This window comes from Panthera pardus, unplaced genomic scaffold (assembly GCF_024362965.1).
Source record: "Panthera pardus isolate Hobbes unplaced genomic scaffold, ASM2436296v1 HiC_scaffold_26, whole genome shotgun sequence".
Classification (NCBI taxonomy): Eukaryota; Metazoa; Chordata; class Mammalia; order Carnivora; family Felidae; genus Panthera; species Panthera pardus.
The window spans coordinates 32,653,437-32,714,384 of record NW_026526832.1 but is presented as its reverse complement, the minus strand read 5'-3'; the positions used below and the strand labels follow the sequence as shown (position 1 = coordinate 32,714,384).

The 60,948-nt window shown below is 47.2% G+C and overlaps 1 protein-coding gene and 1 pseudogene across 1 annotated transcript; both read right to left on the bottom strand.

The window, feature by feature from the left end:
• Positions 1–2,001: 2,001 nt before the first annotated feature.
• Positions 2,002–2,099, bottom strand: LOC128773718 (U6 spliceosomal RNA; annotated as a pseudogene).
• A 19,152-nt stretch (positions 2,100–21,251) lies between these two features.
• Positions 21,252–42,554, bottom strand: E2F6 (E2F transcription factor 6). The gene is made up of 7 exons (XM_019451828.2): positions 42,175–42,554; positions 33,880–33,934; positions 29,820–30,036; positions 27,891–28,046; positions 26,179–26,293; positions 23,093–23,240; positions 21,252–22,493 (listed from the first exon to the last, which is right to left on the bottom strand). Exons 1-7 carry the CDS (start codon positions 42,280–42,282, stop codon positions 22,444–22,446), a joined length of 849 nt encoding a protein of 282 aa, XP_019307373.2. The 5' UTR covers positions 42,283–42,554; the 3' UTR covers positions 21,252–22,443.
• Between the last annotated feature and the right edge of the window lie 18,394 nt (positions 42,555–60,948).

Here is a 60,948-nt window from a genome sequence, read left to right as displayed (position 1 = left end):
AACCCTTCGTCAGCCCACCCCGTTCAGAAGTGCCGGCTTTCTCTTTCGAGAGGATCGTGGACGGGAGGGAAGATGGTCACAGCGATATCGCTGGGAGAGGGAAGAACTTCCAGTCCAAGTTCATGGTGTAGGAAGAGGCGGGCGGGGGGATGCTGATCCAGGACTGGTTCCGCTTAGTATGGCCACCTAACCAATGATCCCCACGCCCCTCCCTCCCCCCAGCAAGTAAAGATTAAAATGACTTTGTGATGACTCTCACAATGGCTCCGCACCCTCCTGAGGTCTGGGGAGATTTAAGGACTGGAGGGGACTCAGCAGCTGGGACTGGAAACCTTGGAGCCCTTTCGCTCCCGCGTTTGCTGGTTGACCCGGCCGTTGGCGGAGCCTCAGCTGCAGCTAGCCATCGGGAAATCCTCGTGTGGCCTTTCTGAGCGATTGGGCTTCCTCTCAGTGTGGGGACTTCTTACACGGAGACTCGTGGCTCCCCAGGCGAGTGTTCTGGAAAGCAAGGACCATGCCGCGTTGCCCTTTAAAATTAACCTCAGGAGTCCTGTGTCACCACTTTGGCACATTCTGTTGGTTACAAGCAAGTCACAAGCCCGCCTGGAGTCAAGGGCAGGGGACACAGACTCTGCCTCTCCATGGAAGCCTGTCAAGGTCACATCGCAGGAAAACATGTGGAATGGAAAGCAGTGTCGCAGATATTTTTGGAAAATACCACCTGCCATTCCGGGAGGATACGTTACCTTTGGGTTTCGCCAACAATAACGAAGGGACGTTGTGCTCATCAACCAAACACCATGAAAGTATGGCTGGGGATGTGGCTTATGGCCAGTTACAACCCATTGGGTTTGAATGTTACCTCCCAACCAACCAACCAACGGGAACCAGTCCAGGAACAACCTGTCTACAGCAACACCTAGCAAGGGGCAGATACTGGGCTAAGAGACAAGGACACAACAGTGAATCAACAAGGTCTCTCTGTTCACAGGGCTCCGAGATCTTAAGCTCGTGTAGGGAAAGCTAGCTGGAGTAGTAGATCGAACTACAGATTCCTACCTCCCTCCCCCTATTCTCATTCAGTTAGTTCCAGTGGCGCCTAGAACTCGGCATTGTAACAAGCCCCTGGGGTGGTTCTGGCATAACAGATCTGAGGAGGGCCCTTGGCGACACAGGAACAGACTGTCTTCCGTGCTATCCAGCCAGCCACAGCTGGCTCTCCAATAGGGTCTGAATGTCAGCCCTGGGGGTAGAAGGGGCCTCTACCTTGAACTCTCTCTCTTAGTCCTAGGTGTAATGGCTGCTCCTTACATCGGCTGTTCCTATATTTTTTAGAGTTTCCTTTAATTCTTTTTGACCAATCCTTTGTAACTTCAATCTCCTGTTCTAGTTAATAATTCTTTACCTGTAACTTTGCCTGTTCATGTTACCTTGTGATTCCTTTACCACCGTCCAACAAACATTCACGCCCTTCTCCATCTTCACGGGAAAAATGTATTTTCCTGCCCCACTGATGTTGGGCTTGGCCACGTGACTTGCTTTGGCCAATAGGATATGAGCAGAAGGGACAGTGTACCGGTTCCCAGCCTAGGCCTTAAGAGGTATCACGTATTTCTACTGGCCACAAGGACCAACCACCGTCCCTCCGGCCTGGGCCCCCAGATGAGACTGTCCAACCAATCCACAGACCTGGGAGCTGGAGGATAAATTATCAACGTTTTATTTTACTTATTTATTCCTTAAAGATTTATTTATCAATTTTTCTAAAATTTATTTATTTTTATAATTTACATCCCAGTTAGCATATAGAACAACAAGGATTTCAGGGGTAGATTCCTTAGTGCCCCTGACCCCTTTAGCCCATCCCCCCTCCCACCACCCCTCCAGCAACCCTCTGTTTGTTCCCTATATTTGAGAGTCTCTTATGTTTTGTCCCCTCCCTGTTTTTATACTCTTCTTGCTTCCCTTATGTTCATCTGTTTTGTATCTTAAAGTCCTCATAAAAATAAGGAACGCTTCACGAATTTCCTTGTTCAGGGGCCAGGCTAATCTTCTCCGTATTGTTCCAATTTTAGTATACGTGCTGCCGATGTGAGCACTTATTTATTTTTGAGAGAGACAGAGACCGCGTGGGTGGGGAAGAGGCAGAGAGAGAGGGAGAGAGAGAATCCCAAATAGGCTCCGAGTTGCCAACACAGTGCCCGATGTGGGGCTCGAACACACGAAACCATGAGATCACGACCTGAGCTGAAACGGAGAGTTGGGTGCTTAACCGACTGAACCACCCAGGGGCCCCCAATTATTAACATTAAAAAAATTTTTTTGTTGACTGTTTGTTTATTTTTGAGAGAGAGAAAGAGAGAGAGTGCATGGGCATGAGTGGGGGAGGGCAGAGAGAGAGAGAGAGAGAGAGAGGGAGACACAGAATCCGAAGCAGGTTCTAGGCTCCGAGCTGTCAGCACAGAGCCCAATGTGGGGCTCGAACCCACAAACCATGAGATCATGACCTTAGCCAAAGTCGGATGCTTAACTGACTGAGCCACCCAGGCGCCCCCAAATTAGTAACATTTTAAACCACTGAGTTTGAGGAGGGGAGGGGGAGGGGAATTATTGCACAGCATTATTGTGGCAATATTTGATCAATATACTATCTCAGAGTAGGTGTTGCAAATATAAGATTGAGATGTGGGACGGGGATGAGTAAGTGGGCCTCCAGGAGGTTGGTACCTGTCCCAAGATGGCCAGCAGTACTGTGACATTCCAGGACATTTTTTTTCCTTCCTGACATCATAAAATGGTCAGCAAACTTTTCAACCAATAATCCTAGAACAACTGGACGGCCACATGTAAAAAAAAAAAAAAAAAGACCTTCCACCTTTCACAAAACAACTCAAAACAGATCACAGACTTGAATATGAAACACAAGACTATAGACCTTCTAGAAAATAACACGGGAGAAAATCTAGGTGACGTCGGTCAGGTCTGCGATGACTTTTTAGATACAATACCAAAAGCATGATCCATGGAGGTTGATAAGTTGGACTTGGCTGCAATTTAAAACTTGTGCTCTGGGAAAGACCCTGTGGAGAGACAGAGAAGACAAGGGGCGCCTGCAGGGTGAAGAGCGTGTGACTCTTGATCGCGGGGTTGTGAGTTCAAGCCCCACGTTGGGTGTAGAGATTACTTAAATGAGTAAGTAGTGGGAAAAAAAAGAAAAGAAAAGAAAAGCCAAGCCACAGACTGGGAGATTGTGACATGTGCCACGCTGGTGAGGCTGTGGAACAGGAGCAGCTCTCTGTCATTGCTGGGGGGCGGGGGGGGGGAGGCAGAATGGTACATCCACCTTGGAAGACAGTTTGGGGGTTTCCTACAGAGCTAAATCTGGGCTTACTGTGAGATCTAGCAACCGTACTCCTCGGCACTTACCTAGAGGAGGCGAAACTTAGGTCCACGTGAAAACCTGTACGTGAATGTTTACAGCTTTGTTCAGAATTAACAACACTTGCGAGCAACGAAGATGTCCTTCAGTAGGTGAACGGATAAACAAACCTGGGACGCCCGGGTGGCTCAGTCGGTTGAGCGCCTGACTTCGGCTCAGGTCACGATCTCGCGGCTGGCGAGTTCGAGCCCCGCGTCGGGCGCTGTGCTGATGGCTCGGAGCCTGGAGCCTGCTTCGGATTCTGTGTCTCCCTCTCTCTCTGCCCCTAACCCACTTGCATTCTGTCTGTCTCTCTCAAAAATAAATAAATATTAGACAAAAGTTAAAAAAAACAAACTGCAATACATCCATACGATGGAAAAGCACTCAGCAATAAAAAGAAGTAAGCTATCAGGCCACAGAAAGATATGGAAGGACCTTTACAATATAAGCTTAACGCTTATGAGCTCAATGCTTACACGGCTACGTGTGATATGATTCTAACTATAGGTCGCTCTGGAAAACCCAAAACTAGAGACAGGTGAGTTGTTGCTGGGGCTTGCGGGAGGCTGGAGAGGGGGCACGGATGAGTAGAACAGGCGGGGTTTCAGGGAGATGAAGCTATTTCATATGATACCGTAATGGTGGCTACAAGACATGAGGCATTCGTCACACTCCCCGGAACACGACCGCACAGAGAGTAAATCCTAATGTAGACTTAAGGCTTTGGTTCATCACAAGGTAGCGATGTTGGCTCATCCGCTGTAACACACCCCCCACTAACATAAGACACATACCACACTAATATAACAGGAGAAACTGTGCAGGAGGGGCGGGGTATGGACTTCGAAATTTCTTAAAAGTATTTGTGTTTCTAATATTTCTTTATTTTTGACAGAGAGAGAGAAAGCATGAGCAGGGGAGGGGCAGAGAGAGAGAGAGAGAGATAGACACACACACACACACACACACACACACACACACAGAATCTGAAGTGGGTCCCAGGCTCTGAGCTGTCAGCACAGAGCCCGACACGGGGCTCAAACTCACAGACCGCGAGATCATGACCTGAGCCGAAGTCAGACGCTTAACCGACCGAGCCACCCAGGTGCCCTGGGATTTTGAAATTTCTGTGTCATTTTGCTGTAAATCTAAAACTGTTCCAAAATACGAAGTCCTTTTTTTTTTTTTAAGTCATTGAAAGGAAAAATAAAAATGCAGCATTGATTTTAGAAATGTAGGCCCCATCTACCCCCCCCCCCATTCTGCCTAGTATATCCGATTACTTCTTTCCATATTTACAGTGGCACAAAATGAAAATAATGCACGCTTCCCATTTTATTTAAAACATTTTGTAGTTACATGTAGAGGTATTTACATTCCACGTTACCACGTTCAACTCATCCACGGAAAATAGTGACGTGAAGAATGCTATCGATGTTTTCACTTTGCAAAAGGCATTTTATGGAGGGTGCCCTACACAAGCTTCACGGCAAAGGACGAGCCGGTGGAAAAACTAAATTTCCCCTTTTGGATCTGTCTCCCGTGTGTGGCGGGTAACAGCAATTTCTAGAAGAAAGGTCTCGGTACCGCTGCCAGATCGTAGCTTCGGGAACATACGCCAAGTGGGCTGTTTTCCATGGGGACGACTCATCCAATTGGCGTCACCCTACATTGTGAGCTGCTAAAGATACCGCGGCTCTCAGCGCTAACGTCAAGCGTCTATACAGCTGATTGCTTGCTCTGAGTCCCGAATTGGAAACATGAGCTTGCCCGCATAAGAAGTTCCAACGAACCTGACGAACGCATCCTCAAATGCTCCTCGTCATCACTTGCTTAAAAAAGCGCCAGTGAGTTTTCATTGTCTCAGGCTGCTGTGGATGGTTGCCTATTAGAGGAAAAAAAAAAAAAAAAGAAAAGAAAATGGACAAAAATCAAGCGGGATATTTCCCAAGGCAGGGTAGAAAGAACCAAGTACAAAAAAGGATAAGAAGTTCCAACGCTGAAAAAAATAGACGGAGATTCCCGCGCAAGAAGCCACATTTTGGGGAAAGCAGGTTGTGTGCTGTTTTATTTTTAAATCGAGATGCCATGAATGACTCACACACAGCACAGCATGGAGTATGTACTAGCCTCTCTCCCCTGGTTTCGTTTTGTTTTTCTCTCCCCTCATTTGCCCTTTGCCCCAGTTCCTTAACTCTTTGAAAAATACATCGCGTTGCGTATTTTCCCAAAATGTTAAACATACGGTTTGAGACGATGTGAAGGGCAGATGAGTGTGAAGGTCATATTTCAAAGCACCAATAACTTTCTGGGTTTGCTGTGACAGGTTGTTTTAGGCGAGGCTGCATAAAAGAGCTCACACTGAGTTCCTTAACTGAACATAAAAATAAATATTCCAGATTTTAAAAATCAAGATCTAGGGGCGCCTGGGTGGCTCAGTGGGTTAGGCATCCGACTCTTGATTTCGGCGCGGCTCATGGTCTCACCGATCATGGGTTCGAGCCCCACACCCGGCTCTGTGCTGATGGTGCAGAGCCTGCTTGGCATTCTCTCTCTCCCTCGCTCTCTGTCCCTCCCCTGATCTCCCCTGAGAGAGAAACTCGCTCTCAAAATAAATAAGGAAACTTAAAAAAATAAATAAAAATGAAGATCTAAACAGTTCTACCCCAAATTTGTATCTCTCGGCATATATATATATACACATCCTATGTATGTATGTGTGTATGTATATATGTACCTATCTATCATCTATCTATCTAGTGAGACATATAATGCAAATTTCTAACTACAGTTTTAGGGGCTTACTGTCCAGATTTATATATCTCTCAGTATATATATATATATATATATATATATATATATACACCCCCTATGTATGTATGTATCTATCTATCTATCATCTATCTATCTATCTAGTGAGACATGTAATACAAATTTCTAACTACAGTTTTAGGGGTTCACTTTCCAGATTTATATATCTCTCAGTATATATATATATATATATATATATGTATATATATATATATATATATATATACTCTATGTATGTATGTATGTACGTATCTATCTATCTATCTATCATCTATCTATCTATCTATCTATCTAGTGAGACATATAATACAAATTTCTAACTACAGTTTTAGGGGTTCACTTTCCAGATTTATATATCTCTCAGTATATATATATATATATACTCTATGTATGTATGTATGTACGTATCTATCTATCTATCTATCATCTATCTATCTATCTATCTATCTAGTGAGACATATAATACAAATTTCTAACTACAGTTTTAGGGGTTCACTTTCCAGATTTATATATCTCTCAGTATATATATATATATATATATATATATATATATACTCTATGTATGTATGTATGTACGTATCTATCTATCTATCTATCATCTATCTATCTATCTATCTATCTATCTAGTGAGACATATAATACAAATTTCTAACTACAGTTTTAGGGGTTCACTTTCCAGATTTATATATCTCTCAGTATATATATATATATATATATATATATATATATATACTCTATGTATGTATGTATGTACGTATCTATCTATCTATCTATCATCTATCTATCTATCTATCTATCTAGTGAGACATATAATACAAATTTCTAACTACAGTTTTAGGGGTTCACTTTCCAGATTTATATATCTCTCAGTATATATATATATATATATATATATATATATATACACTCTGTATGTATGTACGTACGTATCTATCTATCTATCTATCATCTATCTATCTATCTATCTATCTAGTGAGACATATAATACAAATTTCTAACTACAGTTTTAGGGGTTCACTTTCCAGATTTATATATCTCTCAGTATATATATATATATATATATATATATACACTCTGTATGTATGTATGTACCTATCTATCTATCTATCTATCTATCATCTATCTATCTATTTATCTAGTGAGACATATAATACAAATTTCTAACTACAGTTTTAGGGGCTCACTGCTCAGCTAAAATAGCCTTATTACTGAATTACAAAACCAAACCCAGAAACCAGCCCTAGTGATTTAGTCCAATAGCTTCTTTTCCCCTGGTATCTTGACCCTACATGGGTTCAAACCCACACGGACTGGTCAGGGGAAGAACCGTCAGTGGTAGAAAAATGGGAGTAGGCAGTATGGCTGTCGCGGTTTGATAGGTCGTATTTGTCCCAGCCTCTGAATAATTGTCCCCAAATTAAGACATGTTCCTGTGGCGAGAGCGCGAGCCCAAAGAATTCCAGAACTTCAAATCACGTAGGCTGAGAAGGGGATCGCCGTCGTGCCTGGAAGGAGTCTGGGACTGAATCATACTGTCTTGGGTCCAAAGCCGGACTCTGGCACTGACTGGCTCGTGCAGCCCTGGGCAGGCATGTCACAGGCCCGCTGGAGCCTCGGCCTTCTCGTTTCTAAAACGAGGATAATGATGCCTACCTGGCAAGATAACGTGGGGACTAAACTACTGTCTTGTATTCTAGTGATTAGCACATGATAAGCGTTCACGAAAAGTAGTTATTTAGTAGATGATAGCTAGAAAAGTAATGCAATGTAATGTAAGACGATGCCTCACTAAGAGCGTGACAGATCAAGGCGTGGCTTGAAATTGCTACAACTCCCTGCCCAACCGTGACATTAACATTTACCTGCCGCCCACTTTTCCTTTCGCCCCGAATTAAATCCACCAGCGCGAGTGAGCAGGCTGATTGTCTGAAAGGATTGTGGCTCTGTTTTCAAAGTTAAATATAAAACGAGAGCCTGTGAAAGACAGCCGAGTTGGCCTGGTTGACATTTTCTACCGAAGTGATCATTAGAGGATTCAAAAGAATTTTGCAAAGTACTGGACACGATGTTCAGCTTCTTCGGAAAGCTGACGAGTACTCAGCAATATAAATAGCAAGTGGGTGACATGACCTTATCTCTCCTTCACCGGATTATGAGTTGAGTAAGTAACCATAAGTTAAATGAGACAATTTTTCAAAGCCTGTTTAAGAAAGCAACATTTCAGTGTTTCTTTCAAGGCTGATTTTTTTCCCCCCACCACCGACACATTTTGGTTAATCCTAATATGACCACCTCGGTCAACCAGAGGCTGAGAAAGAGCCAAGGTAGGAATATTTTCCCAAACGGGAAATGAGCTCAAAGTGTGGATTCTTTATATGGGCCATGCCACAATCCTAGAAAAGATAAATTGTGGATACTCAATGATTAACCGTGTTCGTTTTACTCACGGGAAGAGGCAAAGTTCTGTTTCTTCAAAAGTTTAATATACATTCTTTCTCACCACACATAAGGATTATAAGATTTCTTTTTTCTCCGCCTTTTTTTGAGGAAACATGAGTAGAGATTTAAAAAAAACTCACAATGCCAATTTCGTGAAATGGTCATGACCCATGTTCAATGATAGACTTATCTAATCACTCACCCTTTGGTTAAACAGCAAGCTGGTTCCTGAGTTTATATTTCATGTACTGTGTTCCATATTGCCAGTAGTATAAATTTATTGCTAATATGCTTTATTGATGACCATGCAGCTAGATAAATCAGCTTAACTACTTTAATAGCTTAACTTATTTTTTTATTTTTATTTTTTATTATATAGAGAGAGCGAGCGTGAGTGGGGAAGGGGGGCAGAGGGAGAGAGAGATAATCTTAAGCAGGCTCCATACCGATGTGGGACTTGATCCCACAACTCTGGGATCATGACCTGAGCAGAAATCAAGAGTCTGACATTTAACAGACTGAGCCACCAGGCACCCCTAAATATTTTAAATAATGAAATAATTGGCGAAGCTTAGTTATTATGTATGAACATTTGGGGGAGGGGTGGCTGCTATAATAAAAGTGTATAGAACTTTGCTTAATAGAGCTTTCCTTGGGACGGAAACGTTCTCTGTGCAGTGTGGTTGCTTATCTGCCATTGAGCACCTGAAATGTGACAAGTTATGATTTGCGAACTGAATTTTACATTAATTATAATCTAGATTTATTTTTTTTTAACTTTTTTGTTTTATATATTTTTGAGACAGAGAGAGACAGAGCATGAACGGGGGAGGGTCAGAGAGAGGGAGACACAGAATCTGAAACGGGCTCCAGGCTCTGAGCTGTTAGCCCAGAGCCCGACGCGGGGCTCGAACTCACAGACCGCGAGATCGTGACCTGAGCCGAAGTCGGCCGCTTAACCGACTGAGCCACCCAGGCGCCCCAATTATAATCTAGATTTAAATAGCCACATAGAGCCTAGTGGCTCCTGTATTGGATGGTGAAGGTTTACAGAGCAAGGTTTAAAACCGAAATAAAAGTCCCGTTATATAAAAAGTATTTCATCTTGTATGAATTGGAACTTCGGTCTCTCTCACTGATATTTGGAACTTGGTAAGAAACTGCTGAGACCAAAGTACCAAAAGGATGCTTACCTTGTTTTCATCCTAATGTGATTTCCGGACACATTAGGCCAACCAAGAATGTCTTCCTTTTCTGCTACAAAAGGAAGAGATCGCCTAAGTGTAGCTCACATTGCTTTAGCTCCCACGTAATTAGTGAAATATTATTTATTTTTTTTAATCTTTATTTATTTTTGAGAGCAAGAGAGAGACAGACAGAAACAGAGTGTGAGCGGGGCAGAGAGAGGGAGACACAGAATCTGAAGCAGGCTCCAGGTTCTGAGCCGTCAGCACAGAGCCCGACGCGGGGCTTGAACCCACGAACCGTGAGATCATGACCTGAGCCGAAGCTGGACGCTCAACCGACTGAGCCACCCAGGCGCCCCAGTTAGTGAACTATTATTAATCTCAGACAGCCTGAACATGATAACCAGGATAAGTATGAATATGTTTTGTGTTTGTCAGACATTCATTTCTTTGTAATTACTTTATATTATTTACTTTCAATTTTTTTAGTTTATTTATTTCGAGAGAGAGGGAGAGAGAGAATCCCAAGCAGGCTCCATGCTGCCAATGCAGAGCCTGACTCGGGGCTCGAACCCATGAACCGCGAGATCATGCCCTGAACCAACACCAAGAGCTGGAAGCTTAACTGACTGAGCCACCCAGGTGCCCCTCTCTGTAATTATTTTAAAAACTTGAGGTCTGACTTCTTATGTTCCTGAGAAAGGGACATATTCCTTTTGAGAATCACAGCCAGCCCAAAGTTGAACTGTCCATTCTTCACGGGAATTCTACCCCTGCCCATTTTCGGTCTTATTCTCCATTCCAGGCATGGAAACAGCTTTTTCAGGAAGGCCTGCTTTGGCTCATTATCAAGGTGACAATATTAAAAAGCCCCAAGCAGGAGTCTGGAGGTTGGAAACGAGCACCCAGCCTCCATTGCCCCTGCGGCTTCGTGTCCAGGCTGTTAGGCTTGAGCACGCCCTTGGGGCCCATTGTCTTGCTTGTCCCATACGTCCGCCGTCTTCCAACAGAATGACTTGAAGTCAGCAGTGAGATGAACGGTGACAGCCTCGAATCCTCATCTGTCATGCCACATCCGGGCTTCCCATTCAGACGTAAGGTGATCTGCTGCCTTCTTGATGACGGGCCTGGCTTGGCTTTGCGTGGTTCTCCTTCCCCAGAAGGAGCACTTTTCTCCCTGGAGATTTCTGGAAGCAGCCCACAGAAGCCTTCGCGTCCAACTAGGTCCGCCCGGGTCTTGTGCATGGAGACTACGGAAGCAGTGCACTCCCCCGGGGTGCGTCCCGTGCTCCCGAGGCGGCTGGCCAGGAGGGCCGTGAGCACACACTCTGGGACGGAGAAAGGCTTGGGCATGTTCAGAAGCCTCAACACAGCGTAGCGGCTGCCTCTCGCTGGCGGGACGATGGGCAGAGCCACAGGGGGCTCAGTGCACAGAGTGAGGCCACGCCCTCGGGGACAGAAGAGTCGCAGCAAAGCGTACTTATATCCACACAACCGGCTCCAACCTACCTGCCTCCTGGGCATAACGTTAGTTATAAAATGGCTTAACAGATAAGGACAGCTTGCTAGGCCCTCCTGGCACTCAGTCCTGAATTCAGCAGCGCCACGGAACAGGCTACAGCAGGAATCAATCGCAGATGTGTTACGGTTTTTTCTTAAGGGGAACATAAAGCCTGTGAACCACCCTCTACTTCTTTGGGAGTTGAAACTCATTTGGCTTTGGCCAGAGCGTTCGCTGCAGCAACGGGGTGCATGGATGCTGTGGGTGGCTCCATCTGTCCCCCGTGTTTGCACACAGGTCAGCCCAGGGCCTTGAAAGAAGCAGCAACCCCCTACCATGTAAGGAGACCCTCTGATCGACTGATAAATATCCATTCAATTACAGCCTCAACTAACACAGAATTCAGATCAGCCTCATTTCTCTTAGATTTTTTTAACTAATCAAATACTTACATAGAGTAACATGCTATGTGCCAGGCCCTGTACATTAAAAACACTTTAAAAATAAGTACTTAAAAATATTAATGTATTAAAAAAGTTTTTTATGTTTATTTATTTTTTGAGAGAGAGAGAGAGAGAGAGAGAAAGAGCACAAGCAGGGGAGGGACAGAGAGAGAGGGAGACACAGAATCGGAAGCAGGCTCTGGGGTCCAAGCCATCAGCACAGAGCCCGAGGCGGGGCTCGAACTCGTGAACCGCAAGATCATGACCTGAGCCGAAGTCAGACGCTTAACCGACTGAACCACCCAGGCGCCTCAAAAATATTAAATGCATTTAATCCTCATATAAGGACTCATGCGTTTGATCATTTTTTTGGACACAGAGTAGATAACAACTCCTTTCCAGTCCGGTATAAGATATCAAACTAAAACACGCCATGTATGTGTACTAAAGCATGTCAAACCACTTCTCAAAATTTAAGGTTTTTAAATTATTTTTAAGTTTATTTATTTATTTTGAGAGGAAGAGAGAGAGCGCGTGCACACACACGGACAGGCAGGGGAGGGGCAGAGAGAAAGAGAGACAGAATCCCAAAGCAGGCTCTGTGCCACCAGCGCACAGCCTGACGCGGGGCTCAAACCCAGGAACCACAAGATCATGACCTGAGCGGAGATCAAGCTCAACCGACTCAACCGACTGCAACCCCCAGGCGCCCCTGAAATTTAAAGTTTTTAGAAGCAAAATGTCCTAGTCAGTAACTTCAATATAATCTATACATTTTCCAAAATGACCGACGCGGAAATTAAAAATAATCTGATTTCCTTGCCACTTGCTTCCCTAAGTCCCTCCTACGTGGAGGGAGAAAACAGATATTTACCGAACGTTTATTTTAAGCCGGGAGCTATCTTCCCCTCTCACAGGAACAACACTTCCATGGGTGTTAAACCTGAGCTCAGAGAGGTTAAGTAAAGGATTATCGGCTTACGCGTAAGTGGAAGATCCAGGATTGAACCCGAATTGGTCCACCTTTCTGAGGGTGGACTGTGGTTATCTTTGCACACCTTCTGTGCTCGGAACCATTGCATGCGGGTTGTTGGCTGGCGTCTGAGAGAGCTAAATACAGCAGGGAATATGTCGTATTTGTCTTTTAGATGTCTGAGACAGAACTTGGTCTGCGGAAAGGACTCCGATGTTCGCTCTTTTAGAGACCCCCTGCCTGCAGTTAATGTTTATGGGATATAAATCCATCACATGATAGGTCTTATCATTTCCAATTACTGAAAATTCCATTTTCAGCTTTTACTATTATTTTAATGTTGACTTATTAGTGTTTTTTTTTTTAACGTTTATTTATTTTTGAGACAGAGAGAGAGACAGAGCATGAACGGGGGAGGGGCAGAGAGAGAGGGAGACACAGAATGGGAAGCAGGCTCCAGGCTCTGAGCCGTCAGCCCAGAGCCCGACGCGGGGCTCGAACTCACAGACCGCGAGATCGTGACCCGAGCTGAAGTCGGACGCTTAACCGACTGAGCCACCCAGGCACCCCAATGTTTACTTATTAGAGAGAGAGAGACAGAGTGCGAGCAGGGGAGGGGCAGAGAGAGAGGGAGACACAGAATCCGAAGCGGGTTCCAGGCTCCGAGCTGTCAGCACAGAGCCCAACGTGGGACTTGAACCCACGAACTGCGAGATCACGACCTGAGTCAGAGTTGGACGCAGAACCGACTGAGCCCCCCAGGCACCCCGTTGTCCTGATCACGGTAAAGTACAGTGGGGATGGGCGAAGGTGAGAGCCCCCAGCGAGGTCAGCTTGCGTCCACGCGGGGCAAACCATGTTACGAAGCACACCGTCGGAATGCCAGTCTAAGAAACACCTCCTCTCCCAGGCATCGACTTGGGCTGCGTGTGATCTTGGAGTCAGGGATCAACCTAGCCTCACAGAATCTGAGAACTACAAAGGGCTTTTACGATGAGGCTGCGGGGGAGCAAACGGGGCCATCTGCCTAATGTTAGAGTTGGCCAAGGTCAAAGCTGGGGCTGCCCCACCCTGGGGCCGCTGTCATTACGTGTTCCGCTGGGTGTTCGCTCTCTCTCAGATCCAGGCCCGCCTGTCCATTCTGTTCGGTCGCGGGGGGCGGGGTCTGCAGATTCCATGTCCTGCCGGACATGGTCCCCTGCCGGCTGGTGGGGTTCTGAGAAGGAAGCGATGGGAAGAGGACGGCAGGCAGGAGGAGGAGGGAAGGGGCTTACTTCCTCATTCTAGCTTCTGCCAGTGTCCCTTGAGCAACAGGGGACAGCAGTGGCCCCAGTTTCCTGATGCTGCAGGTAGCCCTAGCAGCAGCCGTGGTGCGTCCCCCCCAAAGGTCTCGGCACCAGTGGCTGTAACCCCCTCAGGGGCGTGCACACCTGCTAGGTCACACCCCAACTGGAGGTTTGAGTACCAACCACCTGCTGGGTGTCTCTGTCCCCACCGGAGGCCCAAGCACCAGTGTGGCATCTCTTTCGGAGATGTGCGTCCTATCCTCTGAGCTCCTACGTTGTGGCGACCCTGCTTTATCCCGGGGGTGGTTAGCTACTTCCTGAATTATTCATATTTGCGACATCAGTGTCCCCTCTGTGCTAGTTCAACCTCCTTGTGTTTTTGGAAAAATTTTTTAATTTTTTTTAATGTTTATTTATTTCTGAGACAGAGAGAGACAGAGCATGAGTGGGGGAGGGGCAGGGAGAGGGAGACACAGAATCCGAAGCAGGCTCCAGGCTCTGAGCTGTCAGCACAGAGACTGACGCGGGGCTCGAACTCACGGACTGTGAGATCATGACCTGAGCGAAAGTTGGACGCTCAACCAACTGAGCCACCCGGGCGCCCCATGGAAAATGTTTATTTATTTTAAGAGAGAGAGAGAGAGAGCGAGTTGGGGAGGGGCAGGGAGAGAGGGAGAGAGAGAATCCCAAGCAGGCTCCGTGCTGTCAGCACAGAGCCTGACACGGGGCTCAATCTCACAAACCGTGAGCTCATGACCTGAGCTGAAATCAAGAGTCGGACATTTAACAGACTGAGCCCCCCCAGGTGCCCCCAGCCTTCTTGTATGAACTCACCTCTGTTGTTAATAGTTTACAACAAAATCTACGATGGTTTTCTTACTGGACCCTGACTGATCCAGCACCTGATATGAAGAGTTGGCTTGTCTAGTCCCTTTGGCACACTTATGTCTTACACCTGAGTTACTTGCGGCTTCCAGACCAACAGGTCAATGTCATGGACCACTGTGACGTTCTGAACAGCATCAAGGAAATCGAGATCTCTGTAGTTGAGGTTACAACCAGAACAGAAAAACTGACATAGCCTGGATATTATGCTGAATTCTTAAGTTGGCAGCTGTCCATTCCTTCTTTCCAAGTTATCCTATTTAAATAGTAACACATGAAAATTAGTATCAGTTCAGTTCATCAACCAGAATGCGGCCTGAACATTTCCTTTCAAAGTTAAAGCGATTCTTGGGGCGCCTGGGTGGCTCCTTCGGTGAAGCGTCTGACTTCGGCTCAGGTCACGATCTCATGGTTCGTGGGTTCGAGCTCCACACCACGCTCTGTGCTCAGAACTTAGAGCCTGAAGTCTGCTTCCAATTCTGTGTCTCCCTCTCTCTCTGCCCCTCCCCCTCTCATTCTCTCTCTCTCTCTCTCTCTCTCTCTCTCTCTCTCTCTCTCTCAAAAATAAACATTAAAAAGAAAAAGGTAAAGCAATTCTGTAGCAACACCTGCTTGATTGAAAGCCAATTGAAATCTGAACAAGTGTCGATTCCCCACTAGGTGGCAATCATGACGTACATTTGAGTTAGACTCCCGCCACAAACGGATTCAGAGTCAGTTGACCGATGCCCGTTGGGAGTGGGCCAAAGGTACAGGACACGGGTTTGACTTGAGGCTGTTTTGACGGCATCCTCCTTCCACCCCCTGACCTGTGGCTAGAGGTCCCCAAACCTACTAGATTGGATGATCTCGCTTCTGTTGAAGCAGCAAATCCCCGCCAAATAAATCCCAAATGGTTTGATGCATTTCTTCGTGCCAGCAGGCTGCCAGGGCTTATGCCACACGGCCTCTCGGGGACCCCGGCGGACAGAGGCACCAGTATCTGGGAACGGTGTCGTGTGTCCCCTGTGGCTTTCGTGGTTGCTGTGGAGGGGGGTGGTGGGGCGGGGGGGGAGAGCTGCTGGAGAATCTGTGCATGGTCTTCTCGCCGCGTGTCACTCCTCATAGCCACCTGGCTGGAATTAGTCCCGTGGTCTCACCAGGAGGTGCCCGACAGTCAGATCTCCGCAAACACCAGCGCTGCCTACCACACCCCACGTCCTTTCTTCCCTTCTTCAACAGCGACCAAGCTCCAGGGCGCTCGCTGGGTACGCGACCGTCTGTGCCCCAGTAACGACTACGTTTTCTCAGTCTAAATGGTTAAGTTGTCAAGCATGAAGAAAACTCCCTGGAAGGAGCCTCAGTCCATGACCCCCTCAACAGTGATACCAGCTCTGAACTAGCTACAGACTTCCCACATGCGAGAAATAAACTGTATCTTCTTAAAGTTACTGTTATTTGGGGCTTTTTCTGTTACTTGGTGCTGCATTTAATCCCAATACGGTACTCCAATGCAAAGTCTGTTACGGGTTCTTTTCCCAGTAACATCCCTCCTCCCCTTCTATTTTCGGAATTAACTGACGGAATCCCCCAGCACTGCCTGCCTCAGCCCCAGCTACCCCAGCAGCGTGCCCCCTGCACAGAGCGTCCCTGGACATCCCAGCCTGCACCGGCTTCAGCCCCTGCTGTCCCACCAGAGCAGCCCAGAGCAAAGCGCCCGGGGACCCCCAACTCACACCAGCCACAGCTCCAGCCAGAGTCACCAGGCAGAGTCCACACCGTGCATGACCAGACACAAGAGCATTCCTTCAAGTTCAAGTAGTCGTTCTGCCTAATTCACTAAAGCAAACACAGAAGGTCAAGCAAAATGGGACAGAGGATTATGCTCCAAACAAAAGACCATGACGAAACCTCAGAAAAGACCTACGAGATGGAGATAAGCCATCTATCTACCTGATAGAGTTCAAGGTAATGGTTATTCATAAAGATGCCACCAGACTGGAGAGGAGTGGAGGAACTCAGCGAGAACATCAATTAAGATAGCACATATCGAGGGGCGCCTGGGTGGCGCAGTCGGTTAAGCGTCCGACTTCAGCCAGGTCACGATCTCGCGGTCTGTGAGTTCGAGCCCTGCGTCAGGCTCTGGGCTGACGGCTCGGAGCCTGGAGCCTGTTTCCGATTCTGTGTCTCCCTCTCTCTCTGCCCCTCCCCCGTTCATGCTCTGTCTCTCTCTGTCCCAAAAATAAAAATAAAAAACGTTGGAAAAAATTAAAAAAAAAAAAAAAAAGATAGCACATATCGAGAGGAACCAATCAGAGCTGAGGAATACAATAACTGAAATGAAAAATACACTAGAAGGGCACCTGGCTGGTTCCGTCGGAAAAGCGTGTGACTCTTGATCTCAGGGTCGTGAGTTCAAGCCCCACACTGGGCACAGAGCTTACTTAAAATACACTAGAGGGAGTCAGCAGATTAGCGGGAGCAGCACAGATCAGTGATCTGGAAGACAGGGTCACAGAAAGCGCCCAGGCTGAACGGCAGAAATGAAGCATTTTTAGAAATGAGGATGGGTTAAGGGGTGTCTCGGGCGTCATTAAGTGAGCAAACATTCGCATTACAGGGGGGTCCCAGAAGAAGAGAAGGGGGCAGAAAACTCGTTTGAGGAAATAATAGGTGAAAACTTCCCTAACCTGGGGAAAGACACAGACGTCCAGGCTCAGGAGACACGGAGTTCCACACCATGGCCCTTGATCGTGTCAGAGATGAGGGAGAAACATGGTGGCAATTCCTGACCTAGAACTATAGAATTGAAACTCCGATGGCCGGTGTGGAAATCTGCATTGAACAAGCCCTCCATGGGACTTCGTGCTTACGGAAGTTTTTAGGGTGCCCCTTGATATCAAAATGACAGATCTTAAATTCCTTAACGTGGCTTAACGCAAGTCCCAATTTATAATGAAGTGTGCGTGTGTGTGTGTGTGTGCGTGTGTGTGTGGTCGGGGGAGCAACAGACTTGAGCAAGAGGAGTGCTCAAGTTTGATGGGCCCCAGAGTCTGGGGACTGGTTAGGAAAATGACAATTTCCTCGAGGGTGGAGAGTGGCCATCAGACAGGGCGACAGAGAGGAGGTGCGTGAAGAGCGCTGGCGACTGTCTTACGTTTATGGCGCTTGATGCCTGGTATGGTTCACTATGCAAGTCCCTCTGTGAACTGAAGCCTGTCGTGGGGACAGTTCTCAAAACCTACCGTGGGATATAAACTGGATAGACTGAGACATATAATGCAAACCATGTATTTGCACTTGAGCGAAGTTGGCATTTTCAGGACTGGGGCATCCTTTCAAAGCCCAAGTACGTCATGACTCATTATTTTGGGTAACTTTTATCACCACCAATCCCTCTCAAACCCAGACACAACTTGAACGTCACGAACCAACCACCAGGTTAAACAATGGCAATAAACCAGCCGTTTATCTACTTTCTTAAATGTCCCTCTCCACTGCACACTAGTCTTGGAACTTTTCAGAAACATAAACTTTGAATCTAGACCAAAAAAGGTGTTCCCATACTCTGCCCGATGTCCCCCGGGGAATGACATCTCCCCCTGCTGGGGGTTCCCCGGCCTCACTGAACACCTGCAGGGCCCCATCCGGGCGAGTCAAGGAGCCCCTTCCACAGGCAGGAAAAGAGGAAACCCAGGAGGGCCTGAGCCTTGCACGCCCAGTTCCGTTTTCCAGACTCACTGGCAGAAAAGGCTCCCTTTTCTTCTCAAGAGGAGACTGAGGGGGGCGGCAGAGGCCAGGAGTGGTGGGTTCCAATCAGAGTCCATGCTGAGGCTGGCTCAGTGCTCCCGAAAAGCCTTCCTTCTTTCCCGCCTCCTTTCATTGTTCACTCTCTCCACCTTCTCTCAGCATGACTCTTCTTCCTCTGCTGAGCCCCACCTCCTGTCCTCTGCAGGGCCACCCAAACAGTCCCGTCCACCTATGAGGACAACGGGGCCTGAGAAGAACAAGCTGCCGGTCTGTCCTCAGTGGTCAGGGAAGCTGTCAGAGCGAGGGACAGAAGCCACGGCTTAATCCTCAGCACTGAGGCCTGGTGGCTGCGTGGCCCACAAGAGCGGGATGAGCCAACTCAGGAACACCGGAATAGGGCAACTTGCTTTAAAAAAATTTTTTTTTAGACATTTATTCATTTTTGAGAGTGAGACAGAGCATGAGTGGGGAGGGGCAGAGAGAGAGGGAGACACAGAATCCGAAGCAGGCTCCAGGCTCCGAGCTGTCAACACAGGGCCTGATGTGGGGCTCGAACTCACGGACTCGAGATCATGACCTGAGCCGAAGTCAGATGCTCAACCGATTGAGCCATCCTGGCGCCCCAGCAACTTGCTTTTAGAGACTTATGTGACTTTATTCTGATTTCAAGTTTTAATTTTGGTAGATAATCAAGGAGCAGATTCCTGAGATTTTTTTTTTTTTTTTTTTTTGAGAAAGAGAGGGAGTGAGCGTGGGGCAGAGAGAGAGGGAGAGAGAGAGAGAGAGAGAGAGAGAAAGAGAGAGAGAGAGAAAGAGAGAGAGAGAGAGAAAGAGAGAGAGAGAGAGAAAGAGAGAGAGAGAGAGAAGCGGGGCTCACCTGAAGCGGGGCAATCGTGCTCGCCTGACACGGGGCTCGAGCTCACAGCCATGAGATCATGCCCTGAGCCAAAGTCAGATGCTTAACCGACTGAGCCACCCAGGCGCTCCAGATTTCTTAGATTTTGAGCCATGACTTCGCACTCATATTCCCAAGAGAAATGCTGTTTTTGTCTTAAGGCCCTCAAGCCTCTAGAGGCGCGACCATTCACTCGTGTGACCTTCAGCGTCCAACTCGACACCAGCTGTGACATGCGTCCCTGGTGCCAAACCCCGGGTCCAAAGGGAGGGACAAAAGGCGTCCTTACTGACTCAAGTTTAAAGCCTCCCTCTTGAAAACGGCGTGCTCACACCACAAAGGTCTTCCTCTGCCGAGGTGGAGGGACAATCAGGCAGATGTGCTGTGAGTTCACAAAACGCAAATGCAAAATTAGTACAGAGTGGTAATTTTTTTTCTTCCAGCGAAAATTCAGTTCGTTGGTCAGTGTTTTTGCAAAATCAGAGTTTGTTTTTAAACTCCTGGGAGTCAGGTTGAACGAAATCAGGTCACTTTTCTTTCCAACCAGCCAAAACATACGGAAACGTACCTAAATACGAGAACTACGAACACGTCAGGTGTGGGTCCTCCACTCTGAGAGCACATAACACGCGCTGGGAAATCCTAACAGCCACCGAAGAGGGTGGCTACCAAATGCTCTGTAGTGACTGGAGGCGCGAGGGCAGGAAGCGGAAGGAGGGGTTTAAGCCAGGTCCAGAACGAAGACCTAATTCTGGAAAGATAAGAGGACAATCCCAGGCGAAAGGCACAGCAACCAGATCGATTTGGTCCGGGCTGGGGGCTTGTCCAACAAGTAACAAGCTTTGGACAGTAGGCTGGGGCCGGCTGGGAGGCCTTCTACATCACGAGTGTGGACTTCAGCCCGAAGGAAGTAGGGGAACACTGAGGGGTTCTTTAGCCCTGAGCTGGGGGGAGCGACACGAAAGTAAGTGGCGGTGTCCTCACAGACAGGCGGGTGGCGACGCTGAGCCCGGGATCGGGTGGCAGGGCCGTGGGACCAGTCCTGAGGATGCCCGCTTTGGCGGTTGTAAAGATTAGAGACCAAACACCCGAAGACAAAGTGACAAAGAGAGATTCATTTCTAGATCACGCCTCTGGCGGACAAAGGACTTTTGCTTACGTGATCTCAGAATAGTTTGTAAAGCACAAGAGTTGTCACATTTCACACGGAAGGAACGAACCGCCGGTTACGAACGGCGGACTTTCGGCAAGGCTTCCCGGGCCACCACCTTCTCCCCGGCCCATCGTTCCTGCTCAGGAGAGGCTTTTTATTCTGCAGCTCCTCTTAAGGAGAGGCGTTCGCGGGTCGCTCCTCTGCTCGGGCTCACCCCCTCGTTAGATGGGCTCGTCCAGTCACACGGCACCCGTCTTCGCACACGACCTGACGTCTGCCGAATCGCACCGCAGAGCTCGGAGGTAACTCGATCCCAGCCCTCGGCATTATTTGTCAGTATTTTGATTTGTGACTCCTCTTGAATTATCTTTTTTTTTTTTTTACACGGTTTTAATTTCAACTTGCTTCAAATCTCTCTCTGAAAGCGAGAGAAGTTTAAAATAGGAGTCTGCGTGACGCCGACAAGAATCCTGTACGACAGACGAGTGTTTTCAGACGAATTTTACCACTCACTCACTCACTCAGTGATTTGTTCAAACATTTATTGAGCACTTTTTATGTGCCAGGCATGGTGCAAGGCGCTGGGTATAACAATGATTAAGACCAAGTCCCTCAAGGAGCTCACAGTCTAATGGTAAACTACTGAGTAAACTGAGGCACAGAGTGGTAAATGATTTACCCAATGAGGTAGAAAGAGCTAGGTTCTTGGACACGTGGGACTAGAGCTGGAGAGAGGGCAGGGTACAACCAACTCATCAAAAGTAAACCCCTTTGATTGAAAAGCGAGGCTGCATACAGAAACGTTACAAAATCTGCTTGCAAAAAGGTGAAAATAGTTTCCAATTTTCATCATGATTAAATTCACGTCTTGCAAAGAATTAAGCCATTACCTGATAGTATTTCTATACTTGCCCCTAAAGCCTCAGGGCCCGCATTAACCGGCTCACACACACTAACCCTGGAGGAAGCTTGAAATCAAGAAGTATCAGATTTCCATTTCAGCACTGGGAACCATATGGAAACACTTTAATTAAATCCACGATGTTCAAACGTCTAGCATATTTATGATACTTCTACATGTAGAAGTTTGGAAAAAACTTTCCTCTAACCCCCATTCTGAGGATTCTAATAAGTTATCGATACCACGGAAATTAGAGAATTTGTCTGTTACTTTCCATATATACATTATTTTGGCTGTACAAGGGTGGAAAGTTTTACTTAGACATATTACATAAGTCATCTAAACATTATACAGATATATACAGAGACATCACGGTTAGACGCCTGTGTATACTCATCCAAGAGCTAATTGCAGACATGAACCCGCGTAAGGCAATTTCCTGCGTGATAATGACACATGATCCTTGAAGGGAAGGGCAGAGTCCACAAAGCACGGTCTGCTTCAGGCCCGACCGCCTTTCTCAGGGATACTCTCCGTGACGGAAGAGTATTATTCAGAGTATTATTTCAGTAGGCAGGGTGTCTATTTCACTGACAAAAAGCAGTGAATAATTATAAAAAGAGTTGTTTTCAAATGCAGAAACCGGAATTACCAGTAAACCTAAGTAGTGAACCCCTCAAAGCCACCACTGGCCTTGATGCTGTCTCGGAGAAGCAGAGAACTTCGTGGATGATTTATTGCTCTGAGAATCGAATCCGATGCATGATTCACCCACACGGGATGCTCCCCAAAACTCCATACACGCATCTGCAAATGCTGTCAGTTGCTCACTTCAAGTAATGCTTCACTTTGCTGTGGTGGCTCTTCTTCTGAAAAGTAACAAACACGGAAGAAATTCTCCTGAGTGAGGGTCTGAAAGGCGGACGGGTAAGCGAACACGCACTTCAAGCGCTTAAAAGAACCCTGAAGAGCCCTGGCCAACAGCCACACCGTTCTGTCAATGGCAGAGGCTCCTGTTGTAAGTCTCCCCAGAGTCGAGCGAGGGCGCACGTGCACCCGCCAGCACCTGTCAGGACGGAGACGGCTTCTCTACCCAGAGGCCGCGCCGGGAGGCACCACCACGGGACCGACCAGATTCTAAGTTTTCGAGATCAAAACTGCACAGCATAACTCTGTTTTTGTTAGAAACAGGCTAAACTACCTTGTCGTTTAACAGTCTGAATTACCTTGTAATTCTTTAACTCGTGTTTTCGTGGCTAGAAAGAGTAAAAATATCCGTAAGGCCATAATATGCATTTGTAACAATATACTAAAAATCATATGTATATACACGAATTTAAGATTCTAAGGATTTTTTACATACACACATATATATTTGTATATACAAATATACAAATTTGTTTTGTATGGTTTTGTAAAAAGCCATCAGAATCTTCAATTTTCCTCATCACGCGCTTGGTATACTTACCTTTATCGGGGTGTTCTGGATGTTTGTTTTTAGATGAAGAGGTGCCCGCTCCTTCAGACACTTTATTACCCGAATGATCGTGTTCCACCTCACATAAATAAACATCGATGGGTCCTTTGGTGCTTCTTATGTGTACTGTGATAGAGTCCTGGTAAAATATAAATAAAACACCATAGAGAAAACATGTCAGGATGTCTGTTCACTGATTATATTTTTTCACCCACTAGAACTGCAAAAGTTTCAATTCAAGGGATGTTGCTGAAAATTTAACTGCGGGTGGTTTTCTTTCTATCGTGTATTTGAGAAAACCACGGACGTGGCCAATTCAAGGGATATTGCTGAAAATTTAAACGCGGGTGGTTTCCTTTCTATCGTATATTTGAGAAAACCACGTACGTGGCTTTAGTCACTTCAGTGTTGGCCAATAAGCCACCGGCCAGCTCACGGAGCTGAAACAGCGACTCGATGGGAGTCATGATGTGACTACTTCAGCACTCAACAGCCCATTTTTCTCTACTCAAGGACTTGACCCCTTCTAGGAGTCGGTCCCTGAGGGTCCACGATCAGTGTCTGGATAACAGAGAAATCTAAAATACCCTGTAGTCTCAAATAAGAAGGGTGTGTTCAGATTTTTTGACCCCTGAGAGGTACTTACTTAACTGAAAGAGCTGTTCTTTCGTCCATGTGAAAAAAATGAGATCCTGACAAAACGTACCTTAGTGACTTAAAAAATATTTAAAAAGTACTGCATATAAAGGACTATTAATTATGATTATTCACATCTTTTGGCTTTGGGTTTTTCAATTTACTCAGGATTAGTTTTTCTGTAAGGTATCAGGAAATAGGGGCTTCTACTGAGAGTTATGCTAAATCATCATCTTTGTGTGTGTGCCAGGACCCCGAAATGAACCAATTTATGCCAAAATCTTAAGGAACGGTTCCAGTTATACATGATTCCTTTGCTGTTTTGACTGGAAGAGGGTTCAACTGTGACAGAGTCCGTTCTCTTCCCCTTTCACGCAGGGAGGCCCGGGCTTGGCACAGACACCGGGGCCCCCTCCTGCCCCACAAACCTCACTGTGATCTCCTAACAGGGCTCGGTGAGATGCGGTCTATCAGAGGGGCTTCTTGGTACCAGACATGTAGGCCAGAGAAAGTACACGTATGCTCAGGCTCTAGATCGCCAGGCCAGGTCTGGTTTGAACGGTATTATTTCACACAACTCAAAAAATATCTCTAAACAAAAGAAACTGTGACGTTGCTCAGAACTGACAGCCAGCCGAGGACTTCCTACTCCACCAAATCAGAGCTGACAAACGTTTTCCGTGAAGGGGCTTGTGGGCCATACGATCCCTGTGTCACAACTACACAACTCTGCCATCACAGACCGAAAGCGGCCAGAGACAATATATCTAAACAAACGGGCAGGTGGCTGTGTCCCAATAAGACTCTGCCTCAAAGCCAGCGAGCCAGATCTGACCTGAAGCCCAACCACCCTGGCACCAGCTCCCCAGCTCTCGCCCTGGATCTCTGCGGGCGGCGGGCTCCCCTGTACGCAGTGTGCTCCTGTCTACTGCTCCCGCTCTTGCCCGACCGCGGAGCAGGGCTGCCCAGAGGGCCCACGCTCCTCAGCCTTCAAACTGGACTCTCAGTCTTGGGCGGGATCAAAAAACCCAGCAAAATCTGGCAATTACGGCCTGAGGCAGCTCGTAGTGCGGGGGGGGGGGGGGGGGGGGGGGGGACCAAAACCCTGTCAGTCACTGCCGAATGGACTATCATGTCCCCGGGTAAGGATGTGTTGAAAGATTAGTGGTTATTTAAAAAAAGTTTGAACATCTCTCAAACGACTCCTATTAAACACAAATGTTGCTTAGGAGACTTGGATTATATCCAGATCTAGAAAAAATAATGAGGAGGCGTCACCAAGGAGTCACAATTTGAGTGTGACTAGGTTAAAGGCTGTCCCCTGACTGACTTATAATACACTGTCAAGTAACAACATGGCGCTCACTCGGACAGTGGTTGGTGGGGATGAAAGGACAGATGAGTGGTAAGAACATTCCTCACTATGAGGGAGGGAAGCCCCTATAGCAACGCAGAGCGGTCACTATGAGCACCGATGGGCCTACAGGCTGTCAGACCTTGATGATCTGTCCCAAGAATGGCCACCTTCCTTGGTCCTGATTCCATCCTTACCAAGCAACCTTCTGATGACAATTATCTTTCAATATAAACTTTCCTGCAAGGGAAAGAGTGTGCTAAGCAGCTGGCGGCTGATAAGCATCTTTTCATTTATACGGCAATATTACATTTCATATTAAATGTGCCACTTAGGGGGCGCCTGGGGGGCTCAGTCAAATGTCCGACTTCGGCTCGGGTCATGATCTCACGGTTCGTGGGTTCGAGCCCCGCGTCGGGCTCTGTGCTGACGGCTCGGAGCCCGGAGCCTGCTTCGGATTCTGCGTCTCCCTCTCTCTCTGCCCCTCCCCTGCTCATGCTCTGTCTTTCTCTCTCAAAAATAAACAGTGAAAAACAATTTTAACAAAATTAAATGTACCACTTAGCGTTCCTGTTTATTCTTTCTTTAGTCTTTCATGAGCTTGGTCAGAGTGAACTTCTAGAGCCTTGACCGACACCCAATCTGGCACTTCAGCAACGGGGCCAATTCTTGGAGATTCCTCTAGCAGGCATTACAATAGGTTATAGCATACTGTGGCACAGTAGGGGCACTACAGCGCGTTATGGTATAGGAAGAGCACACGGACAGAACAATGGTCAAGAACACACTCTGGAGACAAACCATCTGGGTTTGAATGCCGGCCCTGTCGCTTACTGTGTGACCATGAGAAAGTTAATCTTTCTGCGCTTCAGATTCCTCCCCTGTCAGAGGATCGTGATCATGACTGCTGCCTTTGTGGCGTTACGCAAAACAAGCTAAAACGTGCAAAGGGCCTCAAGCGACGTCAGATGTGCAACTACCACGCACATGATGCTTGGGAAGATATTACGACTGCAACACAGCAGCCTGAACAGTTGACCTGCCCCCATTCTTTACAAGGTCTTCTTAAACATGCAGGGATACCTACTTCTCTGGGAGCGGGGACATCCAATCTGGTTTCTGCCGGAGCTTTCACTGCGATAACAATCTGTTCGTGGAAGGCTTGGATGCTGTGAATATCTTGATACGTCACGTACGCTAGTGTAAACGTCAGTCAAGGGTCTCTAAGCAGAATGCTACTTACGGAGGAGATAACTGATCTCTGATAATACACGAATATAAGTGTCATGTTAGAATCTCTGTAGTTTTTATGGGATACAAACTCACAATTAAGGAAAGCAATTAGTAGAAAATCATTTCATGTATAACTCTTACTACTTCATAAACAATTCTTCAGACTTTACAAAATGTTTTACAATATGTATAGCTCAAAGAATTCCTTTAAAGCCTGCCGTCGTGACTACGGTGACAATTTCTGGACAAACTGTCCACATACACGTAACACACACACACACAAAAACCTCAGGTGAAGGTATTTAACTGCTCCCTGCCCCCAATTCCCTCTTCGATGCTAGATCTAACTATGAGAACGTTTGGGGAAAAAATACTCAATTTTGATGAGACTCTCCAAAAATGCAAGGTGGAAAAAAATCTGTAAAAAAGAAAAAAAAAAAAAAAAGTGGCATCAATCTGGGGAATATGTGTTCCGGGACTACCATGTACTCATGGGATTTCCCACATCCCAAATCATCTTCCATCTCACTATGTGAATTTTTTTCTTCTTGTTTTACTGGGTTGAAATGTTACCAATTAAGTGACTTACTGCATTTCCCCAACGTTTTTTTGTGTTTGTTTTTTTTTTTTTTTTTTTTGCTTACTTCAAAGACTTTCTGATTAGGTAGAGGAACAGCATTTATTTCCCTTGTGATAACTATACTGTGAAAATAGGTTTTAACTGATGCAGAGTGTGAGTAAACTCAAAGCATGAAGCAGCTGGGAACCAGTGGCGCCTCACAAAGGTGCAGTGAAAACAGAGCAGTAGGTGGGCCTAGGAGACCCAGGAGAAGACCGCCACCAAAGACAAGTCGGCCCCGCTGGTCCCACGTAGCTACACTGGGCTCTGTGGACCAGAATGGCAGCTGCCGTTTCATCCACTGCCATTTCAATGGCAATGTCACCGTTTCAGAAATAAACCTCAGTGGGGTGCCTGGATGGCTCAGTCAGACAGAACTCGTCCGACTTCGGCTCAGGTCATGATCTCACAGTTCGGGAGAGCCCCGCGTCGGGCTCTGTGCTGACAGCTCAGAGCCTGGAGCCTCTTTCGGATTCTGTGTCTCCCTCCCTCTGTCCCACCCCCACTTGCGCTCCGTCTCTCAAAAATGAATACGTTAATTAAAAAAAAAGAAAAAGAAACCTCAGCTAACAAATTAGGGAAAACCTGAATTTCACAAAAGCCAATTTCACAAAAGAGAGTTTGCTATCTTTACAGCATTCTGACTAAAAAACGAAGCAAGAATGTGTCACTATTTTAATTTGATATGCAAACATGAACCTTGGTACACGGTCTCAATGTAGCATTTGACCTGAACAAATGCCACTCGAAAGAGGAAAAGGCAATATTCTGTGTATGTTTGAGGCTATATTCCTAACTCTTTGGTTACTTCCAAATTTCTAAAGGTCTCATTTTGTATCCTGAGTATATGAATTAAATTCCCAGGCTGACCCTACTATTTAAAGTAACCTCTGCCTTGGAAGGGGAATTTTTTTTTTTTTTTTTTAAAGGACAGAGTTAAAGGATATCTTTCGTTTTCTTTGTCATCTGTTAACTCGAACAACTGCTGGGCACAGTCCTTAATCAGCTCGTCCAAAGCATCTTCCATTGCTGATAAGTCAGAAAGCTCCTCCTGCAGCTTCTTCTGTTGAGGCACCGCCCCAAAATTGCTAAGGTCAGACCCTCTTTAAGAGAAAGGTATTTAAAAAAATAATAATAATGACAAGACAAAAACAAACAAAAAACTCCCTGTGAGTCACCTCCAGGAGATGAAGACACAAGTTAGGTTATTGGAACTTCTCCCGATGTTGACATCAGGCATTTCCCAAAGCGACAGACAAAACTAGCTACTTCGCTTCACTCCTGACCTCCCTGTATTCCAGACAACCATTATTCTTCGTGGAGCTACACTGCTTTCTGTCCCCGTTCTGGTCTCTGACACAGGGATCTGAGGAGACCCAAGGGACCGGCAGAACTCTACGGAGACTGAGTGGCGGGCAAAGCGGACGAAGCACACCGAGCACCGCCCGAGTCAACGAGACCCAGGTTAGGTCCCAGCTCTAGCACTGACAGCAGGACTTTTGAGAAGTTGTAACCTTTTAGTCCCCTGATGACAAACAAGGGGTTCTGACTAAAATGACAGCTCCTCTGATAAAATTGAGGATTCTCCCTAATGTGCATCTTCTATCTGGTTCGAGCTGAATATAAGATTGTATGCATTATTCTTAAAAGATGTATTTTCTTTAGTTATTACTGTCTACCTTATCACAGTGGTTATGATCTGACCCGAGCAACGGATACTCATTGTTTTTCTTCTTCATGAAAAATAATGAGGAAAAAGGCTGTTACTACTTTACCTTTTGCTTGCTACTTTTCAAATCTGATTGCAATTAGCGATTCGGAATGCAATCTGATATTAACCCCTAAGGTGTTATTAATGTTATTTAGCAAACACGTTCAGATTAGAGTTCAATCTGCATTTCTGTATTGCTGAAAAAAATAACTTCCTTTATGAACCCCTTTCCTCTATCAGCAAAGTTCATTATTTAAAACCATTTCATGATCTTTGTTGGGACATCTGTCATTGCCTGAAATGAAATGTATTTATGTGCACTTCGAAGCTGGAACTGTTTCTTACTCTTCCAAAATATTTGCCTGTCAGAAGTATTAACAGCTTTCTTCTCATGCACACACACATCCACATCCACGTGTGTATTAACAGCTTTCTTCTTGTGCACGTATGCACGCACACATCCACGTGTGTATTACAGCTTTCTTCTCGTGCACGTATGCACACACACACCCATGTGTGTATCTACGTCTATGCCATAGGCTTTTTCTCCATGGGATCTTCCTCATCAAAAATAAAGTCTTTAGCAATTGCCTTTTAGACATGGTCCACTGATTTTTATTTTTACATTCAGGACAGTGTGGATCCATAGTCTATCAGACTCATAACCACCTGGGGTAATTAAGAAGGAAGATGAGATTCCCACCTTCCCCCAGAACAAATGAATTACAACTCTTGGAGCAGGAAGCCTCTAAGCGTTTATTACATTACATTGTCTTACGATGACCTTAGCGAATTTCTTCCTGATAGCAATAACCAATTGGAAAAAAATTTCCTAAACAATCAGATGTTTAAGACCTTCTTATGATCTTGAAAAGCAAGTCTTAAAACCGATTATTATTCCATTTAACTTTTCCATAACACCAGAATGACATCCTAGATCTATGGCTTTTATTCAGTCCTAAGTAGGAAAAAAAATAACTTCTGTACCTTGTGCGACAACAAATGAACAAAATTTTTATAGAATCTTTTTCTAGCAAGAAGCCATATCTTACTTTGTTTTGTCCTGTCAAAACACTACAAATACTAGTTTGTTTCAAACCTGGGTATTGTCACTTAAGGAGAAGGAAAAAAAAAAAAAAGCATGAAAAGTTCAAAACCAACTCACATCCATCGAATATGGTTCTTAGACTTTTTTTCAACCAGATCGATTCCATCTAAGACATTGGTGATGTCATATACTCTTCGTTTCCGCACCCCCAGTTTCGTGGCGACCTTGTTTAAGTCGAGAATCCCCCCAGGAGCCGATCTGACAAGATCCATAAATTTTCGAGTTAAATAAACCAGAGATACATCAAAACGAGGTCTCTTCACTTTTAGAGCTTCTGGGAAACAAAACAAACAAATTTGTAAAATTCTCTATAGCATTTCTTTCTCAGCTCATAAAAAAAAAATAATTTATCTCCTCAGTAAGCATAGACACCCATCGAAATTCTACACACTGAACACATCATAGCTGATTTTTATGAACTAGATTTCTCACACCAGATCAAAATGTATCAGCCTATGCCAAGTAAGCAAATGCTTTAGACTTAACAGAGTATCTGAAATATGGAGCCAGGTCCTCTGGACACGGGAATCTGTAGGGGTCTGCGGCCTCTTCTCAAACATAAAGCGGAGAGTTTGCACTTGTACCTACACCACTCTCAGGAACAGGATTAGAATTTTTTTAAGTTTATTTTGAGAGAGAGAGAGGGCACGAGCAGGGGAGCGGTATGGCGGAGGGATGAGAGAGAGAGAAAATCCCAAGCAGTCTCTGCACTGTGAGCGCAGAGCCCACCACGGGGCTCGAACTCAAACTGTGAGATCGTGAGCCGAGCCGAGATTAAGAGACGGATGCTTAACCGACTGAGCCACCCGGGCGCCCCAAGACGTTCTTTATAAAAGCAAAGGCAGAGGCTTGGCTTTTTCTCTTTTAATACTTAAAATGTTCCTGTACGTGTCAGTGTAACCCTGATGGAAGTTTCTGTAAGAGCTCAAACTGGTCTTCCATTAGAACAATTAAGACATATCTTGAGGAAAAGCAAAAGTCTTCAAACTGATTATTATTCCATTTTTAAATATTCACTAGCCTATGTTAACAGGTAAGCAAATAAAGGGGGGAAAATGTCTTTAATTCCCTCCATCCCTCACCTACCGTGATTTTGGTTTTTCATACATGCCCGGCCCCCTCCACACACAGACATACACCTATCTGTCAATATGTATACGTGACTTTTAAAAACAAAAGAACAGACTATCCTCTAGCATGGTGTTTTAACTCAACATCGTGAACATCGTCGCTTGTCAACAAATGTATTTCAACGTTATTCTGAAGGGCTGCGTGATAGTTCACTTCATGGAGTATTTGCTACGCTTACTCCGATACTGGAAATTCCAACTGTCTCCAACTTTGCTGTTTTGCCCAATACTTCAATAAATCTCCCTGCAGCTAAATTTCTGTCTGCATCTTTGTCTCCTTCCAGTAAGTTCTGCGGTTTGGAACTGATGGGTAAAAGGGTACTTTGAGGCGTGTGAACATGTGCTGTTACACCTGCTAGCCTACCGATTTCACACAGTGCATGAGGGCCTCAGCACTGAGCATTACGTTCCTTTCATCTTTCCCTAATTTGATACTAAAAAACAAGTTCTTGTTTGGTGTGCAGAGTAAATAGTTTCAGGAATCATGGAGCTGCCCTTTTGGGGTGGAGAATATGATCTCTCCTTTCTGCTACTTTCACAGCATACAATGACCAGTACGCTTCAGAAGAAATATTCATGCTATCTTCAATCGGAAATTCCCGTGTTCAGAATCTCTACAATGTCACATTCAGTTTAAAGGCTGTTGGTGGTTACTCTAAGAACACAAGTATGTATTTTATAATACACATGTCTTCTCTGTGGAGACCACTTCTACACTTTGGATTAAATGGGATTAGGGAGGAATGAAAATTTCATTTAAATTAGAAGTCATAATTCTACCAAAACCCATTGAAGACTACAAAAGAGAAATTCTAACTTTATTAGGGTTTTTTTTAATGTTGATTTATTTGTTCTGAGAGGCAGCGAACAAGCACGAGTTGGGGAGAGGTGGGGAGAGGTGGGGAGAGGTGGGGAGAGGTGGGGAGAGGTGGGGAGAGGTGGGGAGAGGTGGGGAGAGGTGGGGAGAGGTGGAGAGAGGGAGAGAGAGAATCCCAAGGAGGCTCCGTGTTCAGTGCAAAGCCCAATACGGGGCTCGATCCCACGACTGTGAGATCGTGACCTGAGCCCAAATCAAGAGTCGGCTGCTTGGCTAACTGAGCCACCCAGGCGCTCGAGAAATTCTAACTTCAGAAAGCATAAATCTAATCACCCTCATTACTAACAAAACATGGTCTTACAAGCTCAGGATAAGTACACTGCCACCATGTTAGTCACTTTAGAGAGAACAGATGTTAACTGAAAACCTAGAATATGATAGTTGCTGAAAGAACATAAACATGACTTAAAAAGGTCTTCAAACTGAAGATGTTCCCTAGTCTATTAAGGAACTCGATCACAACGCCCTGAGGTCCGTGCTAAGAGAGGTGTCCAAGCTGCCTGAGAAGACGAGACGAAACCTAACCGGCACGGGAAGGAAGGAAGTCCTCACAAAGGGGATGTGTGGGCAGAGGACACGAACGTGAAGAGGAGGGTGTCTCCCCTCTTGACATTGGGCAAGGGGCTTAATGAGACAGAGGAAACAGCACGTCGAAAGACAGAGCTGTGTCTGAGGACAGGTGTATGTAGGGAACCCCCAGCAGGCAGAGCTTCAGCGATGGGTGAGGGCGGCAGCTGGAGGCCCAGGCCGCCCGTGGGGCAAGAGACAACGTGCAAGGGCCCCGTCTTTCCACCTGGCCGCTCTCCACGGCCTCGCTCCTCTTAAGGATCTGAGGTGGCTTATAAATTTAACACAAATAAGTAAAATGAAATACACGAGGAGTCGGAGTTTTCTCTGTATGTAACAGAACATCGTGGAAGAATTCCGGTTGAGGGAGGTCCCGATCCCATTTCTGTGTTAGGAAAATCACACCGGCAGCAGCGTGGAAGAGCCTATGGGCAGACAACCTACTCAGGAGGCTATCCCACCACATCAGGCAGGGAGAGACGGAGAGTCTACACTAGAAGCAGGGGTCTAGCCCCGTGCTTACAACTAGAGGTGAAGTCAGAGAGGTGGGGAATTGAATCCCAACTGAGCAAGTCCTTTGACCTCTCTGGGCCTCAGTTTACTCAACTATAAAAAATGTAAAACAATCCACGCTTACGCTTTAAAGGGTTGTAGTGATAATCCATGCAAAGAGCTTAACACAGCTCGTACCGTACGAGCTCGACATGTGTTAGATGTCACCGTGAGGTGGTGCTGTGGGCCGGACGGAGGACACGCTTCACAGGTAAAACGGACCAACTACAGGTGAGATTGTGGCAGGGGCCGAGGAGAAATTAGGGCTGATATTAAGATTTATCTGGGATCTATGCACTGTCCATCCATCGCGGTTAGGACCAAAATTAAGAGAGAATCAGGGGTGGGGCGTTCTACGGTTATAATTTCCAGAAGGATAGGGAACTAGAGCAATGGGCACTTCGCCTCCTTTAACTGACTCTGCGCCCTGGTCCGTGGCAGAGGTGGGAGACAGCAAAGGGAGTCCCAGGAATCTGGAGGGCAAAAGACTGGTTCTCCTGACTGTGGTCAATGGCCTTCAATTCTGCTGACAGCAACACGTAATCGCTCTCACAGAACTTCGAGAAAACACCCTTAAACACAGACCATTCATTCATTCAGAGCATATGTATGCAGGGGAGGCGCAGAGAGAGACAAGAGACACAGAATCCCAAGCAGGATCCACACTGTCAGCACAGAGCCTGATGCTGGGTTAGATCTTATGAACTGTGAGATCATGACCTGAGCTGAAATCAAGAGTTGGACGCTCAACCCACTGAGCCACCCAGGCACCCCGGACCATTCCATTTTTAAAATGCATTTCCCTAAGCAGCAAAGAATAAACTCACATTTGTTTACACTACTCAGCCCACAACCTCACAAGTGTTTGCTGAAAATCAATGTACAAATACATTTTCAGTTTTGAATCAACTTATGTACATTTAAAATAAATCATTTAAACCATATGAAGTTCAAACTACAAAACCTAAAACCTATTTAGGAATCAACTTACTTCTCATGGACACATACTGTACATTATCTTCTAAGTTAATCCTTATTTTTGATGGCTGGAAAAAGGAAAAGACAGAAATGTAAATTAGTAATTTAAAAACAATGATGCGAATGAAAAAAATGCAAATGAACAGCATTTACTGGAAAATATAGAGGTTTTTATTCTCCCTGGGGTGATGACTTGGATGCGAGAAAAGCACTCTTCCTTCTAAGCTGTCACCACCCTAACTGTACTCGTGACTGGCAGGGTTCATGGAGTTAAGCTTCTGACGCTGCACGGGCTTCGGTAAGGATGGACATTAAGTAGTTACAGAATGGGTGGAGGAGAAATACGAATGAGAAATTATTACTGAATAGGCATTACTCTAGCATCTGTATCAGGTACTGAGAATAAAAAGGAATATGAAGATGATTAGGACACGGTCTCTGATGCTGGAAAGCTCAGCAGAGGTGCAGAATAGGTCTAAACCAGGCAATGCTCACCCCTTGCTATCTAAGTGTAACGGCTCTAAAAAATTTGCTCACAAGCTTTCACAGGTGGCCATGCATTTCCACTATAATTAATGTAAAAACAGCATTTATTTCTTTAATTAAAAATTATTTATTCTTTTTTTTTTTTAGTTTATTTATTTTGAGAGAGAGTGAGCACGCACGCATGGGAGGGGCAGAGAGAGAGGGAGAGAGACAGAATCCCAAGCAGGCTCCATGCCTAGCCTGGAGCCCGACTTGGGGGCTCAATCCCATGGCCCTGGGATCATGACCCGAGCCAAAATTAAGAGTTGAACGCTCAACCAAATGAGTCACCCAGGCGCCCCCAGCAGCGTTTCTAATAATGGAAAACAACGTATGCCACATAACTAGAAACCTTGGTGTTAGACTAATTAAAAAAACCACTTCTTTTAAATTCTTCAAACAACCAGGAAATGAGTACTAGTTCTGCTACCAATGACTATCATCTTATCAGGTGTCTAGAAGCTATGAAAGTTTACGTAAACTGCTAGTAAAACATTTGCCACGTGCTTACAAACTGTTTTTGCAAAAAAATAAAACATTTAGATAAAGCCATGTAAACAAAAACCTGTATTAGCCTCATGCTTACAACAAAGTACAATGACGACAGGAGCCTCCAGACAGGCCGTGATCAGGGTCGGCTCTTGTCAAGTGAAAAAACTCGCCCCCAAACTGGCTGTAGCAAAACTGGCATAAGAGAAGAATCAACAGGAATACTGTGGATGCACCCGGAGAGGGATATCAGAGAAGCATTCACAAGGAAGGGGATCCCCAGCTGGGCCTTGAAGGACAAGCCAGATTCTGCCTGAACCTGTGGGAGCTTCCCGAAGGAGGGAAAAGATAGGATTGATTCCTAGTGCAAGAAATGAAATGAACCCAAAGTACGAAAATACAAATCGCATGGCACCTTTTGCACACCGACCCGTGTGGCTGGTGCAAGACTGACTTGACACGGAAGTCGGAAGGGCAGGCGGAACCACCCTCGACACAGACACGGAAGTCACGCTAAGGAGTGTGCGCTAAGGAGTCACGGCAGTGAGGACGCCCGGCAGATTTCTGAATGAGAACGTGACATACCCCAGCTCACGGTGTAGGGATGGAAGCACGGTGGCAACACAGCAAAAAGACTGGGGGGTGAGGAAGCCTAAAGGCAAGGTGGACGGACGGCTCAGAAGCTCTTTGTCTGCCTCAGCATTAAGGACCAATCTTTGCCACGACGATCTCCCTGCCATTTAGGACAAGATTATAGCATCTACCAGCAAGTGAACCTCGTATGGACTAACTCTACTGACAGAGAATTCTGCTAGAAGATGAACTCAGCTGTTAGGATTTCAGGGAAAACGCAGACCTGCTGGGCTGTGCAAAACCAGAGTTGGGAAGGCCCGTCTCGGGGGCGGGCCTGGGCCTGACGAGCCCCGCTAAACAACAGCAGTGATTTGCAAACACGGTGCCCACCGCTGAAACGCTGACGGGCAGTCCTAGTAAAGGACACAGATGAATGTGACCCACAGTCATTGCTATTTTTACATTTAACCCTTCTGCTAAAAGTGTACGAGACAGCGTTGATCGTGGCAAGATTCTTAAACGACAAATAACCCGTCTTCATCACACTGCTTTGCAACATATAAACAAATACCCTAAACTCTTCTACATTCCTAAGAGAGTACGCAGGAAACACAGAAAGGGTTAACGCCACTGCGCTCGCGGGTGCCGTGCCACAAATAGACTGCTGCTCTTAATTGAGAGTAGCAAGGCCAAGGCCTACGTACGAGTACTCGACGGCATCCTAATTGGCTCTCTCGGTATCTGCTTGCCACAGATTTCAGAAGGGCCTCTTCTCTGCTCCCTTCTCTCTCGTCCTCTTGTCGAGACGGCTGCCGTTCCCAGGCTGGCACAGGGATAATGCCTCAATCGGGCACAGCAGCGGGAGCAAGGACAGCTTTCCTCACCACACGTGCAGCGGCACCACCTGGTCTACGCCGAGACCTGCAGGAGAGCAGACTCCAACGACAGCCATTGTTTCTTCCTTTTGACTATGAAAACACGATCTCTTTACCTTGGAGGAATCACAACAGTATCATAGCCCCTTGGGGGAGACATCCTAGACGTATAGACCCGACAGTGTACAATTTCGGAGACTTCCAAAGCGTCCACAGTGACGACACGTTCATCTCCTTCACATTCAAAATAGTTCTTGGCTTAAGACTGGCTTCAGGACTACCAGTCACATGACTTCGTAGACACTGAGAGATGCCAGTCTTTATCCGAAACGCAGCGTGTTGATGGAATTTTATTGTCCATTTTCCAAGCTGCTGTGAAGATTAAAGGAAATCCCGTAAACTGTGAAATCCTCGGCGAGCCTAAGACACTATTACCCTTCTGCGTTTTGAAGCGGAACAGTGCCTGGCACATGTGAGCACTTGGCAAATGTTTGCTAACATCTGAAGTTGAAAGGGTACCTCGTCACAGAGGACTTCAACTGGTAAGTAACTCAGAGCCCTGAGACATGAATATGTAAGACACGGGGACACAGGGTGAAGACACGCTCTTCCGTACCCCATTAATACGGATCCCCGAGAGATGCTGGGGTGCCCTTTGCTGTTTCCTAATACAACATGTGTCACCTGGCTACCCCAGCAGCTACTCCAACTTTGGTCAACGGTTTTCAGTAAGGAGGCCAGGAGCTTTTCTGGGAGTAGAAGGGACTTGATAGGACTCCTTTTGAAGTGGCTTTAAAATCAGCATGAACGTTTCCTCACAGAAAAGTTGGTGAGCTATTTAAAAAAAAAAAAAAAAAAAAGGAACTGAAATGCCACCCCTGCACTTGACCCCGCGTTACTGGAGTCCCTCGGTGCAGAGCAGTGCGCCTTGGCCCCGGACGGAGACCGGCGACACTCTACTCTCTTGTGCGGACCCAAGTGCGGGCCCGGGAACGGAAACAGGGCTGGAGTGGAGGGGGCTCCCCCTCAAGGTCAGGAACAACGGAGCCCCTCTCAACGGGGGACTGTCCAAGCTCCTCTCAGGGACACCCGTTTTCTTTTTCTGTTGAAATAATCTCAGCCTTCGTACAAGATGCAGAAGAATTGCTACATCCCCTTCATCCAAATCCCCCAGGTGTTCACGTTTTACTACATTCGCTTCACCGCTTTTTCCTCTGTGGACACACGACATTTTTCCTTGAATCAACTGGGACCAAAGTGCAGACCCTCAGACAACCCCGTGTGTATCTCAAGGATATTCTCTTACACGGCCACCGTACAGTCACCAAAGTCTGTTCAAACTGAACAGTTTTGAAAGAAACTGTCGGCAGAACCCTGGGCGCCGCGGTGAAGCTTCCAAAGGAGGCGAGGACTGCGCCGTCAGACGCCGGGAGGGAGACCTTGGTTGTTACGCGAAGACGGGACACTCACCGTCCACCGCACTTCCGCGGGAAGCAGATGCTAACGGATGCGGGTAATCTGAGATTTCCCTACAACGGAGGAAATCTGGCACCTGTCTCTCCCTGCAGCGCACAGAATGAGAGAGAGAGAAATCGAGGAAAGGACTGTTAAACGAAAAGGAGCCAGGACTTAAAGCCTTTAAAAATTCTCAGCTTCTCCAGAAGCTCAGAGTAAGAAATGACTTCTGAGAAAGACCAAATCAAAGGCATAAAGAAGAAGGTGAGGGTGTGACTGCACAGCTTGGGGGTAAGACACCCAGTAGATCAAAGCGGGCGCCTCACAGCACTGCACAGTCACATAAAAGGCCTTGACGGAGATGAAGGACGAGCCCCACACATCCTCCAGATCGAAGCCGGGGCCTCTCGGAAGGCCCGGGGCACCGTCCATCAGCCATTCGAGCAGGAGCTCGAGCTAGAGGAGGGTTTATCCTGAAGAAAGGTGGGACTTGTGTCCGCTGGGTGAGCCGCAACAGGATTCACAGGAGGTCCACGCCGTGTCTGAGAGAACCGTATCAGCGAAAACACCGTCAGCTTGGACTAAAAGGGACACAGAATGTTTAAATCGAAAAGAGGTGACTCAACACCCCAAATTCTACTGCCAGGAAGCAGGCCGAAAAAGTCACTCTGTTACAAATAGGCATTTCCTTTCATGAGGAAGAAAGGAAGACACACACAGTGGAACCAACAGCCCAGAGAGTCGAGCTGGGAGCAGAGAGAATTGCTCCCAGGCCCTGGAACCTAACCAAGAAATTCCTAACGTTTCCCAAGCTGACTTTCAGAATTGCTCCGGACCAGTTCCAGTTACCTTCCCCTGTGACTCCCGTCTCCTCCCCTGGGAACAGGAAGGTCTGCGGCAGCTACCCGGTCTGTCCCAGCAGTGTGGGCTGGGTGTGGAGGGAGGAGGGTCGGACGACGGTCTTTTTAGTTTCCCTGGCCTGGAGACCCGGAGAAGCAGGACTGAGCTGGGTTTCAGGAACTGGATTCTTCTTTTATTCTGTGAGCAGAAAACCTGTTCTTGTAAGGCTCAGAGTGTCCCAGATTAGGCCAGCGGGAGCCTTTGCAAAGTGGTTCCTGTGCAGGGCACTTACTCTGGACCTTTCCAGCGTCCTTACGGCGGCAGTCCTCCCATCCCTGCGGGGCGAAGCTGCCCAGGCCACAGCACAGACCGCGGCTTCCGGTTCTGCCCCACCGTGGGCTGAACCACGTCTCCGTTCCTCTAAGGAAGTCTCTCTGAGAGCTCACTCTCGGGTAATCTCCCTGAGGGATGACGGGGGACAGCTCAGTGGTAGTCACATCCCAAGAACTTTCCCTTTCAATCCTCACACAGTTTCTGTGCCCCATTTGTTGACTGAATACCCAGCCTGGGAAGCGAATGGAGAAGGCAGAGGCCGCCAAACTTGAAAGATCAGCACGACCGATCTGGGTGCACACAGCTCTCTAGGAACCGGGAGCTCCTGACAGGCAAGTCAGAACATCCGAGGCTGTTTTACCAGTCCCACATCAAGTCCCACATCTGAAGACTACGCAGGAAATTATAATTTGAGATCGCAAAGGACAAAGAAAAGAGAAAAGGTCATTTTAGGGACTAAAATCTTAAGCATTGCCTCTAAATTGGTTAAGAATTTCTCTATACAGATGCTTCTTTGTACCGATTGCCTATTTGGGGGAGCCCTACTCCTTTAAGAGCTCTTGGGAAACAGACCATTAAACAAGGGGTTTGCATTCACCTCACTCATTCGATTTTCCCTTACTTTTCAATGTGCAGACTAAGTTCCACCTCCAACCAACCCTACCTTCTCCCTTCTCTAAATTCCAACAGTTTTTCAAGCCATTTACCTGAGGAACATCACTCAGATACATAATAACTAATTTTTGCACAGCTATATAGTTTGTTAAACACTTCCAGTCACTAGGCAGTTAAAAAACAATGAGGTAGTTGTTTACAATCAGAAAAATAAACACACATTCAAACATTTAAGTACCTACTTCATCCATCCAAGAACTATTTACCAAATCCTTTTGTGAGAGGCACCACACCGCTGTGTATGAAATGGACAGAGTCACTGAACTCAGGGACCTAAGAGCCATACTTTGCAAAGACAGGGTAGGCACAGGGTGCTTTAGGAGCACAAAAGGAGTGCCTAACCTAGTCTTGAGACATCAGGAAAGGCTTCAGACGAGGGACCTCTACATCTAGACCTGAAAACCAGGGCAGGTAACAAGAAAAAGTAAGTTTTGGAAGGGGGAGTATGTACATGTAGGAATCCAAAAGAATATGGAAATTTGGAAATCTATTAACTACAAGCAGTTCAAAGAAGATAACACCAGGAACTTTATTATATTAAGAAGTTTCTACTCTATTCTGAGAGCACTAGGGAACCATGATTGATTAGGCCAAACAACATGATCAGAAGCATGCTTTAAAGACCATTATAGACGGTTACTGTGTGGAGAACATATAGAAAAGTCTGGGGGGCTAGACCAGAAGCAGGAAAACATTGCAACAATCTTAAAGATAGATGGGTACAGGCGGCAACTATTGCTGATTAGTTTCATTAGATCGGGAGGGGAGAGGGGGTCAGTTTGGAAAAGGGAAAAGGCAAGGATGATGCCTAAAAGATGCTAGTTTGGACAATATGGTGGGTGTGGCACCATTTATGAAGATGCGACACAGCAACGTTGCTGCCTGCTTAGGCCAAGATGATCATGAATTCAACGCTGGATAGGAGTTTGAAATCTAAGTAGAGCCGTCGAGTAGACAGTTGGAAAACTCTGAGCTGAATTGAGAGATTTGGGAGTCATTAGGATGCGGCAACCGAAACTACCAGAGTAGATAAGAATATCTAAGACTTCAAGGGATGTGTGTATCTTCTGCTATTAAATACGAAATTAAGTGGTCTTTCGATGGGGAGAGTTGTATCAAATTCTCAAAGGGGAAGACCCGCCAATAGAGATGGTAATAAAGAATGGACCAGAAATCCTAGGAGGGGTGAATGACGTCCCACACGAAGAATGAATGCGTAGGGAGGGTAGAAGAAAACCCCAAATAACACGGGCATGTAAGGAACGTGGAGAAGAAGAGGAGTTTGCAGGGGAGCACAGGAGAGACCAGATGACTACATCTGGAGCACCGCGAGCAGGTTGCATCAAAGAAGCGACTCAAAGAGAGTTTCCAACAAAAGCAAGACATCCGTTGGTCGTGTCAAAACTACAGAGATAAGGAGTCAGACATCTGCTGGAACTGACAAGGTTGTTGGCAACCTTGGTTAGAACAGTCTTAGAGCTGTTCTCAGGGCAGAGCACCCCCTCCCCGGTGGTAATAACAGTGAGCAGTGGACACAGGGAATCCAAACAGTTCTTTGGAAAAGTTTGGAGGGAAGATACAGTAGGTGAAAGGGCAACTACAATGAAAGGAAGTCTCTTTTGAGATGGGGAAATATTTAGGACGCAGTTTAAGTACGTAGTCAAGAATTCATCATCACGGGTCGGACATGGTGAGGTTAAATCCAGGCTTTCCCAGGCACGATCTAATCACTGGCAAGTCGCTTAACATCTCCAAGTCTATTTTGACAAACGGAGAACAAGAATAGTAATGTCTCGGGACTGCTGTGAAGAATTAAATGAGACTATGCTCACAAACTATTTTTGAGGACTGAGTCACCATGGGGATTGGGCTTAATATTAACTTCAGCAAACATTTAGCCATTACGGGAAGAAACAAGCAGAGAAGTTGAAAACACGGGGAGAAACAGAAAATGATGAATTCATCAACGCCTCTGAGAACCAAGGATAATATACTGCTTGTAGCCTAGAGCAAGAATAGAGGAAATTAACCTTACGCAGGGAGGGAGCACAAGCTTCCTTAATTTGCTGAATGGGCAGCTGCGGGGTGGGAAACGTAGTGTGCACAAGGTTTTAAATGGCCGCAGTTAAGAGACTGGGAGAGGAGAAGGAAGAAAAAAAACCAAACACGTTGCAGAAATATAGCAAGGATCCAGTGCTGGTAGAAAAACAGGGCTTTACAACGCGATGCTGGGCAATATTCTCCAACAGCGCTGCGCAGCCCCGAGGTAACAGCCTGTAAGACTGACGACACGTTTGGGAGCAAGTGTTGAATGGGAAGGCGAGAGAGTTCACGTGAATGACCGACCAGCCTGCGGGAGAGCCGGGGAGACCGACGAGCAGCCAGGAACCCGGCCCAGAGGGAACTCACGACCCAGACGACTGTGGGTCCGGCTTCCCCGCGAAACGAGAGCAGGCGGCCGGGCCTGGGACCCGCCCCCGCCCCACCCCGCGCCGCGCCAGGGCCCCCGGCGCTCCGGGCACGAGCCACCCCCGGGGGCTTACCAGCAGGCCCTCCACGTTGATGGGGTCGCGGCACCGGCGGCGCACCGTCTCCTCCGCCGGGTCCACCAGCAGGCTGGGCAGTTTCCGCGCCGGCCGCTGCTGACTCATGCTGCCCAGCCGGCCGCCCCTCGCCTCGCACCCCGCGAGCTCTCCCGCCTTCTCCCGCTCCGGCCGGGCGCCGCCCCCAACGCGCCGGTTCCCGGAGGCCGAGCACGAACCGGGCCTGCAGCTTGCTCGGAGGCGCCGCTGCCTACGCCGGCCCGCGAACGAACGCGCCACTGCCCCACGACCTGGGGAGCTACGGAGCAGGCCGGAGGAGAGCAGGGCGACCCACGGTTCTCAGGACTCCAGGCCCGCCATCTTCCCGCATGCGCAGTGCGCCGCCCCCAGTGCGCATGCCTGCCGCGGCCGGAGCGCTCCCAGGCCCTAACCCTCTCCCGCGGCCGGAGCTCGGGAAAGCCCGGACGCGAAATCCACGGAGAGGATGGCAAGGGGGAGGAAGAGGTGGAGCGGGAATTTCAGAAGAAGGGAACGGGGCCAGAGAAGAGAGGCCACGGGTGTGTGTGTTTGGGGGCGGGGGGAAACGCAGTTGTGGACACATTGTTGAAGCTTCTGAGCGCACGGATGTTCATTTAATCTTGAGCTTCCTCTGCACACCCCGGGCACTTGCCCCGTGTTGATGCTTAGTAAATGGTAACCAGACCGTGGTGCAATTGTCTACTTACGAGCGTCTTTCTTTTTCTTTCTTTCTTTCTTTCTTTCTTTCTTTCTTTCTTTCTTTCTTTTTTCTTTCTTTTTCTTTCTTTCTTTCTTTCTCTTTCTTTCTTTCTTTCTTCTCTCTTTCTTTCTTTTCTTTTTTATTGTTTCCTTTCTTTCATCTGATGAATAAATAAATGATTATCTGTCGTGTCAGACATCGTGGTGGGCACAGGAGATATCCATCGGAGTTTGGCACAGACTCAATCTCGTCTTCCGATGGAGGAACCAGATAAACAGAACATTTAAAACATTTAAAGTGTAAAGCTGGAGTCAGAAAACGTGTTTTCGAATACCAGCTTCTCTCCTTATTCAGTTTACAAGATCCTAAAACGTGCCTCAGTTTCCTCATTTGTTAAATGGGAATAATGACAGTAAGTTTGTTGTGAAATGAATTAACTTATTTAGAACAAGGACAAACACATATTTGGGATAAAAAGGTAAGGCAATGTGGTTCAGCACAGGGTAGAGGGCAGCCCCCGAGCCTCATGGTAGTTAGACCCCTGGGGGTTTCTACCCAGCCTGAGGGGGGGGGGGGAGGGGGGCAAGGCAGGCTTCCAGAGGAAGTTGGCTCCCCACTAGATTATAAACTCCTCCAAGCAGAGGCATTCTATAATCTTTGTATGACCAGCATCTAGCACAATGTGTGGCAAATAAATAGTAAGAGCTCAGTAAATGTTTGCTAAATGAATGGCTTGAAATAAAGAATAACATAAGGGCTAAGTGTCTAAAAGACTGGATTTTGTTGCAGAATGGAGAATTTCCCAGAGTGGTTAAAACATGCCTTTATACCCACCAGAGTCCCTGAGAAGGCAAGTCCTGGAGACCAGAAATAAATGTTTTTCATAAAAAGACATAAGCCAGCATTTGCTATATGTTCGGCGTTCTGCTAAATGTTCTGCATGCATTTTCGCATGTAAAGCTTATATCAAAACGGAAAGTTGTTTTCCCGCTCAATGTATAGATTAGGAAAATGAAGACTAGCGAGATTGCAAACGTCACCCAGGGTCCCGGGGAAGGCGGCGGTTCGAGGCAGGATTTGACTCCATAGCTGATTAGTTCATTTGGTATGCCGATCCTTGAGAAGATAATTGGAGACCGCCTAGATTGTGTCCAGCTAGAGATGCTGTTGGGTGAGTAAAGGTGGAGTGTGGGTCAGGATGGGGGTGGCAGGGACTCCGGGCTGAAGACAGCACGAGAACGGTTGTGGAGAGCCAGGCAACGACACTTGGCTTCAGCGCGAGACTTAATCATTCACACGTTGTTGGAGCAAGAGCCTGGCACGGAGGAGGTGCTGCAGGGGAGTCCAGTCTGCCAGGGACCTTACTTTGTGCTGCAGCTGTCCCCAGCCTGGGGAGACACATCACTAGAACACAGAAGTACCATTGGAATGTGCATCACATGCTATGGGAGCACAGAGGAGGAAGAAAAAAGGAACCGGAATTTCGTGGAAATTACAGGTGTTTTTTTTTTTTTACACATCTCCCTGTGAGGTAGATATTTCTAGGCTACGTTGCAGATTAGATACAGAGGCTCAGAGAGGGGGCCCTGTGGGGACTCGCAGGACTTCAGTCACCATATCCTTCCCTTTATCAACCATGCCCCACAATGGTGTCCAGACACACGTGGCTATTGAGCCCTTCCAACGTGGCTAGTATGTCTGAGGAACTGAATTTTAATTTAATGTTTAATTTAATTACACTATTAATTTAAATAGCCACGTATCTGGTGGCTACCATATTGGATAGCGCAGGTGAAGAAATGAAAATACGCAGGTATCGTCTAGTCCACTGCTCTTCTAAGTGTGGTCTGTGGACCGCAACATCGCCATCACATGGGAGCTTGTTAGGAATGCAAAGTTTTTGGCCCTACCCCAGGCCTACAGAATCAGAAACTCTGAGGATTTGGGCATACTCTGCGAGGCACTGGTCTAGCCCAAACCCTTATTTTTCGGATGAAGCAACTGATCCCCAGCTCCTTTTCAAGTGCGTGATACCCCAGCTAAATTGAAGCCAATTTAATCGTTCTAATGCAGCCTTTTGGGAATGAGGATCAAATCCAAAGGTTGCCATTGTAATCCAATTATTTGCCAGATGTTACAACTTTCTGCATATACCTGTCACGCCAGCATAGGCATTTTTAGATCTTAAACAGAAAGAGTCAAATCGGAGGGAAGGAGAATGGACGAGAGGTTGTCACCGTCACTGAAAGGGCGGCTGGTGATGGCCCCAAAGGTGCCGGCAATAGTCAAATGGAGGGAAGGATAGATTCGAGAGGTAGAAGGGACAGAGAGCTTGGGGGTTGATCGGGTTTAAGGGAAGGCTTGGGCTGAAGGAGGTGATCTGGGTACTTGAAGTCCGGGAATAGACAAGATTTATTCAGGGAGCAGGAAGGTGGGGCAGAGCCAGAGGGTGGAACCAGAGAACAGCCAGGGGTGAAAGCACTGGAAAATACTATCACAACTGTTTTTTTTTTTTTTTTTTTTTTTTAATGTTTATTCTTTTGAGAGAGAGAGAGAGAAAGAAAGAGTGTGCAGCAGAGGGGCAGGGAGAGAGAGGGGGACAGAGGATTTGAAGCAGAGTCTGCCCTGACAGCAGAGGGCCTGACGCGGGGCTTGAAATCATGACTGGGGAGATCCTGACCTGAGCCAAAGTCAGAAGCTTAACCAACTGAGTCACCCAGGTGCCCCACTATCACAACTGTTTAAGCACGTGTTGCTTTTGTTTTTAAATTAAACAACAACACTAATTAAGAGAGTAGCCAGGGAGATGGAAGATGAATCTGGGCTATGAGTGCTTTAGAGATTAAAAGAAGGGATAGGGCTTTTTCCCTCCCTTCCCCTTTCCTTCCTCCCTCCCTTCCTTCCTTCCTTCCTTCCTTCCTCCCTCCCTTCCCTCCTTCCTTCCTCCCTCCCTCCCTCCCCTCCTTCCTCCCCTCCTTCCTTCCTTCCCTCCTTCCTTCCTTCCTTCCTTCCTCCCTCCCTCCCTCCCTCCCTTCCCTCCTTCCTTCCTTCTTTCTTTCTTCCCTTCCTTCCTTTCCTTTCTCTCTCTTTTTTTTTTTTTAAGGTGGAAGAGACCCAAGTTTCTCAATGTTGATAACAACGAAGGGAAGTTGATAGGAGGAAGGGAAGTACTGAAAACCCAACGGAGGAGACAAGTCTGAGGGCACTCCTGGGGGTGCGATACAGAAGGAAGGAGGGAAGCAGAGGCCAGAGGAGGGACCCCACTCTCGCAGGGACAGGAGGACAGTGTCAGGACAGAGGCAGGCAAGCCTGGAAGGTAGTTTTGGCAGAAAGTGGAGGGAGTCCATGGTCTGCGAAGCCTAGGTCACCTGCTGGGGCTAAGGGAAGACGGCAGAATTGCAGATTTTAGAGACAGTGCATGTGCTCAGCCATATGCTATAGACGGATGGGGTGGGTGAGGCACCCTGGAGGACAGTGACTTGGGAAACAAGGTGAGGTTGTGGATGACACTGTAGACCTCTGCTCTGGTCCACGGCTGGCTTGTAGTTTCTCTGCGTGCATCCCCTCCTATGACAGGTGGAGGAAGAAGGGGCCTGTGTACAAGATGGCAGAGGAGAAATGATGCCAGCAAGGACTGTTCCCCGTTAGTTTTCTGTGTGTCATATGGTCTGAGTCAGAGCAGGAAGCGGTCCTGGCGATCACGTAGCAAAACCCTCTCCTTTCACAGGAGAGCGAACAGAACTGAGAGGTTGAGTGACTTGCCTAAGATCAAAAAGGTGCAGAACTGCAACTCCAATGCTGGCCTTTTCCTCTCCAGATCAGCACCCTCTTCGGAAGGTGAGATGAGGGGAGCCTGGGTGGCTCAGTCGGTTAAGCGTGTGGCTTTGGCTCAGGTCAGGATGAGATTGGTGAGTTCGAGCCCCCCATCGGGTTCACAGCTGTCAGCACAGACTGTTTCAGATCCCCTGTCCCCGTCTCTCTCTGCCCCTCCCCTGTGTGTGCACGCACTCTCTCTTGAAAATAAATAAACATTAAAAAAAAAAAAAAAAAAAGGAGGTGAGATGATGTGCCAGAAAACACACTTGGCAGGAGAGGAGCACCGATGAGATGGACAGATGGACAGACGCCGGAAGAGGAGAAGGTGGCCTGGAGGAAGGGGCAGGCAGCCCCAGGCCCATGTGGGTCCCACAACAACCTTGACTAGCCCTCACTGGCAGGTGACTTCACTTCCAGGACCGTCAGTCTGTGCGTTGGTAAGCTGGGGGCGAGCGTCCCTGCAATTCGGTTGCATGAGGGGTAAGGGACAGCAAGCCTCGACGCACGACCTTCAGCACCTGCACGAACTTCCCTTTTCCGCAGGGTCTCTTCCAATCCAGCCTCCAAGCTCCCTCTCCAGCGATTGCAAATGGCTCTACGATGACATCCCACGCAACCAAGAGAGGCGCAGTGAACTTTTGGAGGTTTTTGCTCAGAATTGGATGAGCTTTCCCCGAGGGCTCCCAAGAAGACACGAGCCCATGAGAGCCTTGGCCCAGCCTCACGGATTCGGTCCCTCTGCTTAGCAACCGCATTTGTCTCCCGCCTCCGAAAGGAAACAAAAAAGCAAGCGCGGTCAAATCCACCCACAAGGGCAAATCCCCATGAAGGCTCGTCAAAAAGTTGCTGTGGGAGAGATGACCCATGGGCTCGCGCCTCAGTGGGCTCCAATGAGGAGCAACAAAGGCCAGGAGCTTCGGTTTCTCCCCCCTCCCGACTCCCACTGCCCCGCTGCTGCCCTCCTCCTCATTGTTCCAGGGCCTTTATCACTGCTTCCTAATTCATTTCCCGCCCCCCCCCCCCCCCCCCCGTCTTCCATCCCCCCACCTACAAGGGACGCCACACTATCACTGTCAAATTAACAATCGCCTTTTTTTAGCCGGGGGGGTTGGGGGGGTTGACTTGACCTCACATCGCTGGAGAAATCTTTCTAAGGCACAGATCTGATCTCATCCCTCCTCTGCTTGAATCTGCCGGTGGGCTTGCTCGTGCGTCACCCGAGGTTAGTATATTTCCCCTGCACGCTGGTCACTTGCCTGCCTGGCTGTCTCCCCCACCGCCCTTGGGGAGGGCAGGTCCCACGCCCTGTCCCCATCATGGGCCCTTTGGGGGGCACTGCTGTCTCTGGCCACAGCCACAGAGATCTTTATTCCTTCCCTCAAAAGCTTTCTTCCGTCCCTGCTGAGCCCTCTCACACCTTGTTTTCTTTGCTAGAACATTTCCCTTTGATGCTCCCTCAGACAGCCTTCCCCGAACCCCCAGATGAGGCTAGCACCCCAGTCTCCTCCCCCTGGGTCGTCTGATGAGCCCTGAAACCTGGACTGATGCCTTCATAATATTTCACTATCAATAGGTACATTACATTATCAACAACCAAATAGCACTTGGGAGAAATAACACCTTTACTATGCTTGCCTTGAAACGTGAAGTCTAGCAAAGCATAGCACCCCAAAATATAATACCATGTTGCCATGAGACTTCCAAGCATACTTTTGACAATGGATTGGTTTTGATTCAGAATTATCAGGTTATTGATAAGTTTAGCAACTTCTATTTTTCTTCCTGCCTGATTTTTGTATGAATACTAATTTTCTTAGTATTTCTTAAATATTGGAGATTTAAAATTAGTTTTTTAAAATTTTATTTATTTGTCTATCTATCTATCTATCTATCTATCTATCTATTTTTGAGAGAAAGAGAGCACGAGTGAGTGAGGGGCAGAGAGAGAGGGAGAGATATAGGGAGAGAGAGTGTGGAGCCCAGAGTGGGGCTCAAACCCATGAATGGCGAGATCATGACCTGGGTCAAAGTCGGATGCTTAACCAGTCGACTGAGCCACCCAGGCGCCCCAAATTAGTTTTATTTTGGAGAAAGAATGCTATATCGTCAGGATTGGGAATTCTCATAAATTTGATTAACAAGGAATACACTTCAAGAAAACCTGTTCTTAGGCTGTCATATTTTTGATAATTCATTTTGCACAAATCTGTGGCGTTCCAATTTGTTAAAGGTCTTATCATAGCAAAGTTTCACTGGTAATAATTCAGATGCATTATTTGAATTTTTCTTTTGCATTTTCTGCATGTAGGGATATGTATCATAAATGTCCATTTGAATTAATTGTGTGGAAAAAAGAAATACAATTATCTAACTTGGAATCTTTTTAGGTATTTACATATCATTTATATAATACAGAAGGTAGACCATACCTGCCCTAAAAGAAGAGAAAGTTGCTAAATGTCAGAGACTAATCACATTGGTTTCAGACTTATGATACCAAAATTGAAAAATAGTTTTAAGTTTTTGAGATATTTTGGTCAAGGCAAATTAAATTAAAAATATTCATTTTAGGGGGCTCTGGGTGGCTCAGTCGGTTAAGCATCCAACTTCAGCTCAGGTCATAATCTCATGGTTTGCAAGTTCGAGCCCTGCATTGGGCTCTGTGCTGACAGCTCAGAGCCTGGAGCCTGCTTGGGATTCTGTGTCTCCCTCTTTCTCTCTCTGCCCCTCCCCAGCTCATGTTCTGTCTCTCTCTCTCTCTCAAAAATAAATAAAAACATTAAAAAATTTTCAAAACATACTCTTTTTGGGGGCACCTGGGTGGCTCAGTCAGTTAAGTATTCAACTCTTGATTTTGGCTCAGGTCATGTTCTCATGGTTTGTGAGATCAAGCCCTGAGTAGGGCTCTGCACTGACAGTGTGGAGCCTCCTTGGGGTTCTCTCTCTCTCTCTCTCTCTCTCTCCCTCTCCCTCTCTCTCTGCCCTTCCTCCCCCTCAAAATAAATAAACTTAAAAAATTAGTTTAAAAAAATTTTTAATTAAAAAAAATTTTTTTAATTTTATTTTTTTAATGTTTATTTTTATTTTTGAGAGAGAGAGAGAGAGAGACAGAGCCATGAGCGGGGCGGGCGGGGGGGGGGGGGGGCAAGGAGAGAGAGGAGACACAGAATCTGAAGTAGTTCCAGGCTCTGAGCTGTCAGCATAGAGTCCGATGTGGGGTTCAAACCCACAAATTGTGAGATCATGACCTAAACCCAAGTCAGACCCTTAACCGACTGAGCATCCCCCCAAACATTAGTTTTTTGAAGCGATACATTTATAGGGCCCCAAAGTGAAAAGGTACAAAAGAGTAAACAGTGAAAAAAGTCTTTCTCCCACTCTGTCCTTTAGCAGCAAAGGCCTTTCTACCAGCTTTTTATGCATTCGTGCAGGGATGTTTTATGCACACATATTTTATCTATGTTTTTTCCCCTGACCCTTGTTTGCACACTAATAATCATACCATTAACTTTTTCAACCTAGAAAAATATCTTGCAGATTGTTCAATGTAATAAAAGTTTTTCTCACTCTTTTTTGTGTATGTACCATAAATCCCCCATGCTGTTCCCCAAGGCTGGACACTTAGGCTACTTCTAATATTTTCCTACCAGGGACAACACTCGGTATGGGCTAATCTTGTGCATACTTCCTTTCACACAAGGTGTGAGTATATCCAAAAGGTAAGTGGCTAGGAGTGAACCACTAGGCTCTCACAGATTGGTGATTGTGATTGTGATTGTTGCATTGGTGATTGTTTTAAATGTTTATTTTTGAGAGGGAGAGGGAGGGAGAGGACCAGAGTGCAAACAGGAGAGGGGCAGAGAGAGAGGGAGACACAGAATCTGAAGCAGGCTCCAGGCTCTGAGCTGTCAGCACAGAGCCCGATGCGGGGTTCGAACTCATGAACTGCAAGATCATGACCTGAGCTGAAGCTGGATGCTTAACCGACTGCCTGCGCCACGCCACCCAGGCGCCCTGGTGATTTTGTTACCTATTGTCAAATGGTCTTTCAAAGAAGTTGAATCAATTTACACTCCCTCTAGCAAGAGCTAAGGGCACACAAAGTAAGATAAAGCAGATAAAATTTTCACTTGGCCCTTAAGAAATAGCACTGTTCACTTTGTATTCATACGTTTCTCAACAAAGGCTTCCTTGTTCTTCTGAATAGAAAGAAGTTATACATCAAGAAGCTACCAACCACCAGAATAGTAATTTTTCTTTGCTGATGCTAAATCATTGGGGCTAAAAGTCTGACATGTCAGTTGCATGAGTTATACATAGGATTTGGGGATACATGACAACAATCCAGGTGTTTTATACATATTTGTAATGTGCATGGTGTACATTATACCATTACATTCTTAGAGGAATAAACTCCCAAGAGGTATTCTATTTTTTTAAAAAATGTTTAATGTTTAAGGTTTAAATTCTTGGGGGGTGGGGAATGAGTGGGGGAGGGGCAGAGAGAGGACAGAGAATCCGAAGCCGGCGCTGTGCTATCGGTGCAAAGCTCCGCGTGGGGCTCGAACCCACAAACTGCGAGATCATGCCTTAAGCCGAAGTTGGATGCTCAACCCCCTGAGGCACCCAGACGCCCAGAGGTATTTTTTGGAGAAAAAGAGAAGTAAGAAGTGTGATGGGTCCCAATATCTACAAGTGATACTATTTGTATCATTTATATTGTCTTCAGCTCTATGTAATTGTGTTCTGGAAATGCCATTAGCGATGACGATGGTGGCTTATTAAACCTTGCTGCACAATTGACAGAGTGATTCATTTCTATACATAGTGATATTTCTATACAGAGTGATTTCTTTCTATACATACGTGGGAGCAGGGCATCGCAAACTTTTATATAATTTCATATTTCCTGATTATGAAGGTCCAGCGTGAAACTCTTAGTCTGTGCCTATGTTGCAACCGGGTTTTAAAAGAAAGTCTCATCCAAGTTGAGTTATTCCATTCCACCTGAATTCTACGTAAGCGCCATCTAGTTTGCTTACTAGTGTCTTATTGTTAGATGTGCTCTACTTAAATGTTCACCTTCCATGCACTACCCGCGTGAAATGTATCAGTTGCACCAACTTTGTTTTGCTCGTCTGACTCTTTCCTTTATCCACCACGCATTTGATAGCAACCTGCTAGCGGTCGCCTTACAAGCTGGTCTGTCATTTGCCGAAGTGTAGCGTCTCGACTCTCCACCAGGTGGAGCAGTTTCGCCTCGGGGAGTCCGTCGAAAAGGGCATCTGAATTTTGGGTGCTCGATATCCCCGCTAAAATGGAGGTGAGGGGGGCACCTGGGTGGCTCAGTCAGTTAAGCTTCCGACCTCGGCTCAGCTCATGATCTCACAGTCTGTGAGTTCGAGCCCCGCGTCGGGCTCTGTGCTGACAGCTCGGAGCCTGGAGCCCGCTTCCGATTCTGTGTCTCCCTCTCTCTCTCTCTCTGCCCCGCCCCCACTACAGCTCTTTTTCTGTCTCTCAAATAAATAAACATTAACGAAATAAATAAATGGAAGTGGAGAAGAGAGTGAGTGCAGTGGATCCGAGTTTAAGGTTCCAAACGAAGCCCTGGCCACATCTAGGGTTCCGATGGACGACTGATCAAGGAAGAGTTTGGCATCTCTGGTTTGAACCATTAACGGTTGACTTGCGTTTCTTATTCCTGCTTCTTTCCATATTCGTAAGTTGAAGTCTTAACCCCCAACCCTCCTTATTTGGAGAAAGGGTCTTTACAGAGGTAATCAAACTAAAATGAGGTCCCTACAGTGGGTCCTAATTCAATGACTGGTGTCCTTAGGAGAAAGGAAATTTGGACAGACACATGGTGGGAAGACAGCTATCCACAAACCAGAGATGGTGGGACGGGGACAGATACCCCTTCACAGTCTTCAGCCGAAGCCACCCGGACTGACCCCTCAACTGTGGGCTGCTAGCCTCCGGAACTGTGACATGATACCTTTCCGTGGTTGAAGCCACCCGGTCTGTGGGACTTTCTCACGGCGACGCAAACGAACCAATGCACCTAGCCACACACATATTGGGGGGATTTAAGCAAGTTGAAAGCAGTTACTATGCCAGAGGAACATTTTCTCCACAGAAAGCGATAGTGAACACAGACCGGGTTACAGAAATATTTATTGTCAGAGACGAAACTTTAAGTAATTTAGAAGCGCTCTTTATGTAGAAACACGTGGCAGGCTGATAACAAATGATTCTAAGCGGCTTGACAGGCACAGATGGGGGCTTCCAAAGGCTCCATCCCAATTCCACTCTGCGGCATTTCCCTTGGGCGGTTGGGCTAATTGTGATCGCAAGCCGATGCCACTTGTACCAAAGCAGGAAAGGAAGGGGACTGTGTATACATCTGTACGTGCGGCCAGATGAGCAAATACACGTAGATATGAAAACGTGTGAGAGAGTACACGCGCATCGGGGGGGGACGTTGTGGGAAAATGGGTGTAAGCCGGAAAGCACGAGGCGGGCAAAGAGTTGCCTGTGCTAGAAGCGGGAGGAATATGGGCACGGGGAGAATGCGTGTCCCGAGGGGAGAACTGTCTGTGTGACAAGGCGGGTGGGTGGGCCTGTGTGTGTGAAAGGGAGAGAAGTATTTGGTGGTCTGTGGGAAGGAGCACAGGTATGAGAGATGTGAATGTATGTGAAAAAGAGCCATAGGTATGTCTGAAGCACGTGTGCTGTGTGCATTTCAGAAAGCAGTGTGGGTAAGGGGTACACGTGTTAGCACATGCATAGACTCGCGCACTTGCGTGTGGGACGATGCGTATGTGCGAAGGATAGAAGAATGTGTGTGTGTGTGTGTGTGTGTGTGTGTGTGTGTGTGTGTAGGTGTGCGAGAAGTGGATGCGTATGATTCCTCAGGATAATGCTGGGCAGGGAAACAAATGTGCCCAGAAGCCATGTCTAATTGCCTTCCCGACCCCATGGCCTCTGCGAGAACCTTGCTTACTGAATGGGTTTGGGGATTAACAGCCCCTTTGTGAGTTTCAGCCTGGCCACCACAGATTTTTAGTTTGCTCTCATTCTTCTCAACCCCATGGTAAACGAGGTTGATTCTCCTCATTTGAGAAAATATCTTGAAATTACTTTCTGTTCAAGTTCGATAAAGACACATAAAGTAAGCGGGTCAGGTTGGGTTCAGGCAACAAGTCTAATCGTTCGGATTTGTGTGCTAGTGTTTAAATCAATAAACTAGGAACGGAGAGATGATTCATTAAGCAGCAAAACAACACTCAACTTTTTCGTCGGATCTCATGTCTTGTCTAATTAATTCTTAGTTGGGAGGAGCCTATGCATTTCTAAAATTTGTTGTAGATTTTAAGGATAGGATTAAATGGTTTCTCCAAAGTCGTTGTATTCATTCAGCTAAGGTATGGGACATGCTTCTAAGAATTTTTCCCACGTAGTGATCTCATATTTGCTTTGATCCTTCTGGTGAGCCAAATTATGTTTTTGTCTTTATTAAATTTTTTTTTTTTTAGCATTTATTTATTTTTGAGAGACAGAGATAGAGCACGAGCGGGGGAGGGGCAGAGAGAGAGAGAGAGAGAGAGAGAGAGAGAGAGAGAGAGAGAGACACACACAGAATCCGAAGCAGGCTCCAGGTTCTGAGCTGTCAGCACAGCCCGATGTGAGGCTCGAACTCACAAACTGTGAGATCATGACCTGAGCCGAAGTCGGATACTTAACTGACTGAGCCACCCAGGCACCCCTATTTTTGTCTTTATTAAAAGTGACTTCCTTTTTAATGTTGGATTTCAAAGAAAGGAATGATGTTATTATAACAAGAGATAGGCAAACTAACTATGGCCCATGGGCCAAATGCACTCAGCTGCCTGTTTTTGTTTTGGTCCTAGAAAAAAATTTTTTTAATGTTTATTTAGTTTTGAGAGACAGAGAAAGAGAGAGACAGAGTGCAAGCTGGGGAGGGGCAGAGAGAGAGGGAGACACAGAATTTGAAGCAGGCTCCAGGCTCTGAGTTGTCAGCACTGAGCCCGAAGCAGGGCTCCAACTCATGAACTGCGAGATCATGACCTGAGCTGAAGTTGGACGCTTAACCGACTGAGTCACCCAGGTGCCCCTGGTCCTAAAAAATTTTTAATGGCCTGTGAGATAATTTTTCTTTTACATTTTTAAAAGGTTATATTTTAAAGTACTTATATAAAAGACAGCACAGATTTTGCCTTTTGGCTGGCAAAGCATAAAATATTTACTTCTGGTCCTTTAAGAAAAAAGTGTGCTGACCTTGGTTCTGTAGGATTTTATTTGCTTGATAAACTGTAAGCTGTCAAAATGGAAGGGGAAAAAAAAGTAAGGGCATTTCTTACAGTGATTGCTGGTTTAGCAATTGCAGTACCTAAACCACAGAGCAAACATATTGGTTACTGTTAATTCAACACAGTTATTCTGTACATGTTTTTACTGGGTTGAAAATGGGCTATACTCTAGAAACACAAATACAATTCCAAGAATGTTCACTACAGTCTTGTTTTTCAGTCTTTATTTATTTAATTTATTTTTTAATGTTTATTTTTGAGAGACAGAGACAGAGCATGAATGGGGGAGGGACAGAGAGAGAGGGAGACCCAGAATCCGAAGCAGGCTCCAGGCTCCAGGCTGTCAGCACAGAGCCCGACGTGGGGCTCGAACCCACAAACTGTGAGATCATGACCCGAGCTGAGGCTGGACGCTTAACTGACTGAGCCACCCAGGCGCCCCATTACAGTCTTGTTTATAACCATATCATAATCAGCGCTGATATCTATCAACAGAAGAACGTGTATATAAATTGTGCCATAGCCATACAATGGAATACCATTTAGCAGTTAAGATGAATCAGGTAGGGCTCCGTGAATGACCAGGTGGCTCTTACAACCATAACATTGAGCAAAACATTATAAAATCAACCCACCGGATTACGGAACAAAACATAGGGTGCGATAATACCCAGAAAGTTTGTAGAACCGGTAAACGTGTTACATATAGTTCACGAACGCGTGCATACGTAGTTAATAGTATAGAAACGTGGATGGCATGTCGTAGAAGAGTACTGGGAGAGGGGGTTGGGGAGGAAGGAACTGGGATCACGGAGGGCTGCCCAGGGGCTTTAACTGTATTGTGATATTATTTATTTTGTACGCGAACATCCGAAGCAAGTATGGCAAGATGTTAGGATTGGCTGGTTCTTGGGCACACAGGGAGGGCTCATGACGTCGCCCCTCCAGCGTGTGTTTGAAATATTTCACAATGAGGAAAATGATGGTGTTGCCATTCAGATTACAGATCTGCCACGATTGATTCAGTCAGCGTCTTTACTGAGGCCCTGCTTGTGTGCTGGCATTTGCTGGGAGCTGTCCCCTCATTCTGTCATTTCCTCACTTAACTGCCCAGCTGGGTGGCTGTGACTGTCCAGTCCCGGAGGACAGTGACTCATAGGCCCAAGGCCTCGCTGGCGACGCGTGGAGGTGAGGAGCAGGGAGGGTCCAGGACAGGTCCTCCGGCTCCTGTGCAGCACCTCACAGGTTCCTGAAATCACAGGGGCGACGACATTTGCTGAAAAGAGGAAAGAAACCTCCAGCCCTGTGCTCATCCCTCAGGCTGCCTCTGCACCAGCCGCCAGCGACATCTACAAAGTCTTATTTGAGGTTCCTTCTTTTTCATTCCCTCCTTTATTCCCTCACTCTTCTGACCGGGCGTGGGGAGGGGGCCAGGGCAAAGGTGCCTGGGTGCCACCTACAGGAGCCTGTACTTCCAGAATCTTCCTCTTGCTCTGCGGGCCTCAGGCGGAGCCCCTCGTGGGCCTCTCGCTGACTCGGGCTTCTGGGGACCAGGGTCCACCAGTCAGGCTGTTAGAGCGGGCGGGCAGCGCTGCGGGAGACGGGCGCAGTCGGGTGGGGAGGGGGGGGTGCATGGTACCTACTGGGAGACCCAGTCGACAGGACCCTCTGCAGGGCTCAGTCCCGGCGCCGACGTGGGGGGAAGGGGGTGTCCCGGGAGGTCTAGACTCCTCTCTCCCTGCCTCCCACACTTGCCTTGTCTCCTCCGGGCGCCTGGGTCCCAAGCGACAAAATGACCTCTGTTCTCGGCGGGTTCTTCCCACTTGTGTCCAGATCCCCCCACCCGCCCCGCGATGTCCGCGGTGGCCGGAGGGGCTCCAGGTCTGGGTCACGCGGGAATGCGGGGAGGGGGCCCGCGGGGAGGACCGAGAAGAAAGCGACCTTTCCAGGGCGCGGGGCCGGCCGGGTGCCGGGCGCTTCAGGTGGGGACCTGCTTATTTCCTCGAGGTGGACGCCGGCGCCGGGCAGAGCCGTTGGCTGACCCTCCCACCGGCCTCGCTGGGCGCGGGGATCCGGGCGCGGGGGTGGGGAACGAGGGGGCCGGGGTGCCGCGGGGGCCCGAACTCCCGGCGCGGGGGCTGGCTCCTGCCGCGTGGCCCACACCCCTCGCCGGACGCCGCCCACACCGCGCGCGACCCTTCCCCAGCCCGGGTCCCGGGGCGGCCGTGCCCACCGCGCGTCCCTGCCGCGCGGTCGGCCCGAAGACCCGGAGAAGTGGACTCAGGCGGGGGGGCGGGGGGCGGTGGCCGGGGTCAGGGGTCGCGTCCCCGGCGCGGGCCGCGCTCCGCCGCTCCGGGCTTTGCCGAGCGCCCCCCGCCCGGCCCCGAGCCCGGCAGCTGTGGGTGGGACCGCGGCGGGGAGGCTGGGCCGGCCCTCCGACGGCGGCGGTCGCACCGGAGCGGGGCTGCGTCGGCGGGAGGACAAAGGCCGAGGTGAGAGCCGTCCCGCCGGCCGGGCGCCGGGCTCCGGAGCGGGGCCGCGGGGGCGGGGGGCGCAGGGCGCGGGCGGACGCGGGCGCTTTCCCGGCCTGCGCCCGCGTGGGGTGGGGGGTCGCGGGAGGGTCGCGGGGCGCCCTCGAGGGCACGTGGGCCCTGGGCGCCCTCGCCTGGTGTGCGCGCGCGCGCGTGCGCCCGTGTGAGATCGTGGAAGTTGGAGAGCGCGCTCCGCGGGGCACAGCTCGGCCGGATGACAATGACGGCGGCGATCCCTCCTTTCGGGGCGTGCGGGCGTGGGTGTCGGCGTGTGTGTGTTTAGAAAGCTGGAGCCCCAGGTGGCAGCCACGTGTCCCCAGCCCTTGGGACACGGGAGAAAATGGGGCTTGTTCCCAGACCGGCCTGGGACGCTCGGAGAGGCCGGTTGCGGGGAGGCGGGGGCCTAGTCGCTGGAGCCCAGGTTTTTGCGTCTTGGAAACAAAGGCTGGTTTCCTGAAGTCCGAGAAAGTGCGTGTGTGCGTGTGTGTGTGTGTGTGTGTGTGTGTGTGTGTGTGGCCGCCGGGGCGCCAGGCCGGTGTGGAGGCCGGGGCGACCCGCCATTCACTGGGAAGGATGCTGGGCCATTTTGCTGTCAACCCTTTTTTGATCCCCGGTCGTGAGGACCAGCAGGAAGGAGGGACTAGTGAATTTGTAAACTGAAACTTTTCTTGACTAGACTCTCGCTATAGAGGTAAGTGTCGCTATGGGCATGAGGGGTGTTCTTAGGATATCTTTGAAACGGTAAATGTGTAAATTTCACTTGAAAACGTCGATTCCCAGGGAGAGCATTTTAATCTCTGTGCTTAACACGAGGTGTTAGGAGGAGATCTGGAGAGGTTCTGAGCTTTGTCTTACTTAAATGTTGTGTTAAAGTCGCCCGGTTTGCAGCACTTTGTAGGAAAATGTTATTGGAAGTTTTAAAGGCCAATCAGAGCCCCACCTTTAACTACTTTTCTTAGAATGTCTTCAATCTCCGGGCAGATTTGACGAATTCCTTGTAACCAACCCATTGCTTCCAGAGCACAGGTTTTTGACTGGCTTCAAAAAGTTTGTTTTTAGGAAATGAAAACCAAATTTAAAATGCGAAACAGTGAAGTGAAACCCAGGTGAGGAAATATTTCTGCCAGTCTTTGCACGCTGAAATCTGGTGCATTTAAAATTTGCAGTGTGGTCTGTGACAGTGTTGATTCCCCACAGGAGTGGATGAGGGGTGCTGCTGTTCATTCTAGAACAAGCGTTCTTTATGGCTTAAGAAGGAAGCTCAGGTGGAAGCTGAATTTCCATCCTGGACTTTCTCATTATTGCAGATGGTTTAAATGGTTGGTTTGTGGTTTAAGTGTTTTTAATTAGTGAAAATAGGCAGTTGGGCCAATACCTTTAATCTTACTGGGTGGGTAATTTGAAGCTATGCTTTAAATATGCGTATTTTTGTCTTGGAATTGAAAAAAATTGTTTTCAATGTTTATTTATTTTTGAGGGAGAGAGAGAGAGAGAGAGAAAGAGAGAGAGAAAGAGAGGAGGGGCAGAGAGAGAGGGAGACACAGAATCCGAAGCAGGCTCCAGGCTCTGAGCTGTCAGCACGGGACGAACCCATGGACTGTGAGATCATGACCTGAGCCGAAGTTGGACGCTTAACCGACTGAGTCACCCAGGTGCCCCTGTCTTGGAATTGTTAACAGGGGAGTTTATAATCTCTTAGAGCCTGTCTAAAGGTTTCTGTGCTTAACGTGAAGGTGACCACTCTGTCTTTCATTTAGTGAGCAACTTATTAACGCCCTATCGTGTTGTAGGTATTTATTCTGGAGCTACTATTATGCTTGACATTAGAAATCCCCTTTTTAAGAACATTGTGTCCATTTTGTGGATTCAGCATTTGAAGTATTTAGCAATTTCAGAGTGTTCCGAGGCCATCTCAAAGTAGGGCTAGTAAAAGTTTAAACAATCAGAATGAGAAGACAGACTGCAGCTTAAAGAGAGAGGGCAGGGCCCCTGCTCCCCTCCCCCGCTGTGCCACCCCCCTGCACCGTGCCCAGGCAGTTATCAGAATCTAGAGGGACCAGGACTTGCAACAAAGACTGTGGCACGGACCGTTCATGCACCAAGTGGGGAAAGGGAGCCTGCTTTTAATAATCACGCTTTCCCAGCCCCCCCCCCCCCCCCCTGTGATTCCTGGGTTCTGGTCCATTCTGGGAAAGGAAGCCTCTAGGGCTTTCGTGGGGGCAACTGGCCATGACAGCTGGCTAAGGGCAGCTCATGGAACTCTGGCCTGGCCATTTCAGAGGGCTCATGGACCTCTAATCTCTTCAAAAAGATTCCAGGCAGTTAATCTTCTCAGCTCATCCACTGCTTAATGGGCCCTCTTGGCTTTTTGGGTCTGTTTTTGGATATACAGATAGATTGCTGTACTTTGAAGCTAATTAAAAAAAATACAGGAGGAAAAAAAAATACAGGAGGGGGAAGGCTATTATAGAAGTAATGTATATTTGTGATATATAATTTAAGAATATACAGAAGAGTTAAAAAAGCAGAAATCTGTGATTCAGATATAATTACTGTTAACATTTTGGTGTATTTTTTCTGGTATTAAAACTAAATTTTATATGCTTCTAAACATTGCTCAACATTACATGTTATATGGTATATGTGTTATGTTACTTTGTATCTTTTTTCATTTAAAAGTTTTGGGTATTGGGGCCCCTGGGTGACTCAGTCAGTTAAGCATCCGACTTCGGCTCAGGTCATGATCTCACGGTTTGTGGGTTTGAACCCCACATCGGGCTCTGTGCTGACAGCTCGGAGCCTGGAGCCTGCTTCAAATTCTGTGACTCCCTCTCTCTCTGCCCCTCCCCTGCTCGTTCTCTCTTCTTCTCTCTCTCTCTCTCTCAAAAATAAATAAACATAAAAAAATAAAAATAAAAGTTGATATTGCCTATCATTTCTTTCATATTGTCATTTTGAATAATTTTATATTGTATAAAAAATTCTAATTTATTTGTCTAACAGATTCTTGGTTTTTCCCTGTTATTTCCACTTGATGTCTTTTTATTTTGATAGAACACACATGATGATGGTCATACACATTTCCAAAATGCAACTGCTCTTAGGCAAAAAAAAAAAAGTGTAATTTCTGGGATATCCTTTCCCTTTCTGGAAAAGGATGCAGTCTTGCTCAGTTCAGTTAATCTCTTAGTTCACTCTTACTTGTCTCTGCCGTTCGTCAGTACCTGTAACACAATAATATGTGTTTTTTTTTTTTTTTTTAATGTTTATTTTTGAGACAGAGAGAGACAGAGCATGAACGGGGAGGGTTAGAGAGAGGGAGACACAGAATCTGGAACAGGCTCCAGGCTCTGAGCTGTCAGCACAGAGCCCGACGCGG

Coding starts and splice junctions, on each gene's coding strand:
- E2F6 (XM_019451828.2), bottom strand. CDS start 42,282: ATGAGTCAGCAGCGGCCGGCGCGGAAACTGCCCAGCCTGCTGGTGGAC. Junction 33,935..42,174: donor TCAACGTGGAGGGCCTGCTG/GTAAGCCCCCGG, acceptor TCCTTTTTCCAG/CCATCAAAAATAAGGATTAA. Junction 23,241..26,178: donor ATGTCCCCGCTCCCAGAGAA/GTAGGTATCCCT, acceptor ATATTTTACCAG/GACTCTATCACAGTACACAT.